This window comes from Pseudophryne corroboree, chromosome 12, assembly GCF_028390025.1.
Source record: "Pseudophryne corroboree isolate aPseCor3 chromosome 12, aPseCor3.hap2, whole genome shotgun sequence".
Classification (NCBI taxonomy): Eukaryota; Metazoa; Chordata; class Amphibia; order Anura; family Myobatrachidae; genus Pseudophryne; species Pseudophryne corroboree.
Genome location: NC_086455.1, coordinates 22780899 through 22852987, shown reverse-complemented (window position 1 = coordinate 22852987; position 72089 = coordinate 22780899). Strand labels below are relative to the sequence as shown.

The 72089-nt window shown below is 43.7% G+C and overlaps 1 protein-coding gene, 1 long non-coding RNA gene and 1 pseudogene across 2 annotated transcripts; 1 reads left to right on the top strand and 2 right to left on the bottom strand.

The window, feature by feature from the left end:
* Positions 1–26965: 26965 nt before the first annotated feature.
* Positions 26966–46224, top strand: LOC134981323 (uncharacterized). The gene is made up of 3 exons (XR_010190536.1): positions 26966–27131; positions 38832–38962; positions 45926–46224. It is a non-coding gene; the product is annotated as an uncharacterized LOC134981323 (long non-coding RNA).
* On the bottom strand, positions 32329–32447 carry LOC134981671 (5S ribosomal RNA; annotated as a pseudogene).
* A 3637-nt stretch (positions 46225–49861) lies between the features above and the next one.
* On the bottom strand, positions 49862–52165 carry LOC134980824 (carbohydrate sulfotransferase 9-like). The gene is made up of 2 exons (XM_063947798.1): positions 52108–52165; positions 49862–50688 (listed from the first exon to the last, which is right to left on the bottom strand). The coding sequence occupies exons 1-2, from the start codon at positions 52163–52165 to the stop codon at positions 49862–49864; spliced, it is 885 nt and encodes a 294-aa protein (XP_063803868.1).
* Positions 52166–72089: the final 19924 nt, after the last annotated feature.

The following is a 72089-nucleotide window of genomic DNA, read 5'->3' as shown; positions in this document are numbered from 1 at the left end:
CGTGGGTGGGGGAGGGGCGGGTGCGGGGTTGCTGCGGATGAGGGGGGTCTGGAGGGTGGTGGAGGGGTGTATGTGTTTGGGGGTGCCGCGGATGGGACCTGGAGGTACTTCGAGTGGGGGAGGGGCGGGTAATGCTTCTCCTGCTTCTCCTCCTGGAAGCAGCTAAGCTGCTGTCCTCCCTTTGGCAGTGCCTCTCCCGGAGACTCACACAGCAGCCAAGCAGCCAGTCACTATTGTTAGCGCCGGTGTCCCAATGTGCCGCATTACAGGGAAGAAGATGCACTCAATAAACTACAGCTCCCAGCAGGCCTTAGCGCCGGAATGCTTCGACGCTAAGGGCTGCTGGGAGCTGTAGTTTATTTAGTGCATCTACTTCCCTGTAATGCGGCGCGTTGGGACACCGGCGCTAACAATAGTGACTGGCTGGCAGAACCGACGGACTCGCTGAATCAATGTAAAAGGTGAGAGTGCTGTGCAGTGTCAGTGACACTGCACACCCACTGCACTGCACAGCACTGTCACCTTTTACATTGATTCAGCATCCAGACATTACCCTCCGTGATATCACCCACTCTATCCGTTACATTAGCCATCTTGGCAGAGCCGGCCCTAGGCATAGGCAAACTAGGCAAATGCCTAGGGCATTTGGTATGCTTAGGGGCACCAGCAGCTTCTGCTGATTAAAATGATATGCGGCATGCCTATATTCTGTGGAAATCACTGTAATGTAGCATTTCCTATGCAGATACAGCCGCAGTCGCACACAGAATATAGGCATGCTGCATATCATTTTAATCAGCAAAAGCTGCTTGTACATCCTAGCCACATAGTAATGCAAATAAGACGCATTTTCATAAACAAAAGGTGCCCCAACGTTGGCAGAGCTGCCAGCTGACTCATGCCAGGCATTTCCTGCAGAACTAGCGGTGGTGCTAGGGGGCACCAGCCAAAATCTTGCCTAGGGCATCATATTGGTTAGGGCCGGCTCTGCATCTTGGGGCTTACAGGCCGGCAGGCCAGGTGTTGTGTTGCGGAGTCAGGGCTTCTGGGGATCTGGGCGCGACTGTGGTGGGGAGGCACTTCTGTGACATCACACGCAGAGGAGGCTCCGGGGTTCAGAGAGTATGCGGCGCAGAGAGGGCTATGAAAGCCTTCCGCTGTGCCGCTTTCATACACATCTATGCCGGTGGCCGCAGCAACTTTTGCTCTACCTGCGCCGCGGCTAGTAAGTGGGGATTGTTGATGCCGGAGGGGGCAGGCGGACTGGCAGCAGGACATAGGATGCTGCAGTAAAATGATTTTTTCCCCCCTACTACAGAGCAGAGACTTGCTGCAGATGCAGTGGCATACCCTCCAGCTGCACCTTTTTGTCAGGTACAGTACCTTTTTTTATGGTCTGTACTGATTTTTGGCTCTCCAAACTTCCACTGAAAGTATAGGTAAAGGGGCATGCCCACGCATGTTACCAGTGGCCACGCCCCCTTTTGGAATTTGTAGTGATTTTTATGTGTAAATTGTTGGAGGGTATGTTGCTGCAGATGCAGTGGGCCTATTTTGGGGTTTGGACCTGGAGGTGCAGCTCCATCAGCCCCATTGTTAATCCTGCTCTGGGAACACACAGCAGCCAAAGGGCAGAGCCTCCCATTGGATGTAACCTGTTACCTGTGTGGGAGGGCTTTTCTCGCCCAATCAGCTGTGGACTGGGTGTGATAGACTTGCTGCTAACCCAATGAAAGCTCCTAGCCACGCCCTGCGTTATACACACAGGCACAGAGTCACAGATCTGGGCTATTATGTAGGAGATAGTATTGACTTAAATTATACCATCCCCAAACTAATGAGAACATTAATCATCCCGATGTTGGGGCTTACAAACTTGCTGCACTGCCTTGTTATTTGCAAGACAGGATACATATAATTAATCCAATGTGAATATTCCAATAATACATTATAGAAAAATGTTATACCTACCCTCTTGTTGCTAGCTTTCTTACATCTGCAGGATAATGCTGACTGACCTATTTTACTTGATAAACCACTCCCAATGCTTCCTTGGAAGCAGCAGTGATAGCGCTGTATGGTGATGTGGCAGGAGACATCTATAACCAGCAGATTCCACCTGCTGCGTTAGTGATCCAATCTGCATTCTAGTACGCAGCATCGGATCACTCAGGGGCAGAGGCGTATCTAGGGTAGGGCGAGTGGGGCACGTGCCCTGGGTGCCTTGGCAGGCCCAGGAGAGGGGGGCGCCGCCGGCGGCCAGGGCATCATGCCCCACTCGCCCCCGTCACGCCGAAAGCCAAAATATGAGGGGAGGAGAGCGCACCGTCTCTCCCTCCCCTCACCGTCGCTGAAAGCCCTAGCAGCGCTGCCAGCAGCGCTGCTGTGTCCAGCCTCCGGCGGCATTAGCCAATCAGAGCTTGCGGACCGGCTCCTGATTGGCTGCCGGTCCGCGAGCTCTGATTGGCTAGCGAACCGGCGCCACATAGCCGCCGGAGACCTGTCCTGGAGCGGTGAGGGGAAGGAGAGGCGCTCTCCTCCCCTCACATAGAACAAGCGGCGCCGCCACGCCAGTGACTCGGTAAGTGACCGGGGGGGGAGGGGGGAGGGGGGGAGAGAGCACAGTGGGGCATGTAACTGGCACTGTGGGGCATGTAACTGGCACAGTGGGGCATGTATCTGGCACTGTGGGGCATTGTATCTGGCACTGTGGGGCAATGTAACTGGCACTGTGGGGCATGTATCCGGCACTGTGGGGCATTGTATCTGGCACTGTGGGACAATGTAACTGGCACTGTGGGGCATGTATCTGGCACTGTGGGGCATTGTATCTGGCACTGTGGGGCATTGTATCTGGCACTGTGGGGCAATGTAACTGGCACTGTGGGGCATGTATCTGGCACTGTGGGACAATGTAACTGGCACTGTGGGGCATGTATCTGGCACTGTGGGGCATGTATCTGGCACTGTGGGGCATTGTATCTGGCACTGTGGGGCAATGTAACTGGCACTGTGGGACATGTATCCGGCACTGTGGGGCATTGTATCTGGCACTGGGGGGCAATGCAATTGGCACTGTGGGGCATGTATCCGGCACTGTGGGGCAATGTAACTGGCACTGTGGGGCAATGTAACTGGCACTGTGGGGCATGTATCTGGAACTGTGGGGCATTGTTTCTGGCACTGTGGGGCAATGTAACTGGCACTGTGGGGCATGTATCCGGCACTGTGGGGCATTGTATCTGGAACTGGGGGGCATTGTATCTGGCACTGTGGGGCATTGTATCTGGCACTGAGGGGCAATGTAACTGGCACTGTGGGGCAATGTATCTGGCACTGTGGGGCATTGTATCTGGCACTGTGGGCCATTTTCAGTGGCCACACCCCTTCTGGAGTGTGGCCACACCCCTTCTGGAGCGTGGCCATGCCCATTTTTTTTGCAGCGCATGCTTCTTTTGCTATGGTTTTTTTTTCTTTGGGGGGGGGGCGCCATTTTACATCTTGCCCTGGGCTCTAAAAACCCTAGTTACGCCTCTGCTCAGGGGTCTATTTACTAAGCTTTGGATGGAGATAAAGTACCAGCCAATCAGCTCCCAACTGCCATGTTACAGGCTGTGCTTGAAAAATGACACTTAGGAGCTGGTTGGTTAGAACTTTATCTCCGTCCACTTTATCTCCATCCAAGGCTTAGTAAATAGACCCCTAAGTCATTATTGGGTGGCTTACTGTACCAATGGTGCTGCGCACGCTGCCTATCACCAGATGCTATAATACCACTGTTTTGACCAGGGACGTGCAGTGAGGTAAATGGCTCAGGAGGCACTGGCTAGTACAAGAGTCATATTTACACACACTATATGAGCCCAAGGGTTTATGTGGGCATTGTACACAGGTGCAGCAGTATATACATGTGGGCATTATACACCGGTGCAGCAGTATATACATGTGGGCATTATACACCGGTGCAGCAGTATATACATGTGGGCATTATACACAGGTGCAGCAGTATAAACATGTGGGCATTATACACAGGTGTAGCAGTATATACATGTGGGCATTATACACAAGTGTAGCAGTATATACATGTGGGCATTATACACAGATGTAGCAGTATATACATGTGGGCATTATACACAAGTGTAGCAGTATATACATGTGGGCATTATACACAGATGTAGCAGTATATACATGTGGGCATTATACACAGGTGCAGTAGTATATATATGTGGGCATTTTACACAGGTGCAGCAGTATATGCATGTGGGCATTGTACACAGGTGCAGCAGTATATACATGTGGGCATTATACACAGATGCAGCAGTATATACATGTGGGCATTATACACAGGTGCAGCAGTATATACATGTGGGCATTATACACAGATGCAGCAGTATATACATGTGAGCATTATACACAGGTGCAGCAGTATATACATATGGCCATTTTACACAGGTGTAGCAGTATATACATGTGGCAATTATACACAGGTGCAGCAGTAAATACATGTGGGCATTATACACAGGTGCAGAAGTATATACATGTGGGCATTATACACAGGTGCAGCAGTATATACATGTGGGCATTATACACAGGTGTAGCAGTATATACATGTGGGCATTATACACAGGTGCAGCAGTATATACATGTGGGCATTATACACAGGTGTAGCAGTATATACATGTGGGCATTATACACAGGTGCAGCAGTATATACATGTGGGCATTATACACAGGTGCAGTAGTATAAACTCCTGGAAATTTGGTGAGTTTTGATCAGAGGTGTGTGGCTAAGATAGGCAGGGGAGGCACTGCCACTCCTGTCAGACTTTTTACTCCAGAATTTTGACTATAAAAATGATTAGAATAATACAAAGAAGATATTTATAACATATTCTTTGTATTATTCATATACTTTATATAGTCAAAACTCTGGCGTATACTAAAATATGACAGGAAAGGCTCTGCCTCACTGGTTTTGACACAACCATCACTTGCATCAGCCCCACGCTAGGTGCAGAGTCTCTGTCAGAGTATGGCCTCCAATGTGAGAGATTAGGCATCTGAGTTTGCAGCCACTTCAGCAGCTCTCCCCTAACATACCCGTAAGATGGAACCAGTGGCGGAACTAGCGAGCGGTGGGCCCACGTGCGACAAAATGCTTTGGGCCCCCCCCCCCCATCTAAGTACACCGCCTCACCCCTGGAGAGGATCTGGTGAGGGGGACCTGCTCAGGGCCAGGGAAATGGATACCTAGCAACAGTGCCGTAATTAGTCATTTTAGTGCTGTGTGCAAGAAACGGCATCGCAGCCCCGCCCCTCTATGTAAAACGGGCAGTGCGCGCCACAGGCGCGCGCAAAAAAAATAGGGGCGTGTCTTCGTGGGGAAGGGGTGTGGCCACAAAATAATACCAATTCATATAACGGTGCACAGTAGTCTCCATTATTCAAATTACGCCGCACGGTAGTACCACTGCACCAGGTAGAGACCCTTTTACACATTACGGCGGACAGCTTCCCCTTTTTTACAAATTACGGCAGACAACGTCCCCCTTTTTACACATTACGGCAGACAGTATCCCCTTTTTACACATTATGACAGACAGTGTGCCCTTTTTACACATTACGGCAGACAGCGTCCCCTTTTTACACATTACGGCAGACAGCGTCCCCTTTTTACACATTACGGCAGACAGCGTCCCCTTATTAAACACATTACGGCAGACAGCGTCCCCTTTTTACACATTACGGCAGACAGCGTCCCCTTTTTACACATTACGGCAGACAGCGTCCCCTTTTTACACATTACGGCAGACAGCGTCCCCTTTTTACACATTACAGCAGCGGCATGTAATGAGTCAGTTTGACTCATTACATGCTTTGGGCCCCTGGACAGAGGCGGGCCCCAGTGCAACGCACTGGTTGCACTGGCGGTAGTTCCGCCTCTGGATGAAACATCTCTTTGCCTCTGAATAACCACTTCCCAGTCACCATCCAGGAATGCCCAGCAAATTTCCAATGCATTACTAATACAATGAGTCTCAGTCACAACAGCACCTCTGCGCATACACACTGTGGGACACCAGTGCTGAGTCTTATGCACTGTATTAAAAAATATATTGTCATAAAATATATTGTTCTGCTACTCAGAATCAAGGTCTTAATGACCTTTTTGAAAGTAAATTATATTTTCATTGTTTTCCTTCAACAAAGAAAGTTTGTCTTTGTTTTTTTTATTCTAAAAAAGGTAATTTAACATTTTTTGGGAAGGATCCAGATTCTTCAGTAGGCCACTGTAATCGTATAATCCAGAGGACCTTAAATGTGGTCCTCAAGGCACTCCAGCTGTCCAGGTTTTAGGGATATCCATGGCTCAGCACAGATGGTTAAATCAAATTGACTGAGGTGCTAATTAAGTCACCTGTGGCCAAGCATGGATACACCGAAAACCTGGACTGCAGTTGAGAACCTCTGGTATAATCTCAGTGTATTGTGCTCACTTGTTCTGTGTCCTGTCCACAATGGGGGTAATTCCAAGTTGATCGCAGCAGGAATTTTTTTAGCAGTTGGGCAAAACCATGTGCACTGCAGGGGGGGCAGATATAACATGTGCAGAGAGAGTTAGATTTGGGTGGGTTATTTTGTTTCTGTGCAGGGTAAATACTGGCTGCTTTATTTTTACACTGCAATTTAAATTGCAGATTAGTGATGTGCACCGGACATTTTTCGGGTTTTGTGTTTTGGTTTTGGATTCGGTTCCGCGGCCGTGTTTTGGATTCGGACGCGTTTTGGCAAAACCTCCCTGAAAATTTTTTGTTGGATTCGGGTGTGTTTTGGATTCGGGTGTTTTTTTTACAAAAACCCCTCAAAAACAGCTTAAATCATAGAATTTGGGGATTATTTTGATCCCATAGTATTATTAACCTCAATAACCATAATTTCCACTAATTTCCAGTCTATTCTGAACACCTCACACCTCACAATATTATTTTTAGTCCTAAAAATTGCACCAAGGTCGCTGGATGACTAAGCTAAGCGACCCAAGTGGCCGACACAAACACCTGGCCCATCTAGGAGTGGCACTGCAGTGTCAGACAGGATGGCAGATTTAAAAAATAGTCCCCAAACAGCACATGATGCAAAGAAAAAAAGAGGTGCACCAAGGTCGCTGGATGGCTAAGCTAAGCGACCCAAGTGGCCGACACAAACACCTGGCCCATCTAGGAGTGGCACTGCAGTGTCAGACAGGATGGCAGATTTTAAAAAATAGTCCCCAAACAGCACATGATGCAAAGAAAAAAAGAGGTGCAATGAGGTAGCTGTGTGACTAAGCTAAGCGACCCAAGTGGCCGACACAAACACCTGGCCCATCTAGGAGTGGCACTGCAGTGTCAGACAGGATGGCAGATTTAAAAAATAGTCCCCAAACAGCACATGATGCAAAGAAAAAAAGAGGTGCACCAAGGTCGCTGGATGGCTAAGCTAAGCGACCCAAGTGGCCGACACAAACACCTGGCCCATCTAGGAGTGGCACTGCAGTGTCAGACAGGATGGCAGATTTAAAAAATAGTCCCCAAACAGCACATGATGCAAAGAAAAAAAGAGGTGCAATGAGGTAGCTGTGTGACTAAGCTAAGCGACCCAAGTGGCCGACACAAACACCTGGCCCATCTAGGAGTGGCACTGCAGTGTCAGACAGGATGGCAGATTTAAAAAATAGTCCCCAAACAGCACATGATGCAAAGAAAAAAAGAGGTGCACCAAGGTCGCTGGATGGCTAAGCTAAGCGACCCAAGTGGCCGACACAAACACCTGGCCCATCTAGGAGTGGCACTGCAGTGTCAGACAGGATGGCAGATTTAAAAAATAGTCCCCAAACAGCACATGATGCAAAGAAAAAAAGAGGTGCAATGAGGTAGCTGTGTGACTAAGCTAAGCGACCCAAGTGGCCGACACAAACACCTGGCCCATCTAGGAGTGGCACTGCAGTGTCAGACAGGATGGCAGATTTAAAAAATAGTCCCCAAACAGCACATGATGCAAAGAAAAAAAGAGAGGTGCACCAAGGTCGCTGGATGGCTATGCTAAGCGACCCAAGTGGCCGACACAAACACCTGGCCCATCTAGGAGTGGCACTACAGTGTCAGACAGGATGGCAGATTTAAAAAATAGTCCCCAAACAGCACATGATGCAAAGAAGAAAAGAGTTGCAATGAGGTAGCTGTGTGACTAAGCTAAGCGACCCAAGTGGCCGACACAAACACCTGGCCCATCTAGGAGTGGCACTGCAGTGTCAGACAGGATGGCAGATTTAAAAAATAGTCCCCAAACAGCACATGATGCAAAGAAGAAAAGAGGTGCAATGAGGTAGCTGTGTGACTAAGGTAAGCGACCCAAGTGGCCAACACAAACACCTGGCCCATCTAGGAGTGGCACTGCAGTTTTCTAGCGAGAGGATGAGTGCTTCCATCCTCATGTGAATCTGAACCACTAGCCATGAACATAGGCCAGGGCCTCAGCCGTTCCTTGCCACTCCGTGTCGTAAATGGCATATTGGCAAGTTTACGCTTCTCATCAGACACTTTTAAATTAGATTTTTGGGTCATTTTACTGAACTTTTGTTTTTTTGGATTTTACATGCTCTCTACTATGACATTGGGCATCGGCCTTGGCAGACGACGTTGATGGCATTTCATCGTCTCGGCCATGACTAGTGGCAGCAGCTTCAGCACGAGGTGGAAGTGGATCTTGATCTTTCCCTATTTTACCCTCCACATTTTTGTTCTCCATTTTTTAATGTGTGGAATTATATGCCAGTAATATATCAATAGCAATGGCCTACTGTACCGTACTGCTATATATTATATACTGGTGGTCAGCAAAATTATGCACTGTCCTACTACTATATATATACTGCGCACAACTTAAATGCACCACAGGTGTGGATGGATAGTATACTTGACGACACAGAGGTAGGTAGAGCAGTGGCCTACTGTACCGTACTGCTATATATTATATACTGGTGGTCAGCAAAATTATGCATTGTCCTACTACTATATATATACTGCGCACAACTTAAATGCACCACAGGTTTGAATGGATAGTATACTTGACGACACAGAGGTATGTAGAGCAGTGGCCTACTGTACCGTACTGCTATATATTATATACTGGTGGTCAGCAAAGTTATGCACTGTCCTACTACTATATATACTGCGCACAACTTAAATGCACCACAGGTATGGATGGATAGTATACTTGACGACACAGAGGTAGGTAGAGCAGTGGCCTACTGTACCGTACTGCTTTATATTATATACTGGTGGTCAGCAAAATTATGCACTGTCCTACTACTATATATACTGCGCACAACTAAAATGCACCACAGGTATGGATGGATAGTATACTTGACGACACAGAGGTAGGTAGAGCAGTGGACTACTGTACCGTACTGCTATATATTATATACTGGTGGTCAGCAAAATTATGCACTGTCCTACTACTATATACTACAATGCAGCACAGATATGGAGCGTTTTTCAGGCAGAGACCGTATAATACTGGTGATCACTGGTCAGCAAAACTCTGCACTGTCCTCCTACTATATAATACTGGTGGTCCCCAGTCCCCACAATAAAGCACACTGAGCACAGATATTTGCAGCACACTGAGCACAGATATGGAGCGTTTTTCAGGCAGAGAACGTAGATATTTGCAGCACACTGAGCACAGATAATTGCAGCACACTGAGCACAGATATTTGCAGCACACCGAGCACAGATATGGAGCGTTTTTCAGGCAGAGAACGTAGATATTTGCAGCACACTGAGCACAGATATTTGCAGCACACTGAGCACAGATATTTGCAGCACACTGAACATAGAAACTGAGAGGACACCAGCCACGTCCTCTCACGATCATCTCCAATGCACAAGTGAAAAATGGCGGCGACGCGCGGCTCCTTATATAGAATACGAATCTCGCGAGAATCCGACAGCGGGATGATGACATTCGGGCGCGCTCGGGTTAACCGAGCAAGGAGGGAGGATTCGAGTCTGCCTCGGAACCGTGTAAAATGGGTGAAGTTCGGGGGGGTTCGGATTCCGAGGAACCAAACCCGCTCATCTCTATTGCAGATTGAACACACCTCACCCAAATCTAACTCTTTCTGCACATGCTATATCTGCCTCCCCTGCAGTGCACATGGTTTTGCCCAACTGCTAAAAAATTCCTGCTGCGATCAACTTGGAATTACCCCCAATATGAACAGAATTGCACAGTCCAAAAACTGCCCGTGTGTGTGTGTGTGTGTGTGTGTGTGTATGTATATATATATATATATATGTATATAAATCCAAATCCAAGAATAGATCCGGCACTCAAATAGTCAGAAGAACAATCACCTGTGTGCCATTGCAGAAATCAACACATCTACTAAGGTTCAGAATAGTCCACATTCAGAACAGGCACGGCACTACAGGACTTTTTCAGTGAAATAATTTTATGTAAACAGCAGACATGAAAATCAGTACATCACCATAAGCACTTAATCATCAGAACGATGCTGCATTTCGGGCCCCGCAGGGTCCCTTCTTCAGGTAGGTGAAAGTGCTGTAAGAAAAGACAAACATATACAAACGACACAAAACACTTACCTAAATAGACTCACCCTGCTTGCATGTGCGGCTTCAGAACGGCGTGGTGCTTCCGGTGGACGACGGGCGCAGTCCCGGTGACATCATCCCAATGCGCGGTTACCATGGCAACCCGTGTGCACCGCATACTTCACCGCCGCTTGGAACGCATTATCCTTGCACTGGGAGGCTAGTTAGGAAGAACAAACGTATAAGAAACCACATCACTTATAAAAAAGTACAATGTAGTGGCATATGGCAAATATATACACCGCATAAGTATAAAGTAATATGATCAGGGGCGATATACCAACCCTGTATCAACATACGTATTTTGCAAAAACAGAATCCATATTCAGGGGGAATCAATACAGACAAGGAAAGACTGTATAATATGTAATGCAAAAGCTAAAAATAACTGGAAGACTCTGAATGACCACAAACGCAGTGAGCCAGAAATAAATAGACTAATCATAAGAAATGACACAGTCAAAGGGTGCGAAGGGCATTCCAATTAATCTTTTCATTTAAGCCAGATGGTTGTAAGGCATTGAGTTTTAAAATCCATCTTGCTTCTAATCTGTGTAGAGCCAGTATTCTATCGCCACCCCTATGTAAGGGGGGAACATGGTCAATAAGCTGATATTTTAAATCAGATAAAGCATGGGCTTTAGCACAGAAATGCCTAGATACCGGCTGGTCATTAGACTTGCCGGCTAGTGCTTGATTAATGTTAGAACGATGTAATGCCATTCTTTCTCTCAAAGTGCGACTAGAAAGACCTACATAAATCAGTAAACAAGGGCAAATGATACAATAAATTATGAAACGAGTGGTACATGTCATGACGTGTTGTAGTCTAAATTTCTGTTTAGTTAAGGGGTGGACAAACTCTGATCCCGGTATCAAAGCAGCACAAGTGGTACAAGATAGGCAACGATAGCTGCCAGGTTTTTTGCTGGTGCCGAAGATACCCAATTTGGGTGAATAGTCAGTGATGTCAGTCTTGACTAGAAGATCCCGTAAGTTCCGTCCTCGTCTGTAACTGGTCATAACTTGTGTGTCATGGAAACAGGCTAGTGATTTGTCTGTCTTGACGATGGGCCAGAGAGCTCTAGTGGCCCGAGGGATAATAGGACTAGCCGTTGAATATTTAGTCGACCGGATAAATTTATGCTGAGACGGATCTGTCTGAGATCGCGAGTGAAACAGGGTCTCCCTGTCCATGTCCATAATATTGGATTTGGTCTCATTGAGATCTCTCATATTATAGCCCCTTTTTGCAAATTTCTCCACTACTATTTGTAGTGCGTCATCCAAAAGAGCATGATCACTCGTAATTCTTGCCACTATATGTATATATATATATATAAAACCACCTAAACTATTCTGACTTCTGAGAGTAGGTGGAACAGTAAATTGATAGATTATTCCATATTAGGAACAAATACCATTTGCATAGGCTGATGAATAATGCAATAATAACATTTTTCCCCTCACATAACTGCCTTGATAATCTCTACTCTTTGATAATTAGATAGAGAAGTCGTTAGTCAGATCCTTATACAAAGGATATGTAAAGCTTACTTAGAAATGTATTTGCATCTGTGATCCCCTGCGGCAGAAAGGGGAATATATTTGCTGATAAAATGAGAGTTGTTTGTGGCTGCTTAGTGATTGATATAGCAATGTGTCACTTTCCTGCAAAATACACATTATAGACGGTTATTATTAATGTTTAGTAATTCACACAACATTCTAGCCCTGTGTTTGTTATGGAAACGGATGACGCACGCAGATCTAGAAACTTACATGAATTACTAAATATTAATAACTGTCTGTAACGTCTATGCTGCAGAAAGCGAAACATTGTGATATCAATCGCTGGGTTGGGTACGGGATTCCTTACCATGCTGGTGGTCAGAAGACTAACAGTTGCATGCCAATAGTCAGGATCCAAAAGTATACTAACCCCCTTCCCCTACCTTCCCAACACTAACCCTCCCTATCTGCAGTCTAACCCTAACCATCACCCTCCACCCACCCCCCGCAGCCTAACCCTAACCATCATCCTCTCACTCCCCGCAGCCTAACCCTAACCGTTCCCCTTTAGTGCCTAACCCTAGCAGCCCCCCGTAGTGTCTAACTTTAAGGCTCCCTTCTTAGTGCCTAACTATAGCCCCCCCACACAGGGTAACCCTAACCCTCCCTCCCCGCAGCTTAACCCAAACCTACCCTCTTGTGCCTAAACCTAACCTCCAACCCCCCCTTCACATAGGCCTAACCAGTGTTGGACTGGGGCCTGAGGGGCCCACCAGTGGAATACTGTTATAGGGGACCATGCTTAAGAGTGGGGCCAGGCTCCAGTGAGAGCGTGACCAGCAACCACAGAGGTTTGGCTAACCATTACAGAGTACATGTTCTATGCCCCTTGTTAAATGTATTATAAACCAAATTCTTGTGAAGTATAATGTAACATATGTATGATGCTTAATTCAAGTGCACTAGGATAAAGTTTGGAACCTGATCCCTAGAGGAGGGGGGTTCCCACAGGCAGTGGAGCCCACTGGTGGTTTCCCCCTGGTCCCTTGTGGCCAGTCTGACCCTGGCCCTAACCATCCACGGCATATTTTTGGGATGCCAACAGTCAGGGTTTTGGCACCAGTCTTCTGAGTGGGATCCGGCTTCCACTGCTGGTATTTTGATTGTCGTCATCCCAAACTCCGGTATGCCAACTACATCCCCAGTCACTAATAGACTACAAACAACTGTCATTTTGAGCAAACATATGGGGGAGATGTATCAAGCTTCCTACATAGTGGATAAGTTGCCCATAGCAACAACCAGCTTCTCGTTAGCATTTTTCCAGTAGATCCTATTAAATTATAGGTAGAAGCTGATTGGTCGCTTGCTAGAGTCAACTTATCCGCTTGTCCACTCTTTAGGAGGCTTTAAACAACTCCCCTCTAGAATAGTGCTCAGATATCAACAAGGGCAATTGCTGTTAATTCCTGGCTAGTCCATTCTGTTGGTATTGTGTAAAAGATACAGAACACAGTGAACACAAAACACAATACACAGAGATTATTTCATTTTATTATAATCCTCCAAATATCGTGCTCTATTAAAGAAACTGGACCAGGAATCCTTCAAATAATATTTAAGTCACTATCACATTATATATGTGTATATATTAATCTCCTTTTTCATAGTTTACATCAATAGTGATCGCCTAAAACACTTTCTAATACATATCAATAAAAATGTTGACGTTTTATACAGTATATTCCTGAGTACAGTGGCCACCTTTTTATTTCCTTTCAATGTTCTAGCACCTTATTTACTGTGCAATCGTGTTTAAGTCACCATTCTGACAATACACAATCCTAGTATCTAAGCAGAGGAACTAAGTAAGGGAAAGATGACTTGGAAGACATAAGGGAGAGGTCAATACACATAGAGAGGTCAAGACATCATGAAAAGTTCAAAGGACCCATAAAAGAGGACACTGAGGAGGAGGTACAGTACTGTACACAGGGGAGATGTAGTTGGACAGGGAGTGGAAGAGACACTGTCATAGCCTTTGATCATTTAATATGTTTTATCATTTACCGACGCAGGAATCCTGACACTGCTCAGAATGCTGTCACTGGCATCCCAGCTAAGGGACACAATCTAGGGACCAGAATCCCGACTGCTGGAAACCCGATCGAGTGTTTGCCAGACCGCCGTTCACACAGTCTATAACATACCCACATTGGGAATACTTATATACCCAAATAATTACGCAGGGCATGATTTTACTGTTGTAAACGTTGTTTTTATAAATGTCTTTATACATGTTGTGTGTACCTTTTTTCTAAATATGTTATAGTCCCAGTTATTTTAATATATATATTATAAAGGTTAAATTTTAAGAATACTGGCACTACCCTGTTCATTACAACATAACGAATGAGTGCCCCCCAAAAAGAGTCTTCTTTTCTTTCCTGTAATATATGTTATTTATGACTCTGGGGAGCACCACCAAACCTGGAATTTTTGATCCTCTATCCTTAATTATTGAGGTAGTTGGTTATTTTTGAATGTCCATTCTCCTGTTGAGATTTATTCCTCCTCTCTCAGGGAGGACCTTCTAGAGACAGGAGAGGTCGAGTGCGGTTTTGTCTCAAAACTCTTTATCTCCAGACCAGGGCCGTAACTACCAAGTGGGCCTGGCACACAGCGCAGTTGCCCTGAGGGCGCACGGCCAGCAGCATGTAATTAGTCAAATTGACTCATTACATGCCGCCTCTGCTGTGTGCGCTGTGTGCTGCCGCGCTGTGGAGGGAAAAGAAAGCAGCGCCGGGCAGCGGAGAAGGAGGAGGAGGGAGGGGGACTGGAGCCGCAGCAGCGCTATTTCATTAGTAGTAAGCGCCGCTGCAGCTGTCCCCTCTCCTTCCGTACTGGCTGCCCGGCGCTGCTGTGGATGCTGGGATGTGGTTCCCCCATCCCAGCATCCACAGCAGCGCCGGGCAGCCAATATGGAAGGAGAGGGGGATGCTGCAGCGGCGCTTACTACCAATGAAATAGCGCTGCAGCGGCTACAGTCCCCCTCCCTCCTCCTCCTTGTCCGATGCCTGCACCGAGGGAGCTGCCAGCACGAGGAGCCTGTCAGCGGGGAGATGGTAAGTATCTCTCTCTCTTTCTTTCTTTCTTTCTTTCTTTCTTTCTTTCTTTCTTTCTTTCTTTCTTTCTTTCTTTCTTTCTTTCTCTCTCTCTCTCTCTCTTTCTCTCAGGCGGACACCGGCTGCCATAATGTGTAAAAAGGGGGACTGGCTGCCGCAATGTGTAAAAAGGGGTACACCGTCTGCCGTAATATGTAAAAAGGGGGCCTGGCTGCCGCAATGTGTAAAAAGGGGGACTGGCTGCCGTAATGTGTAAAAAGGGGGACTGGCTGCCGTAATGTGTAAAAAGGGGGACTGGCTGCCGCAATGTGTAAAAAGGGGGACTGGTTGCCGTAATGTGTAAAAAGGGGGCCTGGCTGCCGCAATGTGTAAAAAGGGGACGCTGTCTGCCGTAATGTGTAAAAAGGGGGACTGTCTGCTGTAATGTGTAAAAAGGGGGACGCTGTCTGCTGTAATGTATAAAAGGGGCTCTACCTGGTGTAGTGGCGCTACTGTGCAGCGTAATTTGAATAATGGAGACTACTGTGCACCGTAGTATGAATTGCTATTATTTTGTGGCCACGCCCCTTCCCCATGAAGCCACGCCCTATAGATTTTTTACGCGCCTATGGCACGCACTGCCCCTATCTTACATGGGGGGGAGCGCCAATGTTGTTTCTTGCACACAGCGCTAAAATGCCTAGTTACGGCACTGCTCCAGACCGCCGGGCAGGTAAGCTGTGGGGTGGGGGAGTTTAGGTTTAGGCTGTGGGGGGGAGGGTTAGTCTTTGGAAAGGGGGTGTTAGGTTTAGGCTGCGGAGAGTGGGAGTTAGAGTCAGGAACCCCCCAGGGAGGGTTCGGGTTAGGCTGCGGGGCTGGGGGAAGGTTTGGTTAGGCTAGATAGTAAATAAAGATAATCATTGCGCTGAATGGTTTGTAGCAGCTCCGTTTAAATAAAAGATATATAATGGTTAAGGAAAGAAGCGCTTGATATAAAATAAATATAAATAAAATATGGTATATAATTGCGCTATTACAGTACCTGTAAAAAAAAAAAAAAGCGGGTTAAGAATAAGGGCCCTCATTCCGAGTTGATCGCTCGCAAGGCGAATGTAGCAGAGTTACACACGCTAAGCCGCCGCCTACTGGGAGTGAATCTTAGCTTCTTAAATGTGCGACCGATGTATGCGCAATATTGCGATTACAAACGAGTTAGCAGTTTTTGAGTAGCTTCAGACTTACTCTGCCTGTGCGATCAGTTCAGTGCTTTTCGGTCCTGGCTGACGTCATAAACACACCCAGCGTTCGCCCAGGCACACCCACCGTTTCCCCGGCCACTCCTGCGTTTTCTCCGGAAACGGTAGCGTTTCCAGCCACACGCCCCTAAAACGCCGTGCATCCGCCCAGTAACACCCATTTCCTGTCAATCACAATGCGAACGTCGGAGCGATGAAAAAGCCGTGAGTAAACTTACTTTCTTCATAGTAAAGTTACTTGGCGCAGTCGCAGTGCGAACATTGCGCATGCACACTAAGAGAATTCTCACTGCGATGCGATGAAAATCTCCGAGCAAACAACTCGGAATGAGGGCCAATGTTTTACAGCCATTTTTGGAATGTTTGGAGGAGTCCATATTAACACCATTGTCAGGGTTCCTATGAGGGCCGCACAAATGCAAAGTGCTTCCGGATACTTGTACTAGGTGTCCCTATCACTACTTGCCTTGCTTCTTGTCAGTCTCTGCTTTCTCTCCGGCTGGTTCTCATGCAGTGTTCAGCCATGTTTGTGTCCATCGGTGCTTTGCCTCTGGCATCACTGGCACTGGTCTCCATTCTCCGCTTCAACATACACTGTTCACCAACGCGTTTCGGGCTGTGCCATCCTTTCTCAAGGATAATACAGTGGCCTGAGAGACCGGTAAGCCTGACATCTGTCCCCAGAGATCACCGCCAGCTGCTGAGGATAGAGTAGAGAAACTAATTAACTGAGGCTAGATGTCGCACTTCCGGTAGCTCCTGACTGGCTGATTTTTATTTGCAGCCTGTAGGACTGTGCACAAAAATCTTCAAGTCCAGGGAAAGATTGGATTTCAAGGGGGGTAAGTTGCAATAGCAACTCACCCCCCTCATGGCTGATTAAATTGACCTCTAAAGGTTTGTTTGTATATCTGGTAAACATTTGTGTCCTGATGCATTGCAGCTATTTGGAATATACATATACATTAATACAAGATAGAAAACAAAGTCATGTCTGATGAACTGAAGTGATAACTTTTTTCACCCGTGTGCTTTTCCAGCTGTACGGGCAACCGAACAACTGCTTGGGATAAAAACATGAAAAACACCTTTTGAAGCACCATCCGGGAACTATCTATTGACTTTGAGAAGAATTTTGTCCATCAGAGCCAACAGGACCCATTTGCGATTTACTTCCAGGAAATGGAACGCATACCACTTCCGGTCGATGAATGGAACGCATAATAACGTCACTTCCGGTTCCGGTAGATGGCATACCACTTCTGGTTGGCGAATGAACCACAAATTGATGTCACTTCCGGTTCCGGCGGGTGTCGGACAGGAAGCTCCATCTTTTTGACATTTGATAGATTGTAAGCCCTATATAAAGCCACACATATTGCACTGGAGCCACTCAACCTTGAAAAAGGGACTTTGATGTCCCGAAACGCGTCGGTGTTTGCCTGCCAGTGCCCCCGGATTTCCTAGATTGTGTGGATCCAGCATTACATTGGGAAGCAAGCCCCATGGAGCCATATACAGGGTTTTTCCCCGGGAATACCTTGCACGCCATACCTGCGGCTCCCATCACCATCTCGGTAGGACTTGTTTCATCCTTTGAATTTCTGATCCATTTTTATTCAGTGTTTGTTTTTATTAAAACATTTGTTTGTTTTTATCAAATACTGGGTATATGCTTCATTCCATAAACATAGTGGAGCCATATTCATATATTAATTCATGAATACTGTTGTGACAGACTAGCACCAAGTGGGAGTGTTCTTTCTTTATTTCACATCCATTTGATTTTTGGGCTCATTTAGGGGAGCCTAAGACCACCTCCAGGCTAGCCAAAGTTTTTACAGCGCAGTATTCTATCTTCTTTCTTCAAAACCGAACAACCGCCAACATAGATTAATTTTACAGGGATTTCCGAGATCACAATTGTTATTGCTCGTCACCAGTTGGGAAAATCCCAAATAAAGGGTAGTGGGTCTGATTGAGATGTGGTTGGAGGAGCTATTGCTGCTACTTACATGGAGGCAGCAGCGATAGCTGTAATATGGTAATGCAGCATGGGGCGTCACGCCTCCCGTTATATTACTGATCTGGGCTGCATTCAAGGACGCAGCGTCAGATCATCTGCTACATCGCTGTCCGGCTGTGTAACCCATGGGGTCCCGCAAGCCGGCTGACACAGATCAAATGAAGATCTATCGAAGATCCTGGCCTCGTCCCTCCCCTAAAATGGCGGAGCATCTCCTTCCCTCCCCCAAACGGCAGCAGACCGTCGATCACTTGCGGTCTGCTTCCCATCTGCGTCCAATGTCGCAGACCTGTACTGCACATACGTATTAAGGGACCGGTGATGGACAAAGTACAGAACATCAATACTTTGCAGCATGCGCCGCCAATCCATCGCGACCTAAATAACTGGAATACTTTGTGAACCTGCACAGCTATCTTTAGTGTCTCATGACTCCAGCGCAGACGTCATGTCAGTAGGGTTTCTGACAACAGATTCATGTTTACTTAGTAAAAGTGCACAAAGCTTTTTAGTGTGTATCTCTCTGTTTACCTTATACATACCAAGGTGCACACCCTCTACTAAAGTCTCCAGATTGGGACACTCGTGCTAGAGAAGGTTAAAACATCATTACAAAGCACTGACATCTACGGTGTATCTTCGGTCACCTTTACTTGATAGAATACAACAGAGAATGGAAGCCTTTTATATGCATTACCTTCAGTTTGTCTCTCTGGCTCTTTATGAAAGTGTAGATCTTACAGGAGAACCATGTCGCCACCTTCTGGTATATTGTACTTATTGCAATACTGTGTGCTTCTGTCCTAGGGCCTTATTCAGATATGTCCACAAATACATTCACAGCTGCAAATTTGTACATAGCGGCTGTGCAAAAATATGCCAATACCGCAGGCGCATGGATTTGAGACGCCCACTGGTGGCTCTGCAAATCCCAGGGGTCGTGTACAAAGACACACCATTGGTTGTAGAAGAACCCTATGGTTGTGCTGCATGGCCGCTGAAGGTAAGACGCCTGAACCATTACAACTGCGTACAGGATTACAGTCACAAGCTTTGGCTCACCCCAGGAATGGTCACATAAGACACTGATAATATTAGGAGTAATATTGCTGTAGATATTTTTTTATTGTATTCTAGCCAAATTATCCAGCAGAGTAGGATGACAAGTTAGATTGCAACATTGTAATGTATATAAACTGTGCACAGTGTGATCATCTGATGTAGGTGTTACAGGGACAGTATGAGGTTTTCATCACAACACCCCATAGAAAGTGTCCCACTAATTTATATCCAGTGGAAAACGCAGGATTTCTAGAGGGGGGTTTCCAAACGCAGTCCACAATCTCCCACTCTGCGGAACATTGGAGTAAGTGCAGGAGTCTGGGGGAGCGACAGAAGAACCTAGTAACGACCCTGAACATTAATGTACACATTGGTCTTTTTATACACTGAATACTGTATGGAATACAGTATTTATATTTGACACTATAGATGGTCTATACTAGTATTAAATAATATAAATAAGTGGTCAGTAAAAGGTTAAACATACCATAATAAATAAATACACAAACATAATAGAACTAGTACAGCACTTTCTAAGCACACATTCTCCCACCTCATGGTAAGGCTCCTGTCTCTTTTTCTTGGAAGCTACTCTCTGGTCCAGTGCACTGATTGAGGACTAAGATCCACACACACAGCAAGCTTGGCAGAAGAAGCTGCTACCACTGAGCATGTGCAGCAGCTCTGCTCTGTCCCAAAGAACTGCATGATGTGGCGGCAGTTCTAGTAATAGTACTATATACCATTACTATTGTCATAATTTGAGCCACTTGCCAAGAAGAGGGGGGTTTCCGTGCAACCAGAACCCCCCCCCCTGCGTTTGCCTGTGAATTAGTTTACTGAACACCATATACACAGCCTGTGTATGCTTTAATTACCGTACATTATTCACAAATCATAATAGTCCCAGTATAAACTAATACTTATGTGACAATTGATTATAAAAAGTGTTATTAATGAAACAAACTCACAGAAACCTCCCACAGGGCCCTGATCTAATGAAGTCTGAGTTGGCTAGAGGTGCAGGTTCATGCCCAAACTAGGATGTTTTTTTTTTTTTCAGCGGCACTCATTTACAAGGCATGGTTTTGCAGTGTACATGAGTGTCGCTTTAAAACAAAAACCCTCAGAATTCAATCGGGAACCAGCACCTCTGGCCAACTCTGACTTCATTATAATCGACCTTAATGTCACTTAATGTAACGCCTATTATCTGAGCAGCGGTGTGTTTCATATCTATGCTATACCTAATAAGGATCACTTTACACCCAAATTAAAACACAGCTCAGTGTTGGTCATTCCGAGTTGTTCGCTCGTTGACGATTTTCGCAATGGAGCGATTAGGGCAAAATGCGCATATGCATGGTACGCATCGTGCATGCGCTAAGTATTTTAACACAAAACTTAGTAGATTTACACACGTTCAAACGACTTTTTTTCCACGCTCGAGTGATCGTAGTGTGATTGACAGGAAGTGGGTGTTTCTGGGCAGAAACTGAGCGTTTTCCGGGAGTGTGCTAAAAAACGCAGGCGTGCCAGGTAAAAACGCAGGAGTGGCTGGAGAAACGGGGGAGTGGCTGGCCAAACGCAGGGCGTGTTTGTGATGTCAAACCAGGAACTAAACGGACTGAGCTGATCGCAGTCTAGGAGTAGGTCTGGAGCTGCAGGAGAAACTGCAGGAAATTATTTAGTAGCAGTTCTGCTAATCTTTTGTTCACTATTCTGCTAAGCTAAGATACACTCCCAGAGGGTGGCGGCCTAGCGTGTGCAATGCTGCTAAAAGCAGCTAGCGAGCGAACAACTCGGAATGAGGGCCAGTGTGATTGCAGTGACACCACCCATTTCACGTAAGGTGAGATTCAACAAAATTCTGTCTGACTCAGATGCAAAAATGTGTAAGTTCACTTCTGTGCATGCTGTATTATTATTATTATTATTATTATTATTATCCTTTATTTATATGGCGCCACAAAGGGTTCCGCAGCGCCCAATTACAGTGTACATAAGCACATAATCAAAACAGGAAAACAGTGACTTACAGTTGAAGACAATATAGAACAAGTACAGGGTAACTAAGCATAACTACACCAGTAAATGACAGAGATAAGTTCCAGGTGGCCAAAAAACTGCGAGATTTGGGCAGCTGAGGATTATTAAAGTAAGAAAAGGGTAAGCACATGAGGGAAGAGGGCCCTGCTCGTGAGAGCTTACATTCTAAAGGTGTATATGCTGAAACTCACTATCAGCACCTTAAAGGCCATGGGGGGTATTCAATTAGTGGTGAAATTGCTTCAATTTACAGCAATTACAGTTTTCGCCATTTTTGTGTATTTTTTGCCATGAAAACTGATTTTTTTGTGGGTATTCGCGCTCCCGCGATTCACCCTATTCAAATGCAATTTGGTGCCGAAAGTGAAAAACAGGTAAATCTGTCGGTACCCCACAAATAAGCTAAACTAACATGGGTAACAGTATAAACCTTTATTATTGGTTATAATAAATGTATTTCTGGTACTTAAATTGGATCAAATGGCTGTTATATGCATTTATTTATTTATTTTAATGTAAAAAAATTATAGAAAGCAATTTTTTAAAGCAAAATAAGTGCTAACATTAAACTTGGGGTACATAAAAATGGGTATAAGTATATATCTGGGTCTTTTTAGATGACTTTAAAAAAAAAAGTGGAAACAGACCAATTACTGCCACCTGCAAGTCTAAAAACACTTGTCCCTCTCATAATGCACCCCAATATTCCTGTCTCATACCTTGTACCCCAATGTACATAATTTTGCACTTTTTCACCCTACAAATGACATGTAATTATTGGCAAATTAAAAATAATGAAAAACTTTTAAGTGCCTAATTAGTCATCCAGGGGGTTGTCCCGGGGTTCAGAAACAAATTCCAACATTTTTAACTTAAAATAGGGATTTTCCATAAGTTTATCCCCTGTTCAGTGTTGACGAATTGAACTTTGCTGTAAAATTACCGCAAAACCATTTTCGTAGATTGTTGAATAGGCGCTTTAGCGAATTTACAGCAATTTGCAGTAATTTAGCATCTTTTTACAGCAATAACTCATTTTTGCTGGTAGTTGAATTCCCCCCTAAGTGCGCTGAACAAACTATATTCATTATTTGATGGAACACAATCTCTTATTTTTACCACAAAACATATGTAATGGTGCAACAATGCCAGGAGAGTACATGAGTAATAATTGCTTAATATGTAAATGATATATTTGTAAAGTCATTATTTATTTAAGAGTCAGTAGAGACATTCCATTCAGATAATGGAAAAGTTACACTTAATTATGTGGAACACTGTTATTTAAATAGGAGTTTTTCAGATGACATTACTCAGTGTTCTCCATGATCTAGGTCACAGCGCGTGGCGTCGTTATGTATGTACAGCATCAGAGCACTGTTTGTGTATGTTTATGTATGTGTCACTTTTACAATGCAGTGCAGCGGTGCGTGACAGAGTTTGTGAATATTCCTTTATACTTTATTGCAAGTCACATGTTTGAATGTTGCTGAAGCTGTAAATACTGTTACATACGACAGTCAAATATAAGATGAACATACTACATTTAGAGGAAAAGCATTTTCTTTGGTAGAATACTAAAGGAAACAGAGGATGGAAGCACTGGTATGAATCAAAAACATCACAAATCCATCTAAAAAGTTCCTTCATGATACACAAGAAAGGTGACATTGTTACTACACAGTATACAGACATTGGGGGTCATTCTGAGTTGATCACTCGCTAGCAGTTTTTAGCAGCCGTGCAAACGCATTGCCGCCGCCCACTGGGGAGTGTATTTTTGCTTTGCAGAAGTGCGAACTGCGAACGCTTGTGCAGCAGAGAGCCTGCAAAATCTTTTTGTGCTAAACAAGACCAGCCCTGTAGTTACTCTTCGTGTGCGTTGATTCTAACGACGGTGGGACGGCTTTTGATGTCACACACCAGCCCAGCGTTCGCCCAGCCACGCCTACTTTTTTCCTGACACGCCTGCGTTTTTCTAAGCACTCCCTAAAAACGGTCGGTTGACACCCAGAAACGCCCACTTCATGTCAATCTTCTTGCGTTGTGCCGTGCGACTGAAAACTTCGCTAGGACCTGTGCAAAACCACAAAGGACTTTGTACCCATACGTCGCGCATGCGCATTCTGGTGCATACGCATGCGCAGATTAGCCATTTTTTCACTGATTGCTGCGCTGCAAACAACAGTAGCTAGCGATCAACTCGGAATGACCCCCATTATTCAAGCTGAACTCAAGGCATCCGAAGATAATCTATTCTGCACAGTCATGCCTTTAGCAGTGATTCCCAAACTGGGAGCTGCCGCGGCACCATGGAGGGGATGCGTTATGTGACCAGCAGTCAGGAGACCGGCGGTCACAATACCAACGCTGGGATCCCAGCATCTGAAAATCTCGCTGGTCGGCAAGCCGACCAACAGGGACTAATCCCACTCGTGGGTGTCCATGGCACCCAGAGAGTGGGAATAGAACCTGTAGCGAGTGTCGCTCACAATACCGACGCCGGGATCCCAGCATCTGAAAATCTCGCTGGTCGGCAATCCAACTCTCTGGGTCCACAACACTCAGAGAGTGGGAAAAGAACCTGTGTCGAGCGCAGCATAGCGAATGCAGCGAGCCCACAAGTGGCTTTGTTGCGCTCAACCCCCCTCCCCCCCCCTTTCGGGCCATGTAACAGCCGGGATCCCACCATCGGTATTGTGAAGACCGCCAGTCACACATACCCAACCCCACCATGGGATGATGTGGGGGACATGTAGGTGTGCTTCATGTTGGTGCACTAGTACTAATTCAAATAAACTATGGCCCATGTGATAGGCAAAACCAGTGCTGTTGGCGGCCAATCAGAAAACAAGTGGACAAACAGAAATTCAATCCTGACCACCACATAACGGAACCAAAGATGGAGTCACGCTAGTTGTGGCTCCATCTGTGCCTAGCGCGCCTAACGCTGAGAGCGTGTCCGGGCGGGCACATGCGCCCGTGACAAAGACGCGCCCCATTCACTAGAATAGGAGAAAGTCAACGTCGGAGGAGCGTGTGCGTCCGTGACGGAGACAGGCCCTATTCTATTGAATGGGAGAGCGTCTCTGGGCACTCCCAGCGGGGTTAGGCAGATGGATCGCCTAGTCACGTCGGCAGTGCACTCCAGCGATGGAGCCGCCTCAGACGAGTGCATCTCCATCTGTATAAACACAATTTACTTAATGTGGTAATTTTTTAGTAAGAGACTTTTGGCCATGGGGTGCAATTAAAAAAATGCTGATACTCCAGGGCGCTGTGATTAAAAAAAGTTTGGAAACCAGTGCACTATGGAAGCTACAAAGTATTTGGGAGATAGGTTGAATCATGATTGTCTGGAACATCAATGGTTTATTAAATTTAGAAGATTAATTTGTCCTTGTGCTAAAACCTATAAGACAAATCTCTATACACAAAAAGTATTGTGTTTGTACTTCATAATACATTTTCAGGTTATCTTGTGTCATTGGGGGTAATTGAGAGTTGATTGCAGCAGCAAATTTGTTAGCAGTTGGGCAAAACAATGGCCCTCATTCCGAGTTGTTCGCTCGCAAGCGGATTTTAGCAGATTTGCTCATGCTAAGCCGCCGCCTACTGGGAGTGAATCTTAGCATCTTAAAATTGCGAACGATGTATTCGCAATATTGCGATTACACACCTCGTAGCAGTTTCAGAGTAGCTCCAGACTTACTCGGCATCTGCGATCAGTTCAGTGCTTGTCGTTCCTGGTTTGACGTCACAAACACACCCAGCGTTCGCCCAGACACTCCTCCGTTTCTCCAGCCATTCCCGCGTATTTTCCGGAAACGGTAGCGTTTTTTCCCACACGCCCATAAAACGGCCTGTTTCCGCCCAGTAACACCCATTTCCTGTCAATCACATTACGATCGCCAGAACGATGAAAAAGCCGTGAGTAAAATTCCTAAGTGCATAGCAAATTTACTTGGCGCAGTCGCAGTGCGGACATTGCGCATGCGCACTAAGCGGAAAATCGCTGCGATGCGAAGATTTTTACCGAGCGAACAACTCGGAATGAGGGCCAATGTGCAGTGCAGGTGGGGCAGATGTAACATGTGCAGAGAGAGTTAGATTTGGGTGGGTTATATTGTTTCTGTGCATGGTAAATACAGGCTGCTTTATTTTTACACGGCAATTTAGATTTCAGTTTGAACACACCCCGCTCAAATCTAACTCTCTCTGCACATGTTACATCTGCCACACCTGCAGTGCACATGGGGAGTCATTCTGAGATGATCGCTCGCTGGCTAGTTTTAGCAGCCATTCAAACGCTATGCCGCCGCCCACTGGGAGTGTATTTTAGCTTAGCAGAAGTGCGAACGCCTGTGCAGTCGAGCTCTGCAAAAACAGTTTGTGCAGTTTCTGAGTAGCTCTGAACCTACTCAGCGCTTGCGATCACTTCAGCCTATTCGTGTCCGGATTTGACGTCATACACCCACCCAGCGAACGCCCAGCCACGCCTGCGTTTTCACTGGCATGCCTGCGTTTTTGCAAACACACCCAGAAATGCTCCCTTCCTGTCGATCATCTTGCTGCCGCCAGTGCGACTGAAAACTTTGCTAGAACCTGTGCACAACCACAACGGGCTTTGTACCTGTACGTCATGCGTGCGCATTGCGGAGCATACGCATCAGCAGAAATTACGATTTTTAGCCTGATCGCTGCGCTGCGAACAAAGTATTTTATAATTCAATGGTTTTCTTTTTTGTACTTTACCAGCATTTCTTACATCCTTCTTTTGATATCAGTTTATAGGACAGCAGTAACCATTATTTAGATTCTGCCGGTATTTATCAATTTATAGAATTTATTTTGGATTGGAATATTTTTAGCGTGCTACATTCAATACGTTGAGACGATCTTATAACATTAGTACATGGGCAGTGGCGTAAGTTCGTCCCAGTTGCCCGGAGGCATGATAAATATTGGTGCTCCCCTATTTCTTATATCAAGATATATATGTGTGTGTGTGTGTGTGTGTGTGTGTGTGTGACAGCAGACACTTTACAGATGGAGCTATTTGCTCCTGTAGAGGAAGCATGAGAATGCTAACTATATGAAGTTACATGTAATTGTCAGAGAAGTATCTTCATATAGTTAAATTTCTGATATTTCCTATACAGGAGCAAACAGCTTCATCAGTAAGGTGTCTGCTTCCAGTGTAATAGGTTGTGGTTTCTAATCCTGGGTGTGACACTTGTAAAATGTGTATAATAAAGCTGGGTGTGATTTGTAAGGTGCAGGGACCAGTGAGGAAGTCGGCCACTGAAAAGGCAGCAGCTATCAAATAACTTAATTCACTGGTGTCACAGAACGGGAGGGGAGGAGAGGTGCCCCCCTTCAGAGCAGGAGCCCGGCGGCAGATGACTCCGTTGCCTCCCAGAGTTCTGCCTCTGTACATGGGGCATTTCTTCATTTGGCAGGTAACGAAATGGTTTGATAATAGATGGGGGGAATAAAATAAATAAATGAAACACATACGAACTAGGCTAAAGTTTATAGGGGAGTATTACAAGATCAGTACTGGATCATCATCTCTTAATCAGGACAGGTGGGAGACACGGTTCTAGCATTACAATAACAAAGCTCTGTGGGTTGAATGGTGGCAGAAATGTAAATATCTCAAGTATAGCAATGTATCATAGGATCCTATTCAGGTTGGATGGCAAAATGTGCTAAAAAGCAGTTGCTGCGATGAAATAGTTGCAGTCCAGAAATAAAGAATAAATGCCCATTGCAGAAATTGCGATCCCATCACAATGCGCGATGTGATTGCATAACCATAAGCAAATACTGGAACATCGAAGAGTTTCTCCATCTGCGCCAGGCAAGGTCGTCCACAATTCTGCATACGCAAGAGGCTGGAAATGGTCATCGCTGAGGTCAGAGACCCACCCGAAAAATGCCTTGCCACATCTGAATTTTTACAAACACACCCACAAAACGCCACATTTCCTCCTCTAAACACTGGCTTCCTGTCAATCAAAATGCAATTGCATTGAAGCACAATGCGTTTACAGAAATAATCGCAGAACGCGGGTGCGCATGCGCAGTGCATACGCTGTGCATGCTCAGTCATTTGATATTTGGCCGGATTGCGCTTTCTCAATTTTGCAATCCATGCTGAATAGGGTCCTAGGGGCCTAATTCAGACCTGATCGCAGCAGCAAAATTGTTCTGTAATGGGCAAAACCATGTGCACTGCAGATGGGGCAGATGTAACATGTGCAGAGAGAGTTAGCTTTGAGTGAGTTATTTTGTTTCTGTGCAGGGTAAATACTGGCTGCTCTATTTTTACACTGCAATTTAGATTTCAGTTTGAACACGCCTCACCCAAATCTAACTCTCTCTGCACATGTTATATCTGCCCCCCTGCAGTGCACATGGTTTTGCCCATTAGAGAACAATTTTGATGCTGCTGTCAGGTCTGAATTAGGCCCTTAGTTAGGAACTTACAACAGTATCAGAGTCTCAAGCGCCGCTCCTTGTAAATTAAACTGTTATTTTAAACCAGGCATTCCCAACCTCGGTCCTCATGGCACAGTAACAGTGCAGGTTTTAGTGATATCCAGGCTTCAGCACAGATGGTTAAATCAAAATAAGTGAGGTACTAATTTAGTCACCTGTGCTCATGCCTGGATATCACTAAAACCTGTACTGTTAGTGTGCCCTAAAGAGTGAGGTTAGGAATGCCAGATTTACCCTGTAGAGTCAGAATTTATCTCTATGCAGAAGTGCTGAAAATAACCCCAGAAGATATATGGTGCTGTAAGGTTTATTATGTAATAAAAGTTAGATAAGAACATTTATATAGTACTTTGTTGAGAAGTTGCCAGGCACATAAACAATCCTATCAGCTCCAAGGACTGTTTGGCATTGACTGTGAGTTAGACATGTGTCCTTTTGATATTCCAACCACCTTTCTCAGTTGTGTCCATTGTAACTGCACCTCCATTGTACACAGATGTCCTCAACGTTCAGCCGCTGTTGGTTAAACCAGAAGGTACCATACCTCCCAACATGACCCTCTCCAGGAGGGACAGAAAGCTCTGCTCCTGGACTTTTCTCTTAATTTATGATTACCATCACCTGTGCTGAAACACCTTTCGTATCCATTAACTTGTTCAAAACAGGTGCAGACAATCATACATTAAGAGAAAAGTCCAGAAATAGAGCATTGTGTCCCTCCTGGAGAGGGTCATGTTGGGAGGTATGAGGTACTGTCTGTAATCAGGAGAGTGATCATCAGCCAGACTCTGGTATAGAAGCTGGTCATTATCTCCTCCGGATTACTTATGTTTTATTGGCGGGTGGGATGCCGGCTGTCAATATCCCGACAGCGGAATCTTGCCCGCCAGAATGCCGGCAGCGTGGTGAGTGCTAAGAGTCCCCTTGCCTTGTGGGCTCGGAGGCTTGCTGCGCTCGCTACAAGATCTATTACCACTTAATCAGGACAGTTGGAAGATATGGTTTTAGCATTACCATACCAATGTCGGAATCCCGACACCCGGTGAAATACCGGTGGTCGGAATCCCCACTCGGGTGGTGGTCCACGGCAAAAATTATTTCTAAGCTATATGCTAGTAAATTAGTTTTTGACATTTGGATTCTATATTCTTAACATCCTCTAATGTGTCAGTGTATAAACAAACTCTTAATTTACAGATATACCACACTAGATATGCCCAATCTCGGTGTTGGACTGGGCTAGTACTTGGATGGGAGATCACCTGGGAATACCTAGGTGCCATAACTAACTAGTTTTTGCTATAATTGCATAGTGCACAACATCACTTCATCATTGACAGTGCATCATACCAAAAAAATATTATTTTCTTCATCTAGGAGACATCACTAACAATTCCATCTGTGGATTAACTAACCTACAGTACGATGTAACACTGATGCAGGTTAGCAGAATATAGTTATAGGATCACTGGTGCAGCAACTGAAGTGCAGGATGCAAAAAAGAAAGCTGGAGTAGAGTAGCTGTACTGGTAATGCACTTCCCGGACTTTCAGCTTTAAATATCTTGCCTTCACTGGTGATTGGTCCCCACATGACCAAGACCTGCTGCAGGGGTGACAAGGCTCCATCTCCTTCACTGTGTAGGAGCCATCAATGCAGCCACACAAGTCTCCAAAGGGTTGTCCAGTTTAGGACACACCACTGGGCATCGGCTCCATGGTGAAAAGACCAGTCTAGAGTCCCTGCTCCCCTCTGCCTGAGCCCCAATCCCATTACACTCTCTATATACTGCCAAGAGGGAAGGAGTGGCTGCCAGCACAAGCAAGTTGAAAGGTGAGCTCCATAATGGATGGGGCTTATGGTTCCTTATAACCAAAGACAATCAACATCCCCTCCCCAGATTATGACCTGCACTCATCGGAACACAGACACCAGGGGGAATCTGTTCCAGATGTACCCGGGTCTACTAACCTTAAGGTACATGCACACTAGACGATAAAATGTACAATGTGCCCAATACAGGCACGATATCATCCAGTGTGTAAGCACTTTGTCGCTGTTGATGCGCAATCCAACTGGGTCCCATCGCTGATGATGTTGCATCATTTGCGAGTCGTCTAGTGTGTACATAGCATTAGAGTGACAGTCAGTCCGGAGCCCCCACTTACCTATGTTATGGATACCCATCATCGTTATATGTCCTATGTAGATAAGCGAGACGTCGCCATCTATGAATAGTGACTGTGGAAGAACATTAGTACCTTTCCAGAACTTTACAAGTCTGATTGAATCATAAGACTGTTCAGGTCCACATAGACTTCTTAATATTCACAACTGATATATATATATATATATATATATATATATTTTACTGAGACCTCAGATTGATTAAGGAGACCATTCATGTCTGCATTCTTACTATTTAAAAAAAAATATCTATTTTACTTACTATTTTTTAAGTTTTTCATTAAACCTCCCCAACCTGCGCACTCATACTGGCATGTCATTGGGCTATTAAAGCCCTCTGTTATTCTTATGGACAATAAGGGGCTAATTCAGACCTGTTTACTCGCTAGCGTTTTTTTGCAGTCCTGCGTTCGCATAGCCGCCGCCCATAGTGGAGTGTATTTTAGCTTTGCAAGTGTGCGAACGCATGTGTAGCAGAGCTGTACAAACAGATCTAGTGCAGTCTCTGCGCAGCCCAGGACTTACTCAGCCGCTGTGATCACATCAGCCTGTGCGGGACCGGAATTGACGTCAAGAACCCTCCCTGCAAACGCATGGATACGCCTGCGTTTTTCCAAACACTCCCAGAACACGGTCAGTTGCCACCCACAAACGCCGTCTTCCTGTCAATCTCCTTGTGAACTAACGTGCGAATGGATCCTTCGCACAAACCCATCGCTGAGCGGCGATCCGCTTTGTATCCATGTGACGCGCCTGTGCATTGCGGTGCATACACATGCGCAGTTTAGACCCGATCGCCCGCTGTATGAAAATGCAGCCTAGCAATCAGGTCTGAATTACCCCCTAAGATCGCTCAAATGTACCCTGCAACTTACGTCCTATTCTGAGATTGCTTTTGCTACATTTAACTACTAAAATCTCACAGTTACGCCAAAAAGTAATTTACTGTACACACACCACCCATTATTCTCAAGGTGTCGTGTCGTTATTAGCCTTAATCCAAAAATATATTTGCTAAGTGGCTTATCCACTTTACCCGTCAGCTTGTGTGTTTACTGTAGTCTCAGACAGCGGGGTATTGAAAGACATTCTTGTTACACAGACTGCCGTACCTTGTATGTACGGAAAAAGCAAAATGAAGTAGTCATGGAATATTGAGGCAGATGTATTAACCTGGAGAAGGCATAAGGAAGTGATAAGCCAGTGATATGTGAAAGGTGATAAAGGCAGCAGCCAATCAGATCCTAACTGTAAACTTACATATTGGAGCTGATTGGCTGGTGTCTTTATCACCTTGCACATATCACTGGTTTATCACTTCCTTATGTCTTCTCCAGATTAATACATCTGCCCCAATGTATTTAAGGAGGAAAAAAAGAAAGACCCTGTACTGGGGCACTATTTATGAAAAAATGAGACAATAAAAATTAACCATTATTTAGGATCATATAAGATATAGTGTAACAATCAAGATCAAGTATTTTTAAATAAAAATATAAATACCAGAATTGTATAAGATTAATTAACAGTAAATACTGCCAAGGTGAAAATGTATTATATATAGTCACAGGAGTGGCTTAACATATGTCCACTGACAATGAGTGAATAGCCAAAGTCTCCTAAAGTGATATCCCATGGATTAATCTGAGCACCAATAGATTGAAAGGTTTGTTGCCTAATGTGGTGTGGATCCACCTTCTGTATAGATGTCTAACAGTGGTGTCACCATAGGCATTTTAATGCAGCGGATTAGACAAGAGTGTATAATCTGCTGAGTTGATAGGAAATTAGTGATGACCAACAGATAGTGGTTTAAGTCATGAAGAGGTGTTGTTGAGACACAGCAAGTTTGTGGGAAAGTACACCTGTAACACTTGGGAGGGTCGTTCTGTTAGTTCTAATGAAAGAAGAAAAAAGGGAAATAAGGTTGAAGATTAAGGGAATGTTCCTGCTGCTTTCCAACCAAGTTTACTGCACCTGGTGTTCCTTGGCAGTCTCCCAAACAAGTACTGACCAGGCCTTCCAGAGTTTAGCTTCCAAGATCAGATGAGATTAGGTGTCTCCTGTGGAGTATGGCCGTAAACAGGTGGATGAGTGAGTACTTATTCCTAGTAAACAGAGATGTGTTCTGCTGTCCAGAGCCGTGGTGAGAAGAACTGGGTGAGAAAGAACATAGGCACAGATGTGCAGGAGTGTAAGGAAAGAAAATAATAACAATAAATGCCAATATGGCATGAATTGGGTATATAAGAAAAAGAACAGAGAAGAATGATTGCTTTATAAATCTGTGCACATAAGCCAAATACATCTGATAGGAATTAGTCAAATATAATCAATTATTAGCAAGATTTATAATCCAAAAAAAAAAAAAGGACACATTATTCCAAAAAATGAAAGTCTCTATTGCTGTTCAGGCTCAGCCTCACCTGTAGATTTGCTCAAGGAGCAGATGATCTGTTGAAAAGCAATCTCTTAGAAAAAAGGGGACAAATGTGTCAAAACAACCTATTATGTGTCAGGAATTAATTGTTTATTTATAGCAAATCAGGCTAAATAGAGTGTCTCAGTTTGTCCTAAGAGCAACTCATCTGTTCAAACACAGTATAGGCATAATTTGCAGCTCAAAAGAACAGGGAAGAATGATTGCCTTATAAATCTGTACACACTAGGTGCTTCATCGCGCCCTACGGGCGCTCTTCACACCGTTGCAAGGGGCTACGCCCCTTTAACCCTTGCATGCCTATATGGGGTTCAATATTTGTATTATATGGAGTATTACCTGCATTCCTTTGTTAGTAGTTAAATATTGCACAATGAAAGGGCGTGCGATGGTGAAGGAGGTGCAGCCCCTTGCGGCGGCGTAAACAGCACCTGCTGGGCATGATGTACAGAATGAGCGGGTGCGGGGGGGACTGCGTATGGGGGAGGGTGTCTGTAGATGCTGCAGGTGGAGGGGGGGCAGATGCGGGGGGGCCCTGATGGGGAAGGGTTGGGACATGCTGCGGGTGGGGGAGAGACAGAAGAGTGGGGGCTGTAGATGGGGGAGGGGTCCGGAGGCACTGCAGGTGGGGGAGGGGCAGGGGTGCCACGGGGGAGGGGCAGGTGCAGGGATGTTGCAGATGGGTGAAGGGTTCCGGAGGTGCTGTGGGATGGGAAGGGGCGGGGGTGCCGGGGGTGGGGTAGGGGGTCCGGAGGCACCGCGGTGGGGGAGAGGCATGTGCGGCAGACGGGGAAGGGGGTCTGGAGGCGCTGCAGATGGTGGAGGGGCAGGTGCGGAGGTGCCGTGGGTGGGTGAGGGGGGGACCGCGAATGGAGGAGGGTGTCTGCAGTTGCTGTGGATGGAGGGGGGCAGGTGTGGGGGGAGACATATATGGGGGGTGGATGGTGGAGGGGGTCTGGAGGTGCTGTGGGTGGTGGGGGAGTGGGACCTGCTGGTGGTGCCGGGGGTCTGGAGGCACAGCGTGTGGGGGAGGGGTGGAGTGTCGCATGTGGTGGAGGGGAAGGTGCGGAGGTGTGGTGCATTGGGGAGGGGTCTGGAGGCGCTACGGATACTGTACCTGCCAAAAAGGTAGTTGGAGGGTATGCAGTAACAGGGCCAGGACAGGGGTGACGGGGCCAGGACAGGGGTGACGGGGCCAGGACAGGGGCCAGGCAGGGGCATCGGGGCCAGGATAGGGGCGACGGGGCCAGGATAGGGGCGACGGGGCCAGGAGCGACGGGGCCAGGGTAGGGGTGGCAGGACCAGGATTTGGTTGACAGGGCCAGGATAGGGGTGACAGGGACATGATAGAACACAGGGCACGGGAGAGATTGGTATTAGGGACAAAACAGTGGTGACAGACAGATGTGTCTTACCGGAGTCACTGCTGCTGGCTGCTGCTGTTCCACTCCAACCTGTTTGGATCTGCTGCTGGTGGAGACTTGGCATGGTTGACTCTCTCAGGCTGGAGTCCTGCTTCCTCTGCCCATCCGCATCCCTCTCCCCCACTCCTCAGTCACACACCGCGGACCTCGCGCGGCTGCCGGGCACTGTGGTAAGGGGAGACTGGGAGTGACTGGGAGTGACTGGTTAGCCCCCAGGAGACGCTGCGGCTGGAGGGAGGAGGGGGTCATAGCATGTACGCGGCGCGGACCTCGCGGCTGCCGGGCACTGTGGTAAGGGCAGACTGGGAGTGACTGGTTAGCCCCCAGGAGACGCTGCGGCTGGAGGGAGGAGGGGGTCGGAGCCTGCAAGCAGCGCAGACTTCTGCAGCGCTGCCCGCCGGCTAAAGTGTGTGAAGGAGCTGGGCACACCTCACTGCGGGCGGCAGCGCTGCAGCTAGCGGTGGGGTTGCCGGGGCTGGAGATAACAGAGGCAGTACGGAACCTGCACAGCCGCAGGTGCCCCACAAAACTGCAGCTAAGAAGCGTGGAGTGTGCCAGAAAGTGACGCTCCTCCGCGCCAGAGAGATCCTGCTGAGTATGCTGATGTGGGGGGTCAAGTACACAGTGAGCCGGTGCCCGTCTGTCTGTATGGCATACCCCCTCACACACCCCCATACCTCCCAACTGTCCCGATTTTCGCGGGACAGTCCCATTTTTTGGGTCTGTCCCACTGTCCCACCCGCGGGCCGCAGTGTCCCGCGGTGGGGGGGCAGTTGGGAAGCTCCTGTACTCGCCTTTCTGCTTAGCATGCACACAGCGTCTATTTAGTGGAGACAGAGGGAGAGGGGGCATCAGGGGGTACGGATTAAGGGTGGGCCCAGGGGGTACGTACCCCGGGCCTCACAGTTTTAGGGGCCCCCCCCGGCTGGAGTGGCTCTGCCCCAGCTCTGAAGCTCCCCCATCCTGCCAGCAACAGCAGCAGCATTGTGCTTTAGTCAGCACACGCTGCTGCGTGTAGGCAGCTCTGTGGTGTTGCAGGGAGGCAGCAGCATCCCTGCTGTCTTCTGCCTGTGCGGGTGTGTAGAGGGGAGCAACCACCCCCTCTGGATTTACCCCTAGCTGAGGGGCCAAAATCCCATTAAAAAAATCCCGGAATTTGCATAAGGGGGCGTGGCCACGAGGGCCGCAATTAGGCCACACCCTCAAACCCACAGCAGGCACAGCAATGAGATAGGGTTCCTGTCTCAAGTGCCCTGGGCCCCCCGGACTCATAATCCGCCGCTGGGGGCATGCCAGCAGCTCATAGAGCGCTGGGCATGCCCCCTCACTGACGAAAACAGGGGCGTGGCTCGCAATCGCGGGTCCACCCGCGAAGCCACGCCCCCTTTCCCGTTGGCCATGCCCCCTTTTTGCTGTGCGTGTGTCCCTCCTGCCTGAAGAAAGTTGGGAGGTATGTACCCCTGACTGTGCCATGCCCATACCATCTGCTCCTGCTCCAAGTCTCCTGTAGATTTGCCCAGATCTGTGACTCATTTGACTAACTCCGCCCAGTGTTTTGACTCCGCCCAGCATTAGCAAATGAAGCACAAAGTCACAGATCGGGGCAATTATATAGGAGATCTCCTATAGATTTGCCCAGATCTGTGACTCATTTGACTAACTCCGCCCAGTGTTTTGACTCTGCCCAGCGTTAGCAAATGAAGCACAAAGTCACAGATCTGGGCAATTATATAGGAGATAGGCCAAATACAGCTGATAGGAGTCAAGTACAATTAAGGAGAAAGGAGACAAATGTGTCAAAACCACCTATTATGTGTCAGGTGTTAATTGTTTATTTGTAGAATTTCAGGCTAAATAGAGTGTGTCAGTTTGTCCTAAGAGCAACTCATCTGTTCAAACACAGTGTAGGCATACTTTGCAGTATGAGAAAGACAGTCTCTTTTGAAAAAAGAGACATATATGTCAGAATAAACACATTATAGGCATAGTTTGCATAAGCATTGAAAAGCAATCTTTTAGAAAAAAAGACATATATGTTAAAGCAAACTATTAAGGATTTAAAATAAGTGGTGCACAAATAGTTATCAAAGTAAGCAGTTAATACTGATATAAATTTGGCCCAAGTGGGCGCTTACATGACCGGGATATCACCAGAGAGATAAGGGCTGCGCGCCGCCCTATATCTCTGTTAACCAAACGGACTGTTTCACCTTTTACAGGTGGGGAGCACCACCGACGGCATATTTACACATCAGTGTTACATTTCCGATGTCGGTCACGGACACATTTCCTCATAATAAGGTCTTGTCTGTTATCATTTACCAGTGCGGAACACCCTCTTTTTCTTTTTACAATGTATTTAAGGCCTGATTCAGAGATTTACATAAATTTGATATTTACTTACCTTTCTAATTTTTTTTATCTGCGCATGTACAAACGCCACACTGCGCATGTGCAGATGGGGCACTACGATGTCGGCCGCAGTGCTCCAATAGCCATAGCATAATTGACATGATGCTGGCATTTGGGGACGGCAACATTTTTGGAACGTTGGTCCTGTTTTCTGGGTGTTCTGTGGCTGTTTCCTTGAATGCAGCTTTACTGGCCCCAGGAGTATGTTTTTCCCAGACACCCTGAGTAATATGATTGTTATTCAAATAGCCAATGTTCACGCAGTTGACCCAATACTGCATCTTCGGACGCAAAAAAAACACCTTCAGCAGCATTTACAAATTGTCGCACAGCTACTGCATACAAAAATGCTCCAGCACCAACAATAAAATACATCAGTGATCAGCCCCTTAGGCTTTTAATTTAACATAAACATGTAGATATGCAACATATGGATCTCCGCCCAATGGACTAGACTCACACTATGCGCTGCTAGTCAAGTAGGAACTTTAGGTCAACAACTAGGAAGCCATAGTTTAATGAAACCTAATGTAACATTAATGCCGCATAATTCAGCTTTGTAACCTGTTCCCAAAAGTACAATTAATGCTTAATATCTAGTAACACCTGGAGAACTGTGCCCATTTACTGGGAGGTAAAACATCTTCCATTTGTGAATCACTTATTGGTTAGTTTGCATTAAGTGGAGTTTACAGTATTCTTGAGATGTTTGGAATCCTACCAGGATATTATCATTCGTCCCGCGGATAAAGGCGGGACAATTGTGGTGCAAGACATCATGGATTATAGATCTGAGATTGTGGCACAGCTTTCGGATAAGGAAGTATATATGAAATTGAGTAAGGATCCTACGTTGGAGTACCAGAGAGAACTGGTTGCAGTTTTGAAGCAGGCTAAGGAGCGTAAGGCTATCCCTGAAATAGTATTTCATACTCCAGATTGAGGTATTTAAGAAGCTTACTAACCGGAATACATTTTTAATGGCATCTAACCACCATCCGGAAGCATTGAAAAAGGGCTTGCCCATATCACAAATGATGCGCGGGTGTCCCGCATTGTTAGTGATCCTTTGAAAATCCCGGCTGAATTGGACCTTCTAATCAATAAATTCAGCTTAAGAGGATATGATATGTCTACACTATTAGCACAGAAGTTGAAAGTATTAAAAATGACCAGACAACAATTATTGGAGCCTGCTAGCAGGGATACGGCGAATATGATTCCATGAACCAGTGATTTGTCTACCTCAGGTCCTATTATACGTAGAGCGACTAAGGCGTTGTGGCCGATAGTGTCAACAGATCTTGATTTGCAGTGTCCAGTGTTTCTAGACATGTTGTAGCATTTAGGAGAAGTAGGAACTTGGGGGATCGTTCGGTTCATACTGACATCACTGGAATTGGTGTAGCAAGGGTGCCAAATGTTTACACCAAGGCACCTGGTTGCTATAAATGTAGTGAATGTGCTACTTGTAGTTTTATCATTGCTTGTAAGCAATTTAATCACCCGCATGTGGATAAAGTTTATGATATTCATTTTGTGTTGACTTGCAGCTCCTCTTTTGTTGTGTATATAATAATTTGCCCCTGTGGATTTTACTACGTGGGGCAAACCACTCTGAAATTTAGCGAGCTGATGGCTGCTCATCGCTCGGCTATTAATCTGTGCTATAAAGGTAGAGACATTGACCAACCTGTGGCCAAGCATTTCAAACAGGCGGGCCATAGGCCAGAAACTCTACGATATTTTTGTATTGATCATGTACCACAGTCATTGCGTAGAGGCGATCGCGCCAAAACATTGTTAGTAAAGAGGCTAATTGGATTGTTAGGCTCAATACTATTTCCCCTAATGGATTAAATGACAAGATAAATTGGAATTTGCTATAACCCGATGTTGGGATAGTTATAGTATATTAGTTATCTGTTACAGCTGTATTGGTGGAATCTTATATTCCTGTATAGAGTGAGGTTTGATATTTTATTAATACCCATGATTCATATTTATGAATTTATTCTATTAAGAGATGCTGCAGGTTGATGCCTATTTCTCTATATGCAATGGGTGTATTATATTAATGTCCATGTGTGTATTTTTGTATTTTTTGTATTGTGATGGAATGTGATTTGTTTTTGTATGGTATTTTTAATGTGGCACTATGTGTATTTAATATGTATGGTTTGCCTCCACAGAACTGTGAATCAGTGCTGGTGTGGTGGACCGTGACACACTGCGCACCAAGTACAGCCCAGTGGAACGCATGTATGTGACTTCCTGGTGATGACATCACCGGAAGTGTGCCTCGATGTTCAGCCCAGGACGCGTGAGTAGCACAGGTGGAAGGACTTGCTTATGTGATCCGGGAAGGGGGGGGGGGGTATTTAGGAGGGTAAGTAAATGTTTCATGTTGATGTCCTGCATGTTGAAAATCCTGATGAAGGCGCTGCTGCTCTGAAACAGTTAACTGTTACAATACAGGTGGATTATGCTAAGTATACAATGCTCTGAGTGCCGTTTTTTGTGAGAAAGTGTGTGTGTGTGTATATATATATATATATATATATATATATGTAAACAGCCATGTCTTCCGGCACTCCCGACTCCAATCTACCTTGCTCCGGTGCCCTCCTTGGGGGTAATAACCCCTGGTATGCAGGAATATGTTGTAATAGGCGGCACTCAGAGACTGTTCAATAGCCAGGTAAAAGTGCAAAAAAGCCCCGTGGGGCGTGCTTTATTGTAACGTTTCCGGGATGCTCTGAGGAAGGGGAAGCATCCCCGAAACGTTACAATAAAGCACGCCCCACGGGGCTTTTTTGCACTTTTACCTGGCTGTTGAACAGTCTCTGAGTGCCGCCTATTACAACATATTCCTATATATATATATGTATATTAACAAAAAAGGAGGAATAATTGCGCAATACTCCAATCAGTCCAATGTACTTAAGATTGTCCAGTATTTATATGATCCTGATTCTTTATATCCTCTGCTGCTTCCTCCAGAAAAAGCCGTACCAAGGCTTATTAGGAATACATGTAAAAGAACAAATGAGGAGCGCGGATGTCAGTAAAAGTTGTGAGCATTTAATTAAAAGAAGTACACATATACATACATCTCAAAAAGACACTAGGTGTAACTACATCGCTGTTGATCTGATCCTGTGAAGTCCCGGAAGAGAACGTTTGATGAGCTGTGACCGGCGGCTGTTCCACCTGGTGCTATCCGGAGGTGCCGTGTGTGTGATAACATCGCGCTGCTGATCTCTTTTTGAGATGTATGTATATGTGTACTTCTTTTAATTAAATGCTCACAACTTTTACTGACATCCGCGCTTCTCATTTGTTCTTTTACATATATATATATATATATATATATATATATATATAAAACAAAAGTACAGGGTGCGCTAAATGTATGTTGCTGATTGTGGAATTCCCAATTCAGGTTCTCCATTCAGAAGCTTTCCCAGAAACTTTAGCTTTTTGAGGTCTCCCTATAATTGTAGCCTAGGAGTAAAACCCTCTCACCAAAAGATATTTCACCCAACAAAAACATAGATTCAGTAAATGAGTTTAATTGTTTGTTTTACAGGTGTTCAGACATAACAAGGTTCTTATAAAAACATAAAATTTTGTATACACACACACCGCACGCTAGTTGGTAAACAGGATATCACCCTCACCTTAAAGGTGTGAGCTCTAGGGTGAATATACAGGTAGCTTGTAAAAGGGGAAAGGGAATGGGAAAACTACTGCACTAGCACCATATTTTAAATCAAATGATGAAAAAAAACAACAACATACAGTACGTGACAATTCCTTGTCTAATGTCTCACTTGGGAGTGCTGCCACACATATATTGTTGCCAATATAAACAGATTGGTTTTAGAACAAGGGGATAGGATTGGTCTTGGGTGGCGCACTGATATAAATAATTGTACACATAAAATATAACTTTTAATTGCATGTAATTAAAAAGCCTGTAACTGTGAAATATTAAAATAAATAATGGACAAGTGAAAGACAAAGTACAACATATAATTGTTAAAACCACATACTGCACCCACTGTGCTGTGTATATATATATTAAATAGTCAAGTTCTAGGTACAATGACCTTAGTTAAGAATATGCGTGCTGTCAGAATATTAATAGTCCCACTTAGGTAGACCACAATTCTGTCAATCAATTACATATAATTAGGGCTCCTTTAGTGTGATATATTGTGATGTCAAATTCTAGATGTTATATCAACTATGGGGTAGATCTGATGGGCTCAGTACAATTTAATCAGCTCTTACTTATCAGTAATGTAATTCCACCATTAGTATGTGTTCCCCTCTCACTCACGCCCACAAAATTCACTATACAGCTGTTGTTCTTAAAGCTGATAGTTTCCTTAATATTAATGTAAGGTGGATACTTTACCACCAGTTCTAAACATCAGGCAAGTATATATTGGTAATTGTATGAAGGTACAATGTTGGTTAGCATTCTCAGACTGGGCTGTCAACGCTGCCCCATATAATCCACTGTACTATAATATATGTAGTGTTACTAATGTACTTCCCTCTTATTGATTGCTGTTGGCAAATTGCCTATTCATACAGCTTATCCAAGAACAAACTGATTTTTTTACCCGGCGTTCTCAGTCTCTGCCGTCAACGCCGCCTCATATGATACACTGCACTAATAACAAGCACAATACCTCTGTTTCAATCCACTCTTATTAGTTGCTGTTGGCAAATCTGCCTATTCATACAGCATAATTGAGAGTGTAGCTTCTTATTCAACTAGCGTTCTCAATCGCTGTTGTCAACGCTGCCTGTTATAGTGCACTATATCAATCTGGGCACACTGTCTCTGGTCAACTTCCTTCTTGTCAAAAGCTGTTGGCAAATAGCCTATTAATACAGCTTTCCTGGGAATACAATTTGTTATCTCAGATGCTAATACTTCCTTAATGGTTAATTCTCAATATCCTACCTAGTTAACTGTTAATAGTGAGAGCTGATATGATAATTTAGTGGTTGATGGTGTGTGTGTGTGTGTGTGGGGGGGGGGGGGCACTTTACTATCAACGCGGTTTGAGTCCAATTCAAGAGCTGGTTAGGATACTTAGTACATAGGAGATAAAAATAAAATAAACTTTAATAAACTTTGTGTACTAGGTATTCCTCCTATATTCCTAAATAATTATAGGCATCATGGTTCACAGGATCCAAGCAAGCAGGTGTCCACAGTATTTAGCACGCAGACTGATACATTTACTCAGTCTCTAATTGTATCTAAAAAAAGTTGATATATATTTATGAACAGCCTAAGATAAATACTGCACTTAGAATCGGGATCTACTTAGCCAGTACGCAGCAGCAGAGAACTCCAATATACTGTGTATTCAACTGCACATGATAGACCATGCAGTACAGTGTAACCAATTAATGATTGTAAATGCATGAATTTAAATACTGAACACTGAGGATATTTGCTTGTCAGACCCTATTAACCATAGTGACAAATTATAGCTAGGTAGAACATAGTTGTCTGGAATTCCAGTGTATCATGTTGGCAGCTGTGCATTACATGGTGTGAAACACATTAGAACTAATTAAAGTTTGTATCAACTTTTTTAGATACAATTAGAGACTGAGTAAATGTATCAGTCTGCATGCTAAATACTGTGGACACCTGCTTGCTTGGATCCTGTGAACCATGATGCCTATAATTATTTAGGAATATAGGAAGAATACCTAGTACACAAAGTTTATTAAAGTTTATTTTATTTTTATCTCCTATGTACTAAGTATCCTAACCAGCTCTTGAATTGGACTCAAATCACATTGATAGTAAAGTGTTCTCCCCCAGACCATCAACCACTAAATTATCATATCAGCTCTCACTATTAACAGTTAACTAGGTAGGATATTGAGAATTAACCATTAAGGAAGTATTAGCATCTGAGATAACAAATTGTATTCCCAGGAAAGCTGTATTAATAGGCTATTTGCCAACAGCTTTTGACAAGAAGGAAGTTAACCAGAAACAGTGTGCCCAGATTGATATAGTGCACTATAACAGGCAGCGTTGACAACAGAGATTGAGAACGCTAGTTGAATAGGAAGTTACACTCTCAATTATGCTGTATGAATAGGCAGATTTGCCAACAGCAACTAATAAGAGTGGATTGAAACAGAGGTATTGTGCTTGTTATTAGTGCAGTGTATCATATGAGGTGGCGTTGACGGCAGAGACCGAGAACGCCGGGTAAAAAATCAGTTTGTTATTGGATAAGCTGTATGAATAGGCAATTTGCCAACAGCAATCAATAAGAGGGAAGTACATTAGTAACACTACATATATTATAGTACAGTGGATTATATGGGGCAGCGTTGACAGCCCAGTCTGAGAATGCTAACCAACATTGGGGGTCATTCCGAGTTGTTTGCTCGCAAGCTGATTTTTGCAGATTTGCTCACGCTAAGCCGCCGCCTACTGGGAGCGAATCTTAGCTTCTTAAAATTGCGAACGATGTATTCGCAATATTGCGATTACACACCTCGTAGCAGTTTCTGAGTAGCTCCAGACTTACTCGGCATCTGCGATCAGTTCAGTGCTTGTCGTTCCTGGTTTGACGTCACAAACACACCCAGCGTTCGCCCAGACACTCCCCCGTTTCTCCAGCCACTCCTGCGTTTTTTCCGGAAACGGTAGCATTTTTTCCCACACGCCCATAAAACGGCCTGTTTCCGCCCAGTAACACCCACTTCCTGTCAATCACATTACGATCGCCAGAACAATGAAAAAGCCGTGAGTAAAATTCCTAACTGCATAGCAAATTTACTTGGCGCAGTCGCAGTGCGAACATTGCGCATGCGCACTAAGCGGAAAATCGCTGCGATGCGAAGATTTTTACCGAGCGAACAACTCGGAATGACCCCCATTGTACCTTCATAAAATTACCAATATATACTTGCCTGATGTTTAGAACTGGTGGTAAAGTATCCACCTTACATTAATATTAAGGAAACTATCAGCTTTAAGAACAACAGCTGTATAGTGAATTTTGTGGGCGTGAGTGAGAGGGGAACACATACTAACAGTGGAATTACATTACTGATAAGTAAGAGCTGATTAGGTTGTACTGAGCCCATCAGATCTACCCCATAGTTGATATAACATCTAGAATTTGACATCACAATATATCACACTAAAGGAGCCCTAATTATATGTAATTGATTGACAGAATTGTGGTCTACCTAAGTGGGACTATTAATATTCTGACAGCACGCATATTCTTAACTAAGGTCATTGTACCTAGAACTTCACTATTTAATATATATAGACACCGTACAGCACAGTGGGTGCAGTATGTGGTTTTAACAATTATATGTTGTACTTTGTCTTTCACTTTTCCGTTATTTGTTTTAATATTTCACAGTTACAGGCTTTTTAATTACATGCAATTAAAAGTTATATTTTATGTGTACAATTATTTATATCAGTGCGCCACCCAAGACCAATCCTTTCCCCTTGTTCTAAAACCAATCTGTGAATATACAGGCAGATTGGTGGTGAATGGATAAAATAAACCCTACGCGTTTCACCCAGTTGGACTTCTTCAGTGGTAGGTGACTTCAGAAAATGACAAATTGTGTGGACTTTCCATATCAAGTGGATCCAAACAGAGAGTGACTTTCTGTTCAATAAATCCAAATGGATCAAAGGGACATATCCAAAAAGTGCAACAAAGAGTTAATGGATCTCCGTCTTTAAAGACGATTACACCCAATAATGGGCAATAAATATTTTTGGACGTTTAACCATAATATAGCAAACAACTGGATAAAATAAGGTAGGTGTGTTGAAATATGTTACAATCCAATCATACACACTAGAAAGTATCCTTAAAACAGCCGAACATGTGCTTGTAGCTCACCGTCCAGGAGATATTTATTGCCCATTAACTCAATAAACTCAATTTAATGGTATCCTCCTTTCACTGTCAGGTGAATTAATGCTGTGCAAGTCCTGGATAAATTAGTCAGCTTCTAGAATAATGCTCTACTTGCATTAATCAGTGAGTTAAGCTGATCAGGGGCATTATTTGAGAGGTATCCCTGCTTTATTCTTACCAACTTCTCACTCCCTTGTGTAACACAGCAAAGAGATGCAGCAACCAGATTCAGCACTACCTCTTGTGGACAGCACAGCTCAGTGTCCTACCCCCTATCTCAGAGGTTCCCAAACTGTGTGCCATGGCTCCCTGGGGTGCCTCGGGACACTTGCAGGGGTGTCCTGGGTTGGTGGGCCAGGACCAATTCAAATTATTCATGGTCAATATAATAGGCAAAACCAGTGCTGGTGGCTGCCAGTCATACAATATGGGGACAAACAGAAGCAAATCTTGTCCCTCACCACACAACTGACCCTAAGGATGACATATAAACGCGATCTACTTAATGTAATATTTCTTTCTAAATTTCTCAATAAGAAATTTTTGGCCTAGGGGTGCCGTGAAAAAAATTCTGATATTCTAGGGCGCCGTGATTCAAAAAAGTTTGGAAACCACTGCCCTATCTCATCCCCTGGAGGCTGATCCGCTCTGTAGTGCTCTGCTATGGGCTGCTTCCTCTGCTGTTACTGTAAAAGCTGGGGAGGACTTCCCTTTTCCTAGCTCTCCTTCCCATGAGCGGAGTCATCACTCTGAGAGCAGGGGAAGTATTCACTACACTCTGCTCTGCTCCTCCAGCAGTTGTCCATGGGCAGTGCTGACGCAGTTTCCGCTACTTTTACAAACCTCATGACCCCTCTGATGCAGCAGGTAAACGCTGAAGACCATGACCATTGGTTCACAGCGTGTCAGCTCTGCAACTTTATCCTTCACTAGATTCTCCAGGTGGCTCTTTCAACGTGCTCCCTAACAGACCCTCCTTACAGGATATAATTCTTGAGACATGATTTATCAAGCCTTGGTGAGTTATAACTTGTACGTTGATAAAGTACCAACCAATCAGCTCCTGTCATTTTTTAAATACAGCCTGTAACATGACAGTTAGGAGCTGGTTGGTTGGTACTTTATCACCGCTCAATTTATCACTCTCTAAGGCTTGATAAATCTTATTTTGTTTATCATTTTATTTAAAATAAAAACTCCTGTTGCTCCCATTCATAGTATTATCTCTCTCTCTCTCTCTCTCTCTCTCTCTCAATATAATATTAATTTATTTTCATATGTTTTATGTTCTATTTACATTGCATTAAAGCACTTGCTTCTTCTCTTTCTTGCAGGGTGTCCCGGCTTTGTGTCTCCACATTCAGCCCTCCCCCTTAGTTAGAGCAGCTGTGGCGTCTCTGTTGCTGCGCAACCGCCGCCACTGCACCATTCTCCTCCCTCCTGCACGGTCAACCCCCCTGGGCGCGTGTGTGACATCACTTTGCAGGCGCCACTCGGCGGGACACTGGGAACAAGCACCGCACATCAAGGCTTGCTGCCTCCTTATATAAGGGTTTTTTTTTTTTTTTTTGCATACGTCACTTTATATGCACCTGATGAAAAGTCCGTGGAGCCTTGAAACGTTGTGTTAATAAACTGCACCAGCTTATTGCTTTCTAAAGACCGGATGAGTGCTTCCTTTCCATTCCAGGTTATTGGTATTGTGTGTGTGTGTGTGTGTGTGTGTGTGTGTGTGTGTATATATATATATATATATATATATACATACAGACACACACACACACACACACACACACACACACACACACACACACACACACTGGTCCATAAGCATAGTAACACCCTTAGAAAAAGGAAATCAGTAAGGAAATATTAATCCAGGTGACATACCCTAAAATGTTTTACCACACTCCCAGACACTGGATTAATATCTCTGTACTCATTTCCTTTTTATAAGGGTGTTTCCACACTTATAGACCACACTGTGTATGAGAGAGAGAGAGAGAGAGAGAGAGAGAGAGAGAGAGAGAGAGAGAATTGACTTTTTTGACTGTGTGACAAAAGTAATAGATAAAGGCTTTGGCACTGTCCCACACTGCAGACTGCTAAATAAACTTGAAAGCATGGGATTACTTACTAGGATGGTTGGATGGGAGATCTTGGTTGCAGGATAGAAAACAGAGAGTTGTGGTAAATGGAGTGCATTCACAGGAGGGAAATGTTACCAGTGGAGTACCCCAGGGATCTGGACTTGGACCAGTGGTTTTTAATATCTTTATTGGTGACATTACAAATGGCATTAAAGGGAAAGTATGCCTTTTTTCAGATGACACAAACATATGCAACAGGGTAGACACACCAAGAGGGGTAAAACAAATTATTGATGATCTCAGTAGACTAGAGGAATGGTCAAGAGTGTGGCTGTTTAATGCCACAAAATGCCACAAAAATGATGCACTGTTTACTGTTTAATGCCACAAAAATGATGCACTTGGGTCTCAAAAAAATCCTAAGGCTAAATATAGTATTAATGTATTATACTGGAGGAGTCACGATTTTGTGTGACTTAAAGGCAGGTAAGCAATGTCACAAAGCAATGAGGAAGGCTAGTCAGATGCTTGACTGCATTGGGAGAGGAATCAGCAGCAGAAAGAAGTAATAATGCCACTGTATAGGTCATTGGTGCGGCCTCATCTAGAATACTGTGTTCAATTCTGGAGGCCATATCTTCAGAAGGATATTAATACATTAGAGACTGTACAAAGTAGGGCAACTAAAATGTTGCATGGCCTACATCACAAAACTTACTCAGAAAGACTAAAAAATCTCAATATGTGTAGTTTGGAGCAGAGAAGGGAAAGGGGGGACATGATAGAAACTTTCATATATTATTATCATTATTACAATTTATTTATAAGGTGCCATAAGTGTTTTGCAGCGCCGTACATACAGCACACATTAGAACAATGCAGGGTATACAGAACGTAACATCACAGAAAACTAAAACAGAGCACAGGTAACAATTAGCAGCACAGTACACAATACAGCTGAGATGTCAGGAAGCAAAGGAGTAATCGGCGTACTACCAGGGGGGGGGGGGGGGCGGAGGCGGAGGGGCGGGCAGTCATTGGTAGAGATGAACAGTCACAAGAAAGAGAAGATGCCGGTATAAACAGTCACTGAGCGGTAGAGAGCTGTAATTGAAGTGCAAGAGAAGAGGCCTGTGAGAACAGGAGGTAACTAGGTCGACAGGCTCTCTAGGTTGACATGGTCTAGGTCGACAGGGTAAAAGGTTGACATGAGTTTTTTAATGTTTTTTTTGGTGTCGTATTCTCCGTACAGTGATCGGGAACCCCAATTAGTGCATTGTGTCCCCTTCGCATGGCTCGCTTCGCTCGCCATGATTCGGGCAAGATGCCTCGCTTCACTACCGCTATGCTGGGCACAGGTTATTATTCCAATCGTAGCCCATGTAGACCGTTATGTATGAAAAAGTTAAAAAAAAAATTTAAACTCATGTCGACCTTTTCACCTGTCGACCTAGAACATGTCGACCTAGAAACCCTGTCGACCTAGTTACTGTCGACCAATAGTGGTCGACCTAGTTACTGTCGACCTAGAGACTGGATACCATCTTATGAGCTGGTCACCTTCAACAAACACACAGTATGGTTGAAAGTGCTTGTTTGTCTTTCTTAAACCATTATGTCTTACAGTATTAACATCCTGTCTGTCTCTAGTAATAACCTCCCTCAAATTATCTCTGGACAAATGTACAGTATCTTAGCCTTAAATTTCCACCACTGATAATGGTAATTATTCAGTTTAGGCACTGATAAAGTAAATTCTGAGCTGCCAGCAATTTCCTTTTGTTATTCCTTCTGAAATAAAATATTGAGTTACTTACGTACACTATACAGATTTAAACCCAGATTTATCAAGCCTTGGAGAGTGATAAATAGCACGGTGATAACATACCAACCAATCAGCTCCTAATTGTCATTTGTCAAACACAGCCTGTAACATGGCAGTTAGGAGCTGATTGGCTGGTAGTTTATCACCAAGCTATTTATCACTTTCCAAGGCTTGATAAATCTGGGCCTTAACTTGGGCACATAACCTACTGTAGAACTTTCTCCTTTGTTTGAGCATCAAACATGTAGCGAATGATAGTGGGATAAACTCTACTGTAACTAATACACGTAAACTTAGTAACATGGTTAAAAAAAATATTCTAGAAGAAAGTATACTATCACAATTAAGAGAAGACTACACCCTAATACGTTAAGGTGCAGCGCCACCTGCTGACCCTCCACCATTACTTCTCAAGTAATACTTAGCCTGCAGCATTTGTCAGGATCCAACAATTTAGACATGGTGTATTGGTACTTCTTTAAAAAAACATCACTTTAGGTACTTATTTGCATATTCATATGTGTCTTATGCATAGTTGGGTCTAACATGAGCTAGATTTTTTACAACAAAGAACAGCGTGATTTGATATTTGAATGTTTGATATTTGTTTTGGCTCATGTCATGTGCAGCTGTTACCACTTTCCAATGTGTGTCAAAGCAGAAAAATGTGAATCTAGGTAAATGTAGATAATACACCATCAGTGGCATCACAAAGGGGGTGCGGCCAACACTCAGGTGTCACCCACCGAGGGGTGACACTAAAGTGCCGGCTCCTGCTCAGTGACAGGAGCTGGGTGCTGCACTGTCACCCTGTAGAAGTCATCACTGCAGGCATGCCAGTCTCCGGGGGCATCCTGCATCTTCCGCACCCCCGGTGTGACAAAAACAGGGGTCAGGACACTTAGCCAACGCCCCTTCTGCTAAGCCACCCCCCCCAACTCACCAAGCAGTGGTGCCCACCGGGGGGGTTCACTACGGCTGGCCGGCGGTCGGGCTCCCGGTGACCAGCATCCCGGCGCCGGGAGCCCGACCGCCGGCTTACCGACAGCTTGGCGAGCGCAAATGAGCCCCTTGCGGGCTCGCTGCGCTCGCCACGCTACGGGCACGGTGGCGCGCTACGCGCGCCACACTATTTTATTCTCCCTCTATGGGGGTCGTGGACCCCCACGAGGGAAAATAATTGTCGGTATTCCGGCTGTCGGGCTCCCGGCGCCGGTATACTGAGCGCCGGGAGCCCGACCGCCGGCAAACAGAAGACCACCCATATGGAAAATGTGCTATCAGTCATATGTGTGTTTATAAATATAAAGATAGATAGATACAGTAGATCAATATATGTACAGTATTTAACTTTATTATTTAACATTTGTTTCCTTGTAATATTTGTAATCAAACATGTCGAAGTCAACACTGTAAAAGTTCTGAAGCTGCCTAAATAGGCTAGGCGGTAGAGTTTCCAGGTATTGTCTTCTAATTTGGTCATTTGTCCTGGGATCCCCAGAATATTTTATTTCGGGGTATCTCAGTTTTTTGGGGGCCCCAATGACCTTCAAAATAAAATCTGCATCCTGTTTTATGGTTTTTAACTTACCAATAATGTCATACTGAATTTGACATGGATCACAGAGGTTATACATTGGCTTCCAATGAGTATCTGTATATTGAGGGTTATGTAGAACAATGTAGCGCGCAAACTCTTCAAAAGTAATATTTTCTGTAGTATTTGAATTATTCCTAAGCTCTTTTTTAATTGCATTTGCAATAGTTTTGCTATAGTAAATGCCTTTATCACGTATGAACTTGTCTCTGTAGGCTGAAACCACTCTCTCTAATGGGTCTCGAGTGATCATTACTTTGGTATAGTTTTCAAGAAGCTGTTTCTGAATAGAAAGAGGGTATGAGCTCAACTTGATAAGTAAATGAGTAGAATGAATGTTGTAATGTCTGAGCGAATCTATTGTAAATCCAAGAGATTCATTCAATAGAAGAATAATTCTCTTCCAGTTGGAACAGCCCACTTTTGGCACCTCACAATATATAAATTTGTATTTGTGTTCCACATACAACTGAGCGGCGACTGTTTTGTTCAAAACAAAGAAAGACTTGGTAAGATTTTTTTGGTCACAAAAAGACTTCACAATAGCCCTCCGGTGTTCATAGGTCCTGCAGTTTTGTGGACTGGCTGCAAAAGAAAGATAATCATTGTCAGTTGTTGAAGACAATGGTCATATATTTTTGCTTTACAGTTTCATATAGTGAGTTCAAAAAGTCCCTCCGCAGTGAGCGCTGTCCCTGGCTAAGTGTTGTAGAGTTTCATTTTGCCTCAAAAACAAGGAACAACACTTTCAACACTTAATGTAGATACGTTTGTAATTTATTTTTATTTCATGCATAGTGTTTAAAAACAATTATATTGTAATATTACTTAGCACACATTCTCTAAGTGGAGAATTGCTTAGCACACAGTCACTGCAGATGGACTTTTTGAACTCCCTGTATATAACTAAGTCTAAAAATGTTTCCCTAGTTGTATGCATGTTGGTTTGGTCTTACAAACCGATTTGTGTTGATAGACAACAAAGACAAATAAAGGAGATCTAATTAAAATAAATTACAAATTGATTAGCATTTATGCATTTTAAAAGGACAATATTCTTGCCTTGTCATGAAAACACACAGGGCCTGATTGTAAGTCACATGTTATGTTAAACTCGGACACGGTGGAGTGATTATTTTTACTGTGTATGCGTATAAGTCGCTCCATGTATGCATCACGATTGTGTTCATATACAGTCGCAGTAGCGATTTCAGGTGCATGTATGCTGAATAGTACTGAAAATGTTTTGGGTGTGACTGGGCGGTGACATTGAGGTGGCTTTTCAGATGCAAGGTGATGGTCTGACTTATGGGTGTATTATGGGAGTGTCATGAGTGTGTCACTGAACTGGGGGCATAGACAGATGATCAATCACTCACATTGGAGGCCTTACTCAGATGAAATATCTGCACCGAATATACAGCTGGTCCAAGATTCGATGGCACTGTAAGACCAATTGTGGAGTCTATAGACCATGACTGTATCTAGGGGACTAGTACCTCTGGCAAAGTGAAGGACTTGACCACTCACGCATCATCCATGTAATACATTTTGCTTATAACTTGGCTATCTGTGCTATATGGGGCATATTCTTGAAAAACTTAAGCTGTAGAAAAAGGGATAATATACATTAAGGGTAGGTGGCACAATTGTCTTAGTGGTCATTAGGGGAAAGTGAGGAGAATGAGATTATGCAGTAACACTAGCAAGAAGGTAAGGGTGTTGTGCAGGAAGGATGAGAAAATGAGGGGTCAGAAGTGTATTAGGATAGAGGAAAGAGGAGGGTGGAGGACCAAGGGGCAATATGTGCGGCCTTGTAGGATATATGCAAACATGGGGCAAATTATAATGAATGCAAGGAGGGCATGACCTGAGTTAGAGTGTAGAGAGGTAGGCATGACCGGAGGTTGAATCACTAAAGTTGGGGCATTACCTTGAGAAGTCTATCAGCTCCAAGCAACATCAAGGCAGTGCCACACCAAGCAATACTATATACAGTATTACTTTGTAATGAAGTGCAATCTTCTAAACCACTAGTCATATTCCTCCATGACCTGGTCATGCCGGGCTCCCTAGGGGTTAGCAGACTGAGCCAGGTGGTGCCCCCATTCATGACCCTGTTAAATATGCACCAAGCATTATTACAGAGTCGGAAGACAGTCAAAGAGGGTGACTCAGTCCTTGCACAGTCAGACGCATGCTTGCAAAACAGGGAAGGGCAGGGGCTTGCATTTATATTTGCATAAGGTCGCTGATATGCGAACGACAAAAAGTGCACCCACAGATGCCACAGCAGAGCAGTCTCTTCAGACACCTTTTTTCAGGATACAGTTAGCAAACAAGAACAGCAAAACTGAAAGAGACCTGGCATTCTTTCCCCAGTGCTCAGACTTCCCTATATAGCCACCTACTGTTGTAGGCTAGTAAGTTGCATATACTGTAGTTGATGGCCTGAAACTAAATGAACTCAGTTTTCTATATACCTTAAACTAAACCTAACTCTAAAAGAAAGACAGAGACAATGATATTTGACAAAATTGAAGTCACAGCATTTATTAATAAATTGAAATCCCACAGGTGTAACTTAGGATGTCAAGAAGGCACTGACCATTGACCACAGCCAATCCATATCTATAAATATCAAAATGAGAGCAGGATTCAGCCTACTCCTATCACAACCTGTATTATCTAAGACTCCTCTTCCCCTACTTGGACAGTGCGGACCTAGTCCCTGAGGCAGTAGGAATAGGCTTTCTCTGAACCATAGGGGAAATAACTTCCAATCTGCACCGCTCCTGAATAAAAAAAAATTAAGCATTGATCACAGACAAACAATAACAAAAGTGGGAGGGAGGATGAAAACTCCAAATAGAAAAGAGGAAGACCAACATACCACAGAGCAAACTATGATAAGGGGGGTACTCACGGAGCAATATTCTAAGCAATCTGACTAGATTGCTTAGAATATCAGCATGATCGCTCCGTGTGTAGCCCCCTCAGCGATAGCGATGCGTGGCCCCGCACATCGCTATCGCTGCTGCTAGATTGGCCTGCATGCAGGCCAATCTAGCGGGTCGCTCACTTCACCCGCTGGGTGAAGTGAGCGGCCCCCCGTCTCCCCCCGCACGCTCAGCACAGATCGCGCTGTGCTGAGCGGCAGGAGAGATGTGTGCTGAGCGGTTCGCTCATCACACATCTCTCCTGCATCGGCCCGTACAACGGTAGATGTCCCTTAGCTCGAACGCGTTTTCGGTCTTATGACCTTCATCAGAAGTTACAGTCTTCCAGAGAAGGATCTTGAAGTAAGAAACAGCATCTTGTGTGGGTGATATGCACTATATACTCATAGTTATGTGAGTGAAACCAATATGGATTTATAAGGCCAAATACCATCTGGTGTTGCACTGTTTTCTTCTGTTCTTATTTTATAGATCTTGTGGATCTCTCCCAAAAGAGAAAGGATATATTTTTATTGATTATTATGTGTGAACCTTGCACTTTTTTTTATGAAGAGGTGTTTTTTGTTTACAGTAGCGCCATGTGTTTTTCATTCTGTTTGGTCTAATTAAGGGTGTGTACACACGGTGAGATCCCTGCTCTGTTCGATTTTGACTATGTGATTTCCCTTGCACTCCCCCAGAGCCCAGATAGCACAGATTGTACAGATTTTGACTATCTGTGCTTGAGATTTTGTCTGTGAACGATTCTGACTGAGTGCCAATTTTGACTATACTTTGTACTAGATTGTACACTAGATAGTCAAGATTGACTTGCCTGCACAGTCTATCTAGCCTTACGATACCGACCCCACGGGAGCGCGCATCGGGATTGAATGTGTATCGCAAGCTGCCTAGCACCATGAGATATGCACTAACTTTTCATAAGATTTTGACTATATAGTCAAAATCTCACAGATTTATCTCACCGTGTGTACACATCCTAAATATATGAGTGTTGAATCTTGATGAAGGATTCTTTTGAAAAACACAGGCAGCCATTGTAATTTGATAAGAGCGGTTTGGAGTATTTCTTTTCTTTTCAAGTTCTGAATTAATGGTGGTGCATACACTGGGGGTGCCCATATATAGGCTATACATTGTTTTAATTGTATTTAAAACATTACTATGATCTATCACAATAGAAGACTCATCTGTTGTAAATGACAGGGTGCTGCAGCTACACATGTAAAAGGAAGCAGTCTATCATGAGTAATAAATTCAGTGAGGTTCCTTTGTGCAATACTGTATGAGTGACATTTACTAAGCGGTGGGTTTGAAATTCCAGTGGTATTGCTGCGATATTCCAGCGAGATCGCATTCTGCAAATCTGCTAAGATAAACCCACCACAAAGCCACCTAGGAACTACACTTTTAACGTAAAATAGAACATCGAATGACCATCAATGTTTTTACCAGTGCAAGTATAGAAATCTCAGATTTACTACTACTACTACTACTACTACTACTACTACTACTAATAATAATAATAATAATAATCATCATCATAATAATTATTATTAATTTATAAGGAGAGCAATCATATACTGTATATTGAATGAGGAGGGAAACAACATTGATAATTCTCTTACTGAATGGGGGAAATACTATTTTATTAATATTAGTTGGAGCCTTATTTTTTATTTTTAATAAGAGAGCAAAAGTTATTAATATTAAAGGATCAATATTAAGTGCTGTGATTGTTAATTGGTGATTTAAATATTTCTAGTATGGGCAACATTTATTATTTTGTGGTGATATAAATGGTGTCCACATCATAAAATAATGAATACAGGTTGAGTATCCCATATCCAAATATCCGAAATACGGAATATTCCGAAATACGGACTTTTTTGAGCGAGACTGAGATAGTGAAACTTTTGTTTTCTGATGGCTCAATGTACACAAACTTTGTTTAATACACAAAGCTATTAAAATATTGTATTAAATGACCTTCAGGCTGTGTATATAAGGTGTATATAAAACATAAATGAATTGTGTGAATGTAGACACACTTTGTTTAATGCACAAAGTTATAAAAAAATATTGGCTAAAATGACCTTCAGGCTGTGTGTATAAGGGCCCTCATTCCGAGTTGTTCGCTCGCAAGGCGATTATAGCAGAGTTACACACGCTAAGCCGCCGCCTACTGGGAGTGAATCTAAACATCTTAAATGTGCGACCGATGTATTCGCAATATTGCGATCAAAACCGAGTTAGCAGTTTCTGAGTAACTCCAGACTTACTCTGCCTGTGCGATCAATTCAGTGCTTTTCGGTCCCGGCTGACGTCATAAACACACCCAGCGTTCGCCCAAGCACTCCCACCGTTTCTCCAGACACGCCTGCGTTTTTTCCGGAAACGGTAGCGTTTCCTGCCACACGCCCCTAAAACGCCGTACATCCGCCCAGTAACACCCATTTCCTGTCAATCACAATGCGTTCTCCGGAGCGACGAAAAAGCCGTGAGTAAAATTACTTTCTTCTTAGTAAAGTTACTTGACGCATGCGCAGTGCGAACATTACGCATGCGCACTAAGAGAATTCTCACTGCGATGCGATGAAAAATACCGAGCGAACAACTCGGAATGAGGGCCAAGGTGTATATGTAACATAAATGCATTCTGTCCTTAGATTTAGGTCCCATCACCATGATATCTCATTATGGGATGCAATTATTCCAAAATACGGAAAAATCCCATATCCAAAATACCTCTGGTCCCAAGCATTTTGGATAAGGGAGACTCAACCTGTACAACTACACCAACACTTAATGGAGGTATTCAATTAGGGAGGTTTCTTTGCCTAGGTGAAAAAAACTGCACTTTATGCTATTTTTAAGGGCGAATGGTGGTTCAATAGCAGGGCTGTTTTTTAATCCAGGCAAAAAATTTGGTAGGAGCACAAAATATGTGGATCGGCAAATCCATGTGTTTTCGCACCTGCCACCAGTGAAAACGCAGGCCATTTTCACCAATTTTGAGGCATTTTTCACCAATGCCTTTTCTCTAAAAAAAAAAGGCAAAGTGAAAAGGCATTGGCGAAAGTGCCTTAAAAACAGACGAAAATGGCTTGCAATTGAATACGTACAGTATGAGGAAGAATTCAATAGCTCTGAAATTATCGGAGCTAATTGAATACCCCCTTTAGCATCTCAAAATACCTCCAATCCCTCATGTCATCACAATGATTACCTGCTCACATTAACTGCTACTTATTGCCTTATCATGGGTTAACAATAATTCCCCTTTATTTTTTTTTATTGAGTGTATTTTTAGTTAGTGTATTTAGTGTTCAATCCCCCCCCCCCAGTAAATAACAAAACACTAAACAGAGGTTCTTAAAAATCAATCTTACAATGATATTACATTAAAAAGCATTGCATAGCAACACAATGTCCTACAACTTGGTCGACACATAAGTATGCAGTTGACAAGGGGGTGATTCAGATCTGATTGCAGATGTGCTAAATTTAGCACATCTACGATCAGTTTCTCTGACATGCGGGGGGAACCCCCAGTACAGGGCTAGTCCGCCCCACATGTCAGGCACAGGCCCCCCCCCCCGCACAGGTGCAAAAGCATCGTACTGCAGCGATACTTTTGCAACTGCCGAGTAGCTCCCTGTCTGCGCAGCCTAGTTGTGCTGGCAAGTGGCTACCCGCTGCGTCCTGGGTTACAGCGGCTACGTATGACGCCATGCAGCCGCCACGGCCTGCCCCTGCAATGGTCCGGACATGCCTCACTAACGGTGTTCTAACGCCATTGGCACGCCCCCTCCCACCCCGCGACCCCCTCTGCCTGTCAGTCACTCTCACTGGGCCTCCCGGGGTGCACACATGTTGTAACCTTACCACCATGTGATGTTATTATATTAATTTGCGTTATCATTTTTATTTGGGCTCCATTGGTTTTATTTTTCATTTATTTTATTTCATGGTTTACTTTTTCTTATCTATTTAAAAAAAAAAAACATTTCATGTCATTGTCTGTAATAGTGAAAATGTCTCATTTTGTGGTTTGATTTGCATAGCATGTCTTTCCAATTTAATTAATATAAATCATGAATTGTTTTTTTAGGGGTCTATTTACTAAGCCTTGGATGGTAAATTGGACAATTTGTCAATTGGTCAGCTGTTGAATAAGGGCGTTTGAGACACCTTTTTACTTTTTATCATAGACCCATTTGTTTTCTACTGTACACTATTTGCCATTTTAGCTTCACTATCAAGCATCCCATTCGCACCAGAGATTATTTACTTGTAATACATAGATCACGATTCCATTCATACATGGAACGCATGGTTGGAACGCAAAGGATTCCCGGAAAGAAACTTGGACACACTGGATGATTGCTCTTTCTGTAGCGTGGATGCCAGACTGCCAATCCCAAAACACGCACAAGCTTTAAATGTAAATGTGTTTGTTCACTTTCTAACTTGTGTTTTATTATAGTCACATCACATCCGGCCAGGCTTATTGGTGGGTGGGGCGGTATAAATACATGATTATGCTCTCAACTCTAAAGGCTCATCCCCTATGCCTTGAGAAAGACATCCATATCGAAATGCGTTGGTTTGGAACCTTGAGATATTGATGACTGAGTGACCCAGAGACTCTAACACTGGATATATAGTCTATTTGCTCTGCAACCATTCCAGAATGTTATGTTGAGCTGGACTTTAGAACTTTTCCCCCTGGATTCACTCTGACCCTTTACATTCACCTTTTAAGTGAGTGCGGTGCGTCTTTATATAAAGAGAAGGTTGATGATAGTACTCCTTAAAACCCAGTGTGTGAACCATATTTAAAGAAGGTACTACACATTTTTGTTTTCCTCCTCTTGTTTCATGTACATTTATCAATGAGTAAAAAGAACATTGTGGAAAATAAGTTATAACCTTTCTTTTGCATATAAATAAGGAAACGCCTCAAGTGATCATCTCTATCTATATGGCTCATTTATGATATGTTGACTATTCAATGCCTTTTGAACTCCACCAAATTGTTTTTGTTACTATCTTTAATCTTTAATGCAAAGTCTCTTTTTAGTAGTAGATAAACGCCATTACTCCATTGCTATTGTGAGAAGTTATAAATCTGTATTCTGTGCTTATGAAATGAATTCCCCCCACAGTCGATATAAAGTCTATCGACCAGTCTCTATCTGCTGTGTGCTCCGCCCACTCATACACTACACATCCACCGCTCAGTATCCCTGTCACCACCATTCTGGCCTTTGCAGGCACCAGGTAGCGCTGGACTAATAGCCACTGCTCCATAGCGCTTCAGTGATAGGGACTGGCACTTTAATGGATGAACTGCTTGTTTTTCTTGGGCCCCCACAAAGGAAAACATCTTGGTGGTTTGGTTAAACCAAGCTACCAATGGCCTTAATGCAGCTAACAGTTTTGTTAATCATCATTACATTGAAAGATGTCATTATCATCATCACCTTTATCACTTTTGCTAATATCAAAATCTCACCATATTAGTTCATCCTCACTGGAATCCACAGTTACAGAAGAAATCTCTGATTACTGTAATTGGCGGCACAAGTCTTACTTATATAATTTGTAGTGCATTTTGATATACATAAGTTTTTCCACCTTTTTTTGGAAGTAGCCCATAGGAGGTTCCTATACTGATCACTCACAAGGTGCCTGATTGTGCTAAATACTCTTTCTGAATGCACACTGGAGGGTGTACAGTATAAGTAACACAAAGCTAGTGTGTATACAAATTGCCTTTTTTTCATTCAGATTTCAATTTGTACATTATCATTAAAGTAATCCTCTATCATTCTTTTGATGTCTACTGTATCAGCATGAGTCATGGTAGAGGTGTCAATATATGTGGGCAATTCTTTTAATTCTGATCAGATGTCATCAGATTTCACTTTGGTGCATTGAGTTGACTCATCATCACCAGTGGGTCTCTTAGAAAAGGTCAGCTTTTTCCTAGCAGCAGCATTTGCAGAAGAAACTGAAGCACGAGATGTGTCATGTGCCACTTGACCTAATAACTTGCTTGCAAGAAGCTCTTTGCATCTTTTAAGATCGATGTCATTTGGACAAAGGTGTTACAAAGGACTTAAACTTATGATAAATCATGGTTACCAAAATGTACTGATCCAAATGGAAAATGTTGCAAACCCTTGGGTCCTCGCAAAGTGAAAAAAAGAACTTGATCTACAAGTTTAATATACTTAGCAGAATCACTCTGTTTCATCTCCTCCTTTGGCTTCTCTAGCTGCTTTTCCAGTAGTGTAAAGGTATGACCTGTCTCAGGCTGGCAGTATCTGAACTCACTTTATTGTCACAATTTCAAATGGTGTCAATAGCTTGCATAAAACCAAGAGTATGCTCCAGTGTGCTGGACTATGGTAACATGCCCCCCTCACCCTATCTCATGGCTTGATGTGTAAATTTTGATGGCTTGTTACTGTTCCCCAAGTCACTAAAGCATATACAGGGTGGCATTCCACCTGGTTGCTACCTCTTGCTCAGTTGGTGGCAAGGCAAATGGAACTCTTCTTGTAGCTTCTGCAATGTTCTCCATGCAGTTAGTGAATGCTAAATATGCCCAGAAATGTTATGGGCCACAGCTAGCCTCTCCTGCTCTAACCTGTCATTTTTAAAAAATTCAGATTCATTGACAGTGGATATTGTATGCAAATCTAATGCTAACGTAACCATCATGGCTTCAGTGATCTGTTGTGCAACAGATCACAGAGAAGTTTGATGAAGGTGATTGCATGTGCTGGTATCTATCCATGCTGCTGATTGCTGATGCTGAATCTACTTGTTGTATTACAGAATTTTCCACATTTTGATAAAAAATTTGAATGAACTCAATAGATGGTTAACGTTCCTACCTTTACAATGAGATAGGGAAATGAGGGACTATTACCTTTAGCATGCAGTTTTATTAAAAGACTGGAGATTTTTGTAAACACCAGCAGAAAAATATTATTTATAGCACGCTGCTGCTCTGGAGGACTCACTCTTGAAAAAATATGTTTTAAATTGAATTAAGACGTAATTTGTTTAACACCAGGAGAAAACAACTTTTTGGCACTTAATTTTGGACTGTAGCTGACGGGGACACGTTTACACCCAGTGAGTACAGTAATATACACTGTCTCTATGAAACACACACTCTTGCAAAAATATGATCTAAATTGAATTATGCTGTAGTAACACCAGCAAACAAATGTCATTTTAGCACTTCATATTTTTGGGGTGCAGCTGTAGGGTATCCGTTCAGATGGTCGACCATGTTATGGTCGACAGTCATTAGGTCGACCACTATTGGTCAACATTGACATGGTTGACATGGACACATGGTCGACACATGAAAGGTGGACACATGAAAAGGTCGACATGAGTTTTTTAACTTTTTTTTCTTTTGGGAAACTTTTCCATACTTTACGATCCACGTGGACTACGATTGGAACGGTAATCTGTGGAGAGCGAAGCGGTAGCGGAGCGAAGGCACCATGCCCGAAGCATGGCGAGCGAATCGAGCCATGCGAGGGGACGCGGTTCACTAATTGGGGTTCCCAGTCACTTTACGCAAAAAACAACACCAAAAAAAGTTAAAAACCGCATGTCGACCTTTCATGTGTCGACCATGCGTCCATGTCGACCATGTCAATGTCGACCAATAGTGGTCGCTGTCGACCATAACATGGTCGACCATTCATACCGGAACCCAGCTGTTGGGGATCCACCTACAACCATTAAGTAGAGTAATATATACTGTCTCTCTGAAACACACACGCTTGAAAAAATACATTTTAAATTGAAGTATAATAAAAGACAATGGGTTGGTTTTTTTCTACCACTAGCAAACAAATGTCTTTTTGGGACTTTGTATATTTGGGATGCACTGATGGGGACACGTTCACACCCACTAAGTACAGTACTATACGCTGCAACTCCGAAGAACACTCTTGAAAGGAAAATCGATTTACAGATGTGTCCTTATGCTGTTGCGGCATGCGTATTGCTGCACACGCTGGCGACTCAGTACGCCATGCTTTTGCCCTTTTCACACAATGTGATCCTATGGGATTGTGGATATGAGCACAGTGAATTTGGCCGCCAGTGGGCACTGTTCATTTCATACATGCTGTGGCATGCCACAGCACTGGCAACAACATAAGAGGGCGCATCTGTATATGCAATGCAAAACACGTGAAAATTAAATTGTGCCTCATTTTGAGATCTGAACTTGGTGGAAAGACCCTGAGTCGGAATTGGTTGCTCTCGTAACTCCCAAGTTTGGGTGTGTTCACATTTCTCAGAAATGTTAAACGTACAAAACCGTTTGTGTCCCAATTCTTCTGCTCTTTATGTTAATGGTCGTGGTAACCTCTCTTTCGGAATTACCAATGATTTAACATCTATGTGGCCCATTTGTCAAAGAGTATTTGTGGCTATGACTCCAAAAACACCTGGTTTGGGGGCTAGTTGCAAATACTCTGCATCCCTGCGATGTATGAAGGAGGGATTGCACCTGCTGCGATCCCTCCATTGCCAACCTGCAGCCGCATCTCTCATATGTTTGTATGGGGGATGCGATGCTGCCCGATGTATCAATATCGGGAATGCGAAGCATTGCCAATATTGGCCCCTGCAGCTACCGCAATCTCCTAAATTGCAGTAGCCCATTGTAGCCTATGGGCTACACTTCACTGCATGTAGTTCTGGCAGGGTTCCCTAGGAACTATCAGCCGGAAATGGCCCCTGTGCACTGCGGTGACGCTGACCGCATATGCACAGAAGGCCCGGACGCGCACTACGCACATCACAGGGATGGGCTCCTTTTTGGAGCCCCTTACCCTGCCTTTGCTGGGCGATATATTCACCCAAAGTGATCACATTCTGCAATGCGATCCTGGGTGCTAATATCATACCCAGATTGCATTGTAAATGTGATCATTGATAAATACGCCCTTTCGTCTTTTGATCTAGAAGTATAGTGCTGGCCACCGCTGTGACAAAAAGGAAAATTGCATTGAAAAAAAATAGGTTTAACTATAACTATGGGGGTAATTCAGAGTTGATCGTAGCAGCAAATTTGTTAGCAGTTGGGCAAAACCATGTGCACTGCAGGTGGGGCAGATATAACATGTGCTGAGAGAGTTAGATTTGGGTGGGGTGTGTTTAAACTGAACTCTAAATTGCAGTGTAAAATTAAAGCAGCGAGTATTTACCCTGCACAGAAACAAAATAACCCACCCAAATCTAACTCTCTCTGCAAATGTTATATCTGACCCCCTGCAGTGCACATGGTTTTGTCCAACTGCTAACAAACTTGCTGCTGCAATCAACTCAGAATTACCCCCCATGTGCACTGCAGGTGGGGCATATATAACATGTGCAGAGAGAGTTAGATTTGGGTGGGGTGTGTTCAAACTGAACTCTAAATTGCAGTGTAAAATTAAAGCAGCGAGTATTTACCCTGCTCAGAAACAAAATAACCCACCCAAATCTAACTCTCTCTTCAAATGTTATATCCCCCCCCCCCACTGCAGTGCACATGGTTTTGCCCAACTGCTAACAAATTTGCTGCTGCGATCAACTCTGAATTACCCCCTATATTATCTATAATAAATGCACTGCCACCAGGGGCGGAACTACTGGCGGGGCAGGCAGTGCATTGCACTGGGGCCCCGCCGCACTCAAGGGCCCACAGCCGCCGGCCGGCATTACATGAATGAGTCACAATGACTCATTGTATGTCATGCCGCAGCCGCACACCAGCGCTCCTGTGACCCGCCCGTCATAAGGAACGATTCTGGCCACCCGCACACGAAGGAGGGAGGAGGGTCCGTCCCTCCCTCCCTCATATACAAACAGGTCACAGTCTCTCAGTGAAGGAGAGAGCCGCAGCAGCGCTTTGTTACTGGTGGAGGCGCTGCTGCTGCTGCTCCTCTGCTTCACTATAGGCTGTCTCTGAGAACAGCCTATAGGGAAGCAGAGGGGCAGCAGCAGCAGCAGCGCCTCCACCAGTAACACAGCGCTGCTGCGGCTCCCTCCTTCACCTCCCTCCTCCTTCTTCTCTACTGCCCGGGAAGCTGCACCGAGGAGCCTGAGCCAACAGAGAGGGTAAGTATAATTCTTCTTTCTTTCTTTCTTTCTTTCTTTCTTTCTTTCTTTCTTTCTTTCTTTCTTTCTTTCTTTCTTTCTTTCTTTCTTTCTCTTTCTTTTTTTATTTGTTGGGACTGCCTGCCGCAATGTGTAAAAAGGGGGGACTGCCTGCCGCTATGTATAAAAATGGGGAATCTGCCTGCCGCAATGTAAAAAATGGGGAATCTGCCTGCCGCAATGTAAAAATGGGGAATCTGCCTGCCGCAATGTAAAAATGGGGAATCTGCCTGCCGCAATGTAAAAATGGGGAATCTGCCTGCCGCAATGTGTAAAAATGGGTGATCTGCCTGCCGCAATGTAAAAATGGGGAATCTGCCTGCCGCAATGTGTAAAAATGGGGAATCTGCCTGCCGCTATGTATAAAAATGGGGAATCTGCCTGCCGCTATGTATAAAAATGGGGAATCTGCCTGCCGCTATGTGTAAAAAGGTAGAATCTGCCTGCCGTAATGTGTAAAAAGGGCACGCTATCTGCCGTTATGTGTAAAAGTGTATGGTGTCTGCCGTAATGTGTAAAATGGGGACGCTGTCTGCCGTAATGTGTAAAATGGGGACGCTGTCTGCCGTAATGTGTAAAAAGTGCACGCTGTCTGCCGCTATGTGTAACGAGGGCACGCTGTCTGCCGCTATGTGTAACGAGGGCACGCTGTCTGCCATTGTGTAAAAAGTGTATGCTGTCTGCCGCTATGTGTAACGAGGGCACGCTGTCTGCCGTTATGTGTAAAAAGTGCACGCTGTCTGCCGTTATGTGTAAAAAGGGGAATCTGTTCGCTGTAAGGAGTAAAAGGGTCTCTACCTGGTGTAGTGGTGCTACTGTGCGGCGTAATTTGAAGAATGGAGACTACTGTGCACCGTTTTATGAATTGGTATTATTTTGTGGACACACCCCTTCCCCACGAAGCCACGCCACTATGTATTTTTGCGCGCGCCTACGGCGCGCACTGCCCATGGGGTGGACTTGGATGGGATGGGGGGGGGGGGCCCCAAAGCATTTTGTTGCACCTGGGCCCACCGCTTGCTTGTTCCGCCACTGACTGCCACCACCAGACCCCGTAGAGAACAAGATGAAATTGGGTGACAATTACTTATAGATGTAGGAAATTCCCACAAACTACTTACCAAAGTAAAACAGGTTTTTTGTCCATTTCATGTGTAAAAAGTAGGTGCAGAGAGCAGAAGAGATTATCAGCACACATATCAGTTGTCGATGCCCCTTCCGCATTTTGTTTTGATGCACAAGGACCAAGAACAGTACAGTCCTGAACTCTGAAATAGTCAAAATAGAAAAGCCTTAGTACTATAAATTCAATTAGTTGGACATTATATTTTTCTAATCTTCATATTCATGAGGAGAATATTATGTGAGAGCTCTACTAATAGAAAAGGAGTCAGTATCTGTAATAAAAAAAAATCACCATTTAAAAAAAAAAAAAACTATACAAACATCACCTATATTGTATAAACAATGTTATAAATATATTGACATTGCAATTAAAAGACAGTGAGACCAACAAGCTGAATCAGATATTATTCTCCTGGAAAATGCCCAGATATATGTATGAAACTCATTTATTAGTGTCCAACCAATAAGGAGATTTGGGATGTAAATGGTATTCTAAGGAGATCAGGGTAGGAGTGCCCTCTCCTGGAGTAGATGGGCACCTCCAAACACAACGCAGCTAGGAAAACAGCACACCAGTCCAGGGTTTATTTTGCAGTATAAAACAAAACATAAAAGTAAATCCAAGCCCATCTGGGCACTAACTGAACATAATCGATTCCCTTTCTGAGTGGTAGGACCTAACGCCCTTACCACAAACATAGACATATAAGCACAGTACTTACAGTCAGTAAATCACAGTGTCTCACAACAAGCTTGGTACCTGTTTCCCCAGGTAGTGAGCTCTGAGCCAAGCCTTGACAGAGCTTATATCAGCCTCCTACAGGTGCAGGCACTAACTAGCGAGCTTTCAGGCTGAAAGCCTAATGACCCAAAATTGTCCTTGTGGATGGAGCCCTCCTTCATCTCTCACATCCACACCCCCAGGACCCATTTCATGCCTTTACTAAAAGCCCAAACTCTCATCATGTCTGTTTAGCAAAAAAGACATTTCCTGGTGGTTTAAAATACATACAGGGCCAAAAACCTGGGACAATCATATCTCTCATGTATCACTTTACCAGTGTTTCTATCACAAGTATCTAGAGGATTATAGCCCATGGCAAACAGGAGAACCCATATTGCTCGTCTTCAAGATGGTAACAGAGGTTGCTGATAACGTAACAGTTTTGATGATTTGTAAAAGCTAAAGGTCCACAGACGTTGCTGGATAGAGGGACAGACCACTTAAACAAATACAACCTCCAGCAGAGATTCGTAATAATCATATGTCAGAGAACTGATATATTGAGAAGCATCTTTTGGATGCGTCTCAGCCAAATGGATGGAAGCTGCAATAAGTTACTGAATTGTATTAGTCTCTGTCAGCTGGCGGCTGGAGTGCGATACTAATTACTGGAATAAATATAGTTGCAGCAAGTGTCTGTTGAGCTGAGCAGTCTCAGCAGGCATCTACAAAAGAGTGCTGGTATCCTTGGCTTTTAATTGGCCCGCATCATTTACCTTCTGAATTCCTGAAGAAGAGCACTGTCCACAGTAGATGATTCCACTGCAAGCTGCAGAATATTAGTTCAGTATTCCAGAAAGTCCGTTTTAGCAGGCGACTGGGGCAATGACCAGAGTCTATAAGAGAATGGTTTCCAGAGATCTACATGGTCTTGTAAAAAGGTGTATATAGAAACTTTTTCTTGATGTATTTCTCCAGGTGTATGTCTTCTGGTTCCACCAGAAGACTCTTACCAAGAGAGAGGGGATACAATAATAATTTATTTACTTGTGCTCAGATAATTGATTTATGATGAATTAATTAATTAATTGGGCACATGCTAATTCAGTAAAAATGTCAGTGTTAAATTCAATCCCCAACATATCCTTTCAGATTATGGCAGATTATTGTCGTAAAAACATTATCCCAATAGACTCTTCCTTGAAGTATTGGCTGGAGACCTTGTGCTTTCAGCATAGGGTTGTATATTTTTTTTCCGGGGACCATAACAATAATAAACCCAAGCTAGGAATGCTTGGATCACTGAATCTATTTGTGAAAGCAACATTCGAAATGTTGAAATATTTGAAGTGTCTCTTAACAAGTAATTGAAAATATTCATACTATTAAAATGTATTTTTAAACAAAAAATTTTGTTTGAACATTAATTAAACACCCGTAAATTGACTGATCAAGTAATTGTAGACTGGCCAAAAATCACTGGTTCTCCTGCAAACCAAATATCAGGAGTTTTGCTCATTGCCACTCAAGTACAGTATATACACAACATGAAAAACGCCATAAAAGATTTTGCGTTACTGAGATAGTGACACCTTTGTTTTATGATGGTTCAATGAACACAAACTTTGTATAATGCACAAAATGATTTAAAAAATGTGTAAACAATTATCTTCAGGCTCTGTGTATATCAAATGTAAATTCATTTTGTGTATGTACACAAACTTTGCTTCATGCACAAAATTATTGAAATATTGTATTAAATTACCTTCAGACTATGTGTAAAAGATGTTTATGAAATATAAATGCATTATGTGTTTAGACTTGGATCCCATCTACAAGATATCTCACTTTAGTATGGAAATATTGCAAATTATGGAAAAATCCAATATCCAAAGTTTCTGGTCCCAAGCATTTTGGATATAGGAGACTCAACCTGTATATAAATTAGTAATTTTCTATTAATGTAGTTTTCTAGGGCATTATGCTTATAATGTAGGGTGTGCTAGAAATAATAAGTTCTATGAAATATAATATAATTTCCATTCATTTTATTGTAGTTTATATACATGAAAATGGACAAAATAAGAGCAGCAAGTAAGAACTTTCCCATATGCCATTATGTTAGGTTAATTTTAAAGGGTGTGGTATGGAGGGTCGACATTAACTAGGTCGACAGGGATGCTAGGTCGACAGGGTCTGTATGTCAACATGGTCTAGGTTGACAGAACAAAAGGTCGACATGAGTTTTTTATGTTTTTTTGGGTGTCATTTTCTCCATACAGTGACCGGGAACCCTAATTAGGGCACAGTGTCCCTTGCTTTGGGCAAGGTTACTATTTCCAATCGTAGTCCGTGTGGATCGTTAAGTATGAAAAAGTTTTTAAAAAAAGTTTCTTAAAAAAACCTCATGTCGACCTTTTGACCTGTCAACCTAGAACATGTCGACATAGAGACCCTGTTGACCTAGAAACCCTGTTGACCTAGTTACTGTCGACCAATAGTGGTCGACCTAGTTACTGTCGACCTAGAGACCGGATACCAATTTTAAATGCTGAGAAATTTTAGGGCTCATTCACATTTTTCTCCCAGAGATCATGCAGTTTGCCTTCAAATACTATTGAAAAACCAAACTAAAAACAGAATAAACTACTCAGATATGTGTAGATGAATGCTGTAAAAAAGTAAAAGAAAAACGTCCAATAAATCTAAATAAACTAAATAGGGAACGATCTTCTTATCTGCAATAAAATGTATCTCATTGGTATATGCAGTTTAGTATTAAGCAAGATAAAAACACCTAGTATAGACCATGGTCACTGTATAGAAACTAAATATGGGTGTTTTGTTCTTAAAAAAATTCCAAACCCACACAAATTTTGCAGATCAGAAACGAGTTCCGGTTCAGAGCTTCCCATGGTTTGGAATTCTGAGTTTGAATTCAAATTTGGGGTTTTGGATTGCAAAAATGACACGATTTTAACTGATTTACCCATTTTCAAGAAATCCAAAACCAATATTTGGATTTTAAATCTGGATTCTGAACCAAAACACTTGAGGATGGTTTTGCAAAACCAAAACACGATGATGAAATTAGAACCAGAACCAAAACACGAAACCCCATGCACATCTAATAGAAACCAAACTGTTTCACTGGAACACAAGTAAAAAAAAAAAAAACTGACAACACAACATGCAAATGACCAAATTGAATGCACTTTATTCTGTATATTTTGGCTTTAGTCTTCCATAGACACTCTTAAGCAAAAACTATATAAAAGAAGAGAAGCAGACAACGTTCTAGCTTTTGCATATACTCGTTTAAGCTGTGTTGTAAAACCTGTCAATATTTACTCATTTAAAGTGTGCAAAAATTTTCCTATTATAATCAATACTGTGCAGCTAATTTCAGTATTCTCCACAATCCTGACAATGGGGGTAATTCCAAGTTGATCGCAGCAGGAATTTTGTTAGCCGTTGGGCAAAACCATGTGCACTGCAGGGGAGGCAGATATAACATGTGCAGAAAGAGTTAGATTTGAGTGGGTTATTTTGTTTCTGTGCAGGGTAAATACTGGCTGCTTTATTTTACACTGCAATTTAGATTGCAGATTGAACACACCACACCCAAATCTAACTCTCTCTGCAAATGTTATATCTGCCTCCCCTGCAGTGCACATGGTTTTGCCCAACTGCTAACAAAATTCCTGCTGCGATCAACTTGGAATTACCCCCATATCCATATTTTATTTAAAAAGCAAGATAATAAGTATTAACAAACTGTATTTACCTGTGTATGCTATACAGACAAGTGACCTAAACTGATATACCAAAGTAAACTCTGTAATAACATAATAACTGAGAATACTTCTACTTCATTGACGTTTATTTCTTTGTCTATATGCCCTTGGTTACTTTACCTTGCTTATGTTCCCTTCCTTTTTTCAGCTTTCAGCCTGTCCAGTGGAGATATTGGTAATATGACACATTTACTATTACTAGTGTATACTCACTCTACAGTAACCACACCTACTGTATAGATTAACTGGTGTCATTTATTAAAGAAGAGCAGTATATGGAAATAAGCCAGCAGTGAAAACACCCTTCTGACACCAACCTAAGATGTTACGTTGTGATTTGGTGCCTTGATTTCTAATTTAGGGGGACATGTACTAAGCAGTGATAAAAAGTGGAGAAGTCAGCCAGTGGAGAAGTTGCCCATGGCAACCAGTCAGCTGCACTGTATACTTTTAAAGTATGCAAATTATAAATGTTACGTCAATGCTGATTGGTTGCCATGGGCAACTTCTCCACTGATTCACCTCTCCACTTTTATCACTGCTCAGTACATGTCCCCCTTACTCTCAGACTGTTACTGTTTGTGGGATTTGCCGTTGTACTGTTATCTTTATCCTCCGGTACATTTTTTTTTCTGGTTGTAAGTTTAACAGTTGAGACTATCAAGAGCTCCCACGGAAAATGCATGTTATTGAATTAACACCCTAGCTATTGTAACCACTGAATAATTATTTTCCTTGAATTACCATTCTCTTAGCTGTTCGGCTGCATTTACAACCTTGCATATACAGGAATTTACAGTCGAGTTCCAGACTTTCAGCTCCTGACTATAGAATGACAGCAGTTATGGACATAGTTGAATCTCAACAAGGGAATTCTGCACATCTGCTTGTTTTGGTTACAGAGATCTTTTGCAAAAATACAATTTCATGGAGTTTTACTTTAAAGCAGGGTTGCATATAGGAACGTGTTTACCGCAGAGAACATACCGTATATACTCGAGTATAAGCTGACTTTTTTAGCACTTTTTTTTGTGCTGAAAAAGCCCCCTCGGCTTATACTCAAGTCAGTGGGAAGGAGGGACACGGAGGGCACAGCGCGTGCCTCTCCTGTGTCCCGCCTGCGTCTCCGGCGGCAGTGGCGGGTCTATTAAATGAAGTACCCATTCGTGAGCTCTGATTGGCTCACGAACCGACACTTCATTTAACACACACACGCCGCTGCCACCTGAGATGCAGGAGGGACACAGGAGAGGTGCGCGCTGTGCCCTCCGTGTCCCTCCTTCACAAAACAGCGCGGGAGCAGCGGAGGGTAACTTGTAACTGGCACTGGGGGAGCATATTTGGCACTTGGGGGGGGGGCATATGTGGCACTGAGGGGGCATATCTGGCAGTATGAGGGCATATCTGGCACTGTGGGGGAATATCTGGCAATATGAGGGCATATCTGGCACTGTGGGGGGCATATCTGGCAGTATAAGGGCATATCTGGCACTGTGGGGGCATATCTGGCACTGTGGGGGCATATCTGGCAGTATGAGGGCTGTGTACGGCTAGAGCTGCATTTCCCACCCTAGGCTTATTCTTGAGTCAATAAGTTTTCCCAGGTTTTTGTGGTAAAATTAGGTGCCTCGGCTTATATTCGAGTCGACTTATACTCAAGTATATACGGTAAGTACCTTACTTTGATAGTATTAAAGCAAAATAACTCAATAAGACTGGGTATATAAAACACATTGGCTGTTGTAACCTGGGATTTTACTGCTAGTACTAGATTAAATTTAGGAGGTCATTCCGAGTTGATCACTAGCAACTTTTTGCAGCGCTGCGATCAGGCTAAATCTCGGCAAAACCGTGCATGCGTATGCACCGGAATGCGCAGGCGCGTTGTACGGTTGCAAAGAGGATTGGTGCTGGGCGATGGATTTAATGAAGATTCCATTCGCACAGCCGATCGCAAGAAGATTGACAGTAAGAGGGTGTTTATGGGTGTCAATTGACCGTTTTCTGGGAGTGTTTGGAACAATGCAGGCGTGTCCAAGCATTTGCAGGGCGGATGTCTGAAGTCAATTCCGGGACCAAAAAGACTGAAGTGATCGCAGCGGCTGAGTAAGTCAAGAGCTACTCAGAAAGTGCAAAAAACTTTTTTGTTCAGTCGGCGGCAAAAGCGTCCGCACACTTGCAATGCTAAAATACACTACCCCATAGGCGGCGACTATCTGATCACAGCAAAGCAAAAAGTTGCTAGCGAGCGATCAACTCGGAATGACACCCTTAATTTTAGTTTAACCCAACAGTGACTTCTTTAAACACTAAACTATCTGACCTTCTATTCAGTACTTCCATCCAAGACTTTGTTGTTCTACTAACCCTTGAAGTGAACCTGGGAACGCCTTCAAGGTAAGTGAGTTATGTGTGTAGCAGTTGCTATTGTGCTTTCTTTTCCCAGCACTTTATTGCAAGACTCAGTAACCACACTCAACAAAAAATGATTGTAAACTTTATCAGGGAAAGTTTCTTCTGTTCACTTTGAGTTGGAAGATAAACAACGTTTAACCACTTTCTTATGCAGTTTCCAACACTTTCACTTTTCACATTGACATTGGTTAAACAGTTCTCTACAGTTATCCTTGTAACAATTTCTTTATTATACAAAGTCAAGACATACTGAAATTATGTCATCCTTTTTTTCCTTAGACTAACAAATATGTTAATTTCAGACTACCTGGCTTTTTATTTCCTAAATTGATGTGAATTTCAAAGATTTATGTAGGAAATTCAGTTTTTATATAGTACATTTGTAAACTTGTACTCAAGGAATTATCTTTGAGCATTAATAAAACTTCAATATGTCGAAAAAACCCTTACACATTTCAGGTGAAATGTCATCATAACCCCATACCATACTCACACTCTCATATATTCTCCACTAAACTACAACTATTCATTGCATCTACTGACCAGTCTTTTGTTGGTGCACATTTACTTGAATTTTGGAGCCCCAGAATTAAAAGACCTAGATCCTTTTGCGATGATTTCCTTTCCTTGAAGTATGGAATGATGGCAGACCAATATGATGCTTATGAGTCAGTATTTGCATAGACAACTTGAGTGGCCAACGGTCTTTCCGAGAGCTACTATACTAGTTTGGATTTTGGGGGGTCATTCCAAGTTGATCGCTAGCTCAAAATG

Bases quoted from the DNA above. Each gene is read 5' to 3' on its own strand.
- LOC134980824 (XM_063947798.1), bottom strand. From the start codon at position 52,165: ATGACCAGGTCATGGAGGAATATGACTAGTGGTTTAGAAGATTGCACT. The intron at 50,689-52,107 runs GTAATACTGTAT...TTTCTTTTGCAG, and splicing joins AGATTGCACTTCATTACAAA to CCAGTCCACAAAACTGCAGG.